Source organism: Phodopus roborovskii, unplaced genomic scaffold (genome assembly GCF_943737965.1).
Source record: "Phodopus roborovskii unplaced genomic scaffold, PHOROB, whole genome shotgun sequence".
Lineage (NCBI taxonomy): Eukaryota > Metazoa > Chordata > Mammalia > Rodentia > Cricetidae > Phodopus > Phodopus roborovskii.
Genome location: NW_026126482.1, coordinates 3,078,015 through 3,150,103, shown reverse-complemented (window position 1 = coordinate 3,150,103; position 72,089 = coordinate 3,078,015). Strand labels below are relative to the sequence as shown.

The window sequence follows — 72,089 nt, the reverse complement described above, 5'->3', positions numbered from 1 at the left end:
CCTACAAGCATTTGCTTGACTAATGAGTCGTGCAGGGCCCAGCCCACTGGGTGTGGTGCTGTCCCTGGGCTGGTGGTCCTGGGTGTTATAAGAAAGTAGACTGAGCAAGCCACGGGGAGCAAGCCAGTGAGCAGCATCCTTGATGGTCTCTGTTTCTGCTTCCACGTTCCTGCCTTGAGATCCTACCCTGACTCCCCACAGTGATTAACTGTATGAAACAAATCCTTTCCTCCCCAAGTTGCTATTGGTCACTGTCTCTAACACAGTAATAGAAGTCAAACTAAGACAAAAGGCATGCAAAGAAACCAGAAAATATCACCCCTACTCCCTCTAGTTTCCATATAACCCAGCCACACCACTCCTCGGCACATCTCAAAGAACTTCATACCCCGGGACAGACGCTTGCACACCGATGTCCATTGCTGCTCTACTGGAGAGAGCCAGGGGACAGGCAGTCTATGTCTATGAATGGATAAAAACATGCTGTATGCACACATACTGGAATTTTACTCAGCTATTCACAAAAACAAAGTTTGAAGGTAGATATCGAGCAAGGTAGCAAAGGTCCAGAAAGACAAATGCCGCATACTTTGTCTCTCATGTGTGGGTTCTCGTTTTGACTCTTATGTTTTCATGTTTGACTTGGAGACCTCCGGAAGCCAGGGGACTAGAAAGGAGAGACGGTGGGATGGTTTGTCTTAGGGAAGAGAGGGCAACAACATATAGATAAAATGAGAGTGGAGGAGGGAATATTGGGGACAGAGAGGCTCAAACACAGAGAGGGCGAGAAGTGAGGGAGATGAGTGGACAGAGTAGCAAGGATTACTTGAAGTGGAGGGCGCTTGAAAAAGACACGTGGACGCTTATTATCTGGTAGAGTTCCCAACTGAACAATATAAAAGAGAGTTTGAAAGCAGATGCCCAGAAAGCCTAGGTAACCCTAGAAAGACTACATCTTAGAAGTCATGAGTCACTAGAAATGTCCACCTCCCCACCCGCTCACCCCGTGCTCTTCTGAAAGAGCTACGGAGACCCCATAGCAGTGCAGGCTCGTCACACTTCTCTTAGCTGCCTGCCATTGCTGAAGACACCGTGAACATCTTGGATGCGAGATGTAGAGAGAGAAGTCAGCCTGGAACTGATCTGTAGGTGTCCTTCCTGCTGACTAGCTCCCATGGTGCCAAGTTGTGCTCTGAAGGCTGGGGGAGGTGGGAGGGCAGTAAAGCCATCAACAGTCGTGTTCGGATGTGAACTCCGTCAATTATACCAGCCTGTTAGGCAGAATCTGTGCAATAATGGTAGGGCTGTTGTGGGGCGAACCAGCCGCCGATTAGATCCTTGATTAGAGCTGAGGCACCCTCCACGAGAGGGAATACACACTTTGTCCTGCAAATTGGTCAAAAGCCCAGGACTAGGGAGGTGTTCAGGCCCAGCGGAGAGTCTTCTGTGGCTCCTCACCTATGCTGGCACAGGGCGATTACATCACCCCTTAAGTGGAACCTTGACTGGAACAAAAGTCAGAGACAGAGGACAGGAAGAAGGACTGTGAAATGTCACAGTGTTATCACAATTCAGCCATGACAATCATGTTCTCAGTGCCTGTGCACAGCGGCACTGGATGTACGGGAGCCTCACTGCCACCCCCAGGGGGTTATGGGTAGGGATGGCCTCCTGGGGACTTACTACTCACTACAGAATTACTGGGCACTAACAGGCTTGAGAGAGGCACAGATAGTATTGAGCTGTATCCCCACTGATGAGCCCAGCTGGGTCTAATGGGGTAGTTTCAAACCCATGGTTACACAGTCACCCTGTCTGCGCATCAGGTACACGGACTCACCGAACCATCTATTAGTCCTACAAATTACTTCTAAAAGAAAAAAAAAAACCTTTTGTTTTGGAAAACACAGTAACAGAAGTGGGAAATGCACTAAATGGACTTGACAGGAAAACATAAACTAGAACAAAAAGGTGAGATTGTGAAGATGCAGTTGGTTGAAATTATCCAGTCTAGTGAACAGAAAGAAAAAAAAAAAGAGTAAAAATGAACAGCCTTAGAGCACATCATCACATTGCTGAGAGCCTGAAGGAAAGAGGAGGGAAGATATGAACTATGGCTGCGGATACAAAAGCCAAACTCACACTGGACTTAACAACAGATACAGAGGCTGGATTGCAGGAGCGGTGGTTGGTGACAGCTAAAACTCGGGAGACTTCAGCATTCCCATTGCAGGCAGGCCCCAACCCTGGCCAGGTGGGCAAGGGTTTGTGTTTGCTTGTGTGTTTGTGAAGTGGTCTTGTACCTTGAAAAGCTCGGCTCCTGCGGCATTGCCTATCACATTCCTTAGGGGCTGCTTCTCACCCCTCTGAGTGACTCATTGAAAACAGATTCCAACAGTCACTTCAGAGAGTTGGGGAAACAGTGTGGGTGTCACATCCCAGGGAGGGGCCCACGGATCCCAGCTGTGGGCTGGGCTCTACCCAGGCTCTCCTGGTTCACACCCTGCAGTCACACCGAAGTCTAACCGTTTGTTCGCCAGCGAGCAGATAATTCAAAAGCCCGTGCCACAGCAACCACTCCAAAAAGGTCTTATGAAATCGTTTCTGCTTGCAAGTGCTTATCGTTGGAAAGGGTTAAGGGAGAGCAGAAGTCTCTAGATCATGATGATCGGTCTTAATGAAATTCCTCTCCTGCTGAGACGTTCCCTGCAGACTTTTTTTCATATTTCAGCCTGGGAAAGGTCTGATGCTTTCCTGTCCTGCTGGTGCCAAGAGTTAATGGAAAGCATTTCAGCACAGAATTCAGCCCAGGGCCAGCCTTCCAGACCATCGTTATTCTTTGCAATAATGGGGCAGTAATACAATTTTATTAATAGGCATGTTGTGTCCTCTTAAACTGGCTGTGGGTTTAGGAACTGTGTCCCCCAGTCTTTCTAACATGCCCCCCGCAAACCTGAAATATGAGACAGGGAACTTAGATGAAAAACAAGCTTTTGCCACTAAATTATACACTCTGTCTCTTCCTGTCTGCAGTGATGTGGTGTTGTAACTGGGTGCCTGCTGTAACTTTGGGTTTTAAGAAGCGCACGGTATGGGTAGTCACAGAACACATGTAAACACCGAGAAAAAACAAACAAACAAAACCCTCACAATCTTATAGAGTGGATTCTAATATTCTGCCCATTGGAGGGACTATTATGGACCCATCTGTCAAGATTAAATTAACCTTAACCTTGAAAATACAGGCCATTTCACCCTTTGCCTGGGATCTGCCTTCTCCTGAACTAGTTGGCTGTTTAATAGTTATGAGGAACTAAAACCCAGATTCGTATTTTTTTTTTTTTTGCTTTTAAAGGGATTGGAATGTTAACTTTTTTTTTTTTTTTGTTAGCACTTTTCCATCCTGTTTGGAAACCTGTGATCAAAACTGTCATTGAAACTTAATCTCCCTGAAGTTCTCACAGAGAATACAGGATCAGGTCCCTTCCCCTGAGTGCTGCTGGCTAAAGTGGGTAATTAACATGAGCCAGCCTTGGGAACCTTCTCTCCCCTGGGCAGGGTTCCTGCATAGATCCTGCATGAAGAGATGTGAAAGTCACTTGGAATAGCACTGTTACATTTTAGGGCAGTGTTGTAGCCTTGAATCTTTTCCTGAAATTTATGTAATTTATTCTCTTCCTCCTCCTCTAAAAATACTTTAGAGATTTATGCAAGTATAGTCTTTAGATTCTTTCATCAAAAAAAATCATCATACCCATTTTATGCACAGGGTAAACTGAAGCACCTTCTGCAAGGCGGTGAATGAAGCAGCAGCTGCCATCTGCCCTTGGCCTCCCCCAGAGTGTCAGCCCAGTGGGATCAGGGGCTCATCCAAACACCCTTCTTTTCCTCCTGCCTAGAAGACGCTAAGCTTATTGGATGAAGGGATGAATTTTCTAGCTCTTCTTGTCTCTTTCTTTTACTTGGGGATAGAAACTCAATTTGGAGTGATTTTCTCCTCCATTAAACTGTAATGGTGTGGTTTGTGGGGTTCTCTAATAAGATCATTTCATCTTAAGACCCATAATGAATACTTGGGGTTATTTCCTCAGATGTTAGCTGGAAAGATTGCTAACTTCAGAACTGTCTGTGGAGCGATGCTATTATGGTTTGATTGTGTCTTCCAGCGCTCCTGTTGGAAGGGTGATCCCCAAGGTGTCAGTCCCGAGGGTGATTAAATCACCCAAGAGGTGATTAAATCAGTCTGGGGATGTGCCTTGTTTGGTAGAGTGCTTGCCCAGCACGCATGATGCCCCTGGGTTCCATTCACAGATAAACCAGGCACAATGGTCTATGCCTATAACCCAAGCCCTCAGGAGGCAGAGGCAGCAGGAAAAGATCAAAGACATCCCCAGCTATTTATCCAGTTCAAGCCCAACCTGGTAGACAGGAAGCCCTATCTTAAAAAAAGGTAAGGTAATTAGGTCATAGGACTCTGCCCTCATGAATGGACTAACACTGTTAATGGTGTTGGCACAAAACACAGCTCTCAAATGAAAGGAGAGATAATTTATTCTTCGGTTTTGAACAACCATGTGTCATATATATATATATATATACACACATACATACATATATATATATATATATACATATATATATATAGTATCTGTTTTAGGAGTAAAGCGCTCATCTTAATGTAGCCTCATGGCATAGAAGTAAAATATTTAAGGGTAGCCTTATTCTCTCCACCCAAGTTCTTTTCAGTCTTCTGTATTTGCTTACTGGGCCACTGTGGCAAAGGACCACAGTGCGTCAGGGCTGTCCCACAGTTCAAGAGTGTCGAGCGTAGTAGCCTCTCTCTGAGCTGCCTGCGGAGGGTCCCTGCTCATCTTGGGAGCTCCCTGACTTGTGGGAGCATCTCCTCACTCAGCATCTGTCTTCATGTCTGCAGAAGCCATCCTTTTTAAAGAGCAACACTGGTCATCCTTTTACATTTGCAGTTCATCTCTTCTGCTTTGTGCTTGAGGATTTAAACTCTGAGCTCCCTGCTGTACCACCATGCCCGCCTCCTGACGCTGCCCTGTCTCGGCCATGATGGCCTCTTACCCTCTGGAACTACAAATTAACATAAACCACTTTTTTCTTCTCCATATTGATTTGGGTCATGACATTTTATCACAAGGACAGAAAAGTAGTGGTCTTAATGAAAACTGAAGCAATAAAGCTTGAGGAGGCTCTGGCCTCCCTTAAGACCAAGTTGACATCTTCCTTGGAGAAGCCTGTACATTTTTATTATATTTCTTATTATTTAAAACAATTTTTAAATTTAAATATATTTATTTAATCATGTACTCTCCTCCCCCAGGACCTTCTGATCCTATGGGCCTCCCTACCCGTCCGACTTTTTCTTTCTTGAGAAACAAAACCCCAACACAACAAAACCCCTCAAAACCAAGAGACAAAATGAGACCACACCTCCCCCTAAACCTGCCAAACTGTGACCAAGTAAATTAAATAAAAGATAAAACTAAAACTATCACACCCAAGTTGGGTGAGACAAACCAGGAGAAGGAAAAGAGCCCACTCAAGAATCAAAGGCCCACTTGTTCAGACACCCTGGAACCTCATAAAAACAGGAAAGCATGCAGAGCCATCTGTGTTTGAGGGACCTGGTGTAGGCCTGTGCAGGCCCGGTGCACGCCGCCTCAGTCTCTGAGTTCGCATGAGTTCCACTCATGTTGATGTGCAGGGACCTGTTTCCTTGGTGTGGACCTTCCTCTCTAGCTCTTATGTTCTTTCAGCCTCCTCCTCTGTGGGGTTCCCTGAGCTCCAAGGGAAGGGTTGGACAGGGACATCTCATTTAGGGTTGAGTGTTTCAAGATTATCTATCTATCTATCTATCTATCTATCTATCTATCATCTATCCATCATCTATCTACCCCCCCGCCGTGTGTGTGTGTGTGTGTGTGTGTGTGTGTGTGTGTATGGTGTGTGTGTATGCATGTGTGTGTGTACGTATGTGGTGTGTGTGTATGTGTGTGTGTGTGAGAGAGAGAGAGACTGTGTGTGTATGTGTGTGTGGTGTGTGTGTATGCATGTGTGTGTGTACGTATGTGGTGTGTGTGTGTGTGTGTGTGATGTCTGGCTGTATGTCTCCCTCTGCTTCAGGAAGAAGCTTGGAGAAGCCTTCTCACTGACAACATCACAAATAATTTGAAGTCAGATGTCACCCCTGGAATGCTTCGAGTTGACAGAATCTATTCAGGAAGATTTGTCTTGGCTCTAAGATGTCTCAATGAACTAGAAATGAAAACTGAGCGTTGAAAATGATATTCAGCAAGGAAAGGCAAATGAGAGATAACAGAATCCTCAAGCCAGCAGGGAAGACTCAGCTCCTCAGTGGAAGCTGTCCCCGCTGCCCCGCCCGCCGGAAACATCTAGACAGGAGATGAAGGAAGAGTTCTGGGGACCTGAAACTTTAGAGCTGACTCATCCTTGAGGCCAGGCAGTATGTTTGCGGGCCTAATTATTTTAATAGCGTCTTTTTTTTAAAAAAGTTTATTTAGCCCAGTTCAGAACATACCAGCCTGTCTGTCATCGGTGTCCTATGAGAAGGAGGGAGCAGAGACAGGCTGAGGGACAGAAAGAGGAGAGAAGAGAACAGAGCTTCACACTTGCCTTTAGGGTGTTTCAGCAATGGCCTAAAGGCCCCAGGAAGTCCCCACTCTCTGGAAGCTCTACCACCTTCCAGTAGAATCACCCAGGGAGGCCATGGTTTGGCTTGTGGGCCTTTGGGGTCACTCATGCAAGCCACAACAATCTAAGACTTGGAAGTGGCTCCACGATGTGGGCCTGAAGTCTTCTGCATGGCAGCACACAGGCCCAACTCATGCAATCCCGCGTTTACCCCGGGCTGCAGTCAGGGTGGGCATGGCCTTTGCCCTTCGTTCTCCAGCAGTGGCGACCATGCGCTAGCGCCCCGTGCACTGCGGTGTAGGGGGCCGCACACAACCTTCCGGCCGTGGTTCTGTGGAGTCTGTGTCTTTCTGAGGATGCACTCTTCTTCTCGAATCTAGTATTCCGCTTTTGTCCTCTCAGCCTCACGAGGATATTAGATACCCCCCACGCTGCACGCTCTGTCCACCATTGCGTTCCCCCCAGCCCCGCCCCTTGCTGTGCAGCCCCATTCCCTGCAGTTCCGTCACTTCTGACTTCCCAGCACGCATTATGTATGGTTCACACACCGAACAGCGGCCGTCTTGCCTTCCCACCCAGTCTTCACCTCACAAAGGCTCTTCCTGGTTTCTTCACTGAGGACGAGCTGACTTCTAGACGGTAAGATACATCTTGTCCCTTTCCGTCTTAGTTAGGGTTACCTTTGCTGCCATGAAACACCATGACCAAAGGAGGCCTGGGAAAGAAAGGGTTTCTTTGTTTCGCTCACAGGTCCATGTAACAGTTATCATCAAAAGCAAGGATGACAAGAATCACACCGGGCAGGACCCTGGAGGCAGGAGCTGATGCAGAGGCCATGGAGGGTGCTGCTCACTGGCTTGCTCCCCATGGCTTGCTCAGCCTGCTTTCTTGGAGAACCCAGGGCCACCAGGCTAGAGATGATACCACAATGGGCTGTGGACCCTCCCCCATCAGTCACTAATGAAGAAAACCTTGTGGGGACATTTTCTTCATGTTCTTAATTGAGGTCCTCTCCTCTCAGATGATTTTAGCTTATGTGAAAATGAACATAAAAGCAGCCAGGACACTTTCCATGTATCTTAAATCCCCCTAGTCATTCTCCAAGTGATATGACGGAATAACTCAGTTTCCCTCCCCTTCACAAAGGACCTGGGGTAGTGTATCTGGCGACGCATATTATTTGTGATAAGTGGAGATTGCAGAGAAATGGAAGAGAAGAAAAAATCGACAGCAAACAGTCACTGTTATAAAACATGAAGGTGGGAAGTGTGGGGAGGCAAAGAGACTGTTTTCTTTCTCTACCTGGGTCATAAAGGAAGCACCTTATCAGGAAGGAACAGTTAAAAACATGGGGGGAGAGAAGAAATTATGCTAGCAGGTGTTTGATAGCTAAATTTCAAACTTGTTGTTTGGAGAGATCAGTAGTATGAGGAAAAATGTCAAGAGAAAGATTGCAGATTCTGACAGCTGGGAGCCTGCATGGGACCTACCCAGGCCCTCAGAATGTGGGTGACAGTCATATGGCTTGATCTGTTGGGGTGGGCCCTGGCAGTGGCACCAGGACCCATCCCAGGGGCATGGACTGGCTTTTTGGAGCCCATTCCCTATGGTGGGATCCCTTGCTCAGCCTTGATACAGTGGGGAGGGGCTTGGTCCTGCCTTAACTTGGTAATGCCAGACTTTGTTGACTCCTCAGGGAAGGCTCTACTCCCCTGAGGAGTGGATAGGGGTTGGGAAGGAGGGGGGTGGGGGAGTAGAAGGGGATGGAGGGGGAACTGGGGTCGGTATTTAAAATGAAAAATAAACTTTTTAAATAAAAAAGGTTAAGAAAGTTGACACTGAACACAGAACTTAAAAACAGAAAGAAAAGAAGAGGTGAAAATACGTTTTTAAAAAGGAAAAATACTTCATGAACACAGTAGCATGCTTTGAAAAGCCAGCTTTACTCTATAAAAGTATATAAACTTACAACAAAAGCTTGGGACCTTTGGGTCTCCAATAGGAGAACAAACCGAGTAGCAAGTGAGAAGAAACTAAAGGAACGTCTTACAGGTGTAAAATGTGGGCTAGAGATCTCCGTGAAACAGGGAATGGGAACGTCATAGGTCAGTCTACACAGGAACCACGCCACCCACCCCAGGTTGACTGGAAAGCGGCCAGCTGTATGAGTGCTGAGAAGTGAACCTCGGCCCAGTTTAAAGACTGACACGTGCACAGCTGGGCTTTCTCAGGGTTCTTGTGGGGACCTCAGGAGGTCAGTCTATTTGAAAGTATTCTCTTCTTGCATTGTGTTGGCTTGTTCACACTAACGGGGTGAAAATACTGACTGCAAGTCTGACCATACCAGTATCTGCTGCTATACATTATACACGCATGCACATGCACATACACACACAGAAGCACGTATACACACATACACGCACGTGTATGCTAGTATGTTACACACACAGGCATGTATACATATACACATGCAAGCATGTATATACACACACACACATCACACATGTATATACATACCCATGCATGTAAGCATAAACACACACACACACGCACGCGCATACCCATGGGCGTGCACATATACAAGCACATATACACACATAGAAGCATGTGTACACACACACATGTACACAGGCATGTATACACATACACGTGCAAACACATGCAAGCATGCACATGTATATACATGCACACACACATGTATACACATACCCATGCATGTAAGCATAAGCACACACACACATGCATACACATGGGTGCGCACACACACGAGAATGTATGCACACACAAATTGACAATCTGACGTAAGGATGAGTGAATAGCTGGTTACTACCCTTGAGGACATACTTTGAGATCTTAGAATACGGAGAGGACTTCTGCTCCCCAGGAAAAGCTCTCGGGTGGTTGTGAGAACTGACTGGACTTAGCTGACCTTTAAAACGGAGCACAATTTTATTTCATGGAGTGACTAGAGGACAACTGTGATTTCCAGACTTGGAAACTGGTGAGTGTTGATCCACAGTACATCCTGTCAGGTGACTGCAATCCCAGCGCTCAGGAGGCCCAGCACAAGTTCATATCCGATGCATTCCAGACCAGCTGGTAAGACTGTGTCTCAAAAATAAATACCTTACATAAATAAGTAAAACAGGGGTGTCCAGAGAGCTGTCGAGAGAGGGGATTCTTACCAAGCCTGATGACTTGAGTTTGATCCCTGGGACCCACATGGTGGAAGGAGAGAACTGGCTGGCTCACACACTGTCCTCTGATATCCCCACTTGTGTTGTGATATGTGCACCCCACACACACACACATACACACAAATAAATTAAACACAGTAACAAATACTTAGTTGTAACAGTCCTTCTTGCCGGGATTGCCAGCTCACAATTAATGACCCAGAGACTTCTTATTAATTATGAAAGCTCGGCCTTAGCTTAGGCTCGTTCCCAACTAGCTCTTATAACTTAAACCAATGCATTAATATTAATCTATGTTCTGCCACGTGGTATTATCTCATCTCTACTGCCCATCCTGCTTCCTCTGAGTCTGACTGGCGACTCTGCCTTTCTTCTTCCCATAGTTCTCTCTGCCCAGAAGTCCTGCCTACACTCCCTGCCTAGCTATTGGCTGTTCAGCTTTTCATTACACCAATCACAGCAACACATCTTCACACAGTGTCCAAATAACCCACAACATTTAGTTAGGGTTTCTATTGCTGTGAAGAGACACCACGACCACAGCAACTCTCACAGAGGAAAACATTTAATTGGAGTTGGCTTACAGTTTCAGAGGTTTAGTCCATTATCATCATGGCGGGGCATGGTGTTGTGCAGTCAGACACCGTGCTGGAGAAGGATCTGAGAGTCCAACATCTTGATGTGTAGGTAGCAGCGGAAGAGACTGTGTACTAGATGTAGCTTGAGCATACATGAGACCTCAAAGCCCACTCCTACAGGGCCACAGTCTTCTGACAAGGCCACTCCAGCAAGGCCACACCTCATAACAGTGCCCCTCCCTATGGTCCAAGCATCCAAACAGGAGTTTAAGGGGGCCACGCCTATTCAAACCACCACAACCCCAACCAACCAACCAAACAAACAAACACAAAAGTCAAGGAAAATACGGTGTAGTGAGATAGTCCTTAATCGCGATAATACGGGATCCGTTGCCGTAAATAAAAATCTGATATTTTGCAAAATGAGAATTTTGGACATGTCCATCGTGAGCTGAGACCTCTCCAGCAGTTTTTGTGAATGAGACGGTGTTGATGTTCGTAGATGTGACCTAGTGACATAGTAGAGTGAAACATGTCATTGTCCCCATCCTCTTCCTGAGTGACCTGTGAGTGAGCAGCGGATCACAGCATTGCCCAGACCCATCAGGACACAAGGCAGGACTGTCGATTGTAATGGACACTTCCCTGAAGTGACACCACCTTAACATTGACAAATGCTTACCCAGGCACGACAGCGCACGTCCGTCCGTAATCACAACACTGACAAAGAAGACCAAGAGGCCAGCCTGGGCTACATGGAGAGACCCCGCCTGGAAAGGAATAAGCTACTACTACTCATTGAGCATTGATTGCTGCGTACCAAAGCAGGGTTCCTGCAGCTACCAGAGAAGAGTACTAAAGGCATTGTCCTTTTCCTAAGGAAACATAAGAGGCCAGATTTACTGGTGTGCTTGCTGGCGTGTGTAAGACAGACTAGAGCAGACCAAACGGGAGGAGAGAGACTCCACTCTGTGTCATTAAGTCAGACACTGAAGTGTTTTGAAACAGACAAACAAAAAAGTGAAACAGTAGGAGGTTTGAAAACAGATTATTTTTTTTTTAGACACAGATGTGTTGTTATGATAATGGATCTGTTAGTGTTTTTGGATTAATTACCACATGTTTTTAAATTTATGTTCCTATCCCTAACTTGGTGAATATGGATTTGCAAGCCCGCTGTATAATAACAGCAAAGTCGTTAAGCTTTATTATCCTAGAACAACAACAAAAAAAAAATGTTACTTTTTCATTTTGGACAGTTCCGCTGTATAGACCAAGGCAGTCTCAGACTCATAGCCATTTTGCCTCAGCCTCCAAAGTGCTGGCATCCACAGCCATGATTACCAAAAGTTGTTTGCTTGCTTGCTTGCTTGTTTTTAAAGACAGATCTCACTGGCTAGTTCAGTGGCCCAAGCTGGCCTGGAGCTCCCTATGTAGCCTAGGCTGGCCTGGAACCTCCTAATGATCGTGTTGCCTCTGTGGAGTACATGTTGGTCCTCCCAAAAAGGTTAGTCCTCTCTTTGGTGTCTAAAGATTCTTCTTGGGGCCACAGGAGACAATGTAGGGACTGGGATGGGGCTGGAGTTACATGGAATCAGCAGACTCAGAGACTGTTTGCAACTGGGTAATCCATCAGCCAGCATGTGAACAGAGAGCGAACCCTGAGCACGAAGGCTCAGGCAAGTGTCCCAGGGTCTGTAGTGGAGGATGAACTCCCCCACCCACACTTTTTAATCTGTATCCTTTCCTGGTTACACCCATGATTAAGTGATCTGTGCTTTCTGCAGTTGTGCAGGCTGAGGGTAGTTCCCAAATCACCAGAGCAATAGCGGGGACCTGCACCCCCCCAAACTCCTCCTTCCCATTCAGCTGCAATCACACATCAGGTTTCCCAAGACTCTGAAGTTTCAGAATAACTTGCATATTTTCTATATAGAAAAGCAAAGAGTCTGCCTACCAGCCCACCAAAACATCCAGTAGCTCACCACTAGATAACTCAGTTCAATGATGAATTAGTGTCATAGTATTAAGCCAGCAGAAACGACCCAGGAATAAGTCTAAGAAGGTATAAACCAGACCTGAATGAGAAGGGAAAAAAAGGCATATAGCTCAGTAAAGACTGTTTACAGATCAATACAGTGTTTCTCCAACTGAAAAGACGGAAACCCTTGCTCTTACAAAGCGCTTGTGCCGCCAACCGTCTCCGTATTAGTCTATAAATCACATCCAATCCTCATCAGAATTTCAATAAAGCTCTGTAAAGTCTTTACGGGCTGATTCTCCGAGTCTTCTGGAAGGAAAAAAATCACAGTATAATATGCCAGGTTTTAATGTACCAGAAACGGAGACCCGATCCTGAGAGATAACAAACCACGCTGCATTTTCTTTTTCTCTGTGAACAGAACAAAGAAGCATTTTGAGTCCTTTCTGGACGTTTATCTCTAAATCCTGTAAGTTCTGAAAAATTGAGACTATTGGTTTATTTTCTGCCATCTAGAAAGAGACACAGAAGAGGCCTCAGGAACGTGCTCTTTTCTTGCGAAGATTCCCAACTTTGCCTCTCTTCTCCTAAAGATGGGTGGCCTACAAACAAACCAAAGGGAAAAACACACAAAGCTGAAGCCCTCTTTTTACTTTTTCAAATTAAAATATAGTTACATCTTTCTCCCTTGCCCTTCCTCCCATATACCCACCTTCTGGTCTGTCTCAAATTTCTTCCACTCCCGGCTTTCCTCGGCTGCCTGTAGTTCTTTGTTTAGAGCTGAGGTCTTTCCCACTTTTATGCCATCCTTGTTCAGGTCACCTTTAGAAAGCCAGGTTGGTGAGACTTCATGGGTTTGGTGGCTTCCCTGACATTCCAGAGACACAATCCCATACCGAACTTAGTGTTCCTCTGCCTCTTACAGTCCTTTTTGTTTGTTTGCTTGTTTTATTACATTATTTAATGTGTATGTGTATGTCTGTGATGTGGGATAAGCCTTTTTTTTTTTTTATACTGTAAAGATTTGTCGTTTGAATTGGTTTCATAAGAACCTGACTGGCTGATAGCCAGTAAGTATAATGCAGGACAGCCAGACTAAGGATGATGATGTGATGGAGAAGGGTGGAGTCAGAGGAGTCACCAGCAGACACAGAGGAAACAGGACATGTAGAAAATGAAGCAACAAGCCATGACCACCTGGCAGGAGGTAGATAAGAAATATGGGTTAATTTAAGTGTAAGAGTGAGCTAGTAACAAGCCTGAGCTATTGGCTGAGCATTTATAAGTAATGTTAAGCCTCTGAGTGGTTACTTGGGAGCTGCTGCTGGCACTGGGAAGCTGTCTACATGCTTGTGATATCCATGGAGGCATTGCATCCCCTGGAACTGGAGTCATGGATGGCTGAGGCACCATGGGAGTACTGAGAATCGGCCTAGGTCCTCCGTGAGAGCTGCCAGGGCTCTTAACCACTAAGTCACCCTTCCAGCCAGGCCACTTAACAATCTTTCTGCTCACCCCTCCTATACTGTCCCAGAACCTTAGGTTCAGGCGTTACACTGTAGACCTTTCGGTTGCGATGGAGCACCACACTATCTCTTGTTCTCTGCATATTGATTGGTTGTGGTTTTCTGCATTGGTCTCTGTCTTTGCCAAGGAGACATTTTCTTTCTGTCTTTTTTTGGGGGGGGGATATAGTGGTGGTGGTGAGGTTTCTCTGTGTAGCCGTGGCTGTTCTGGAACTCACTCTGTAGACCAGACTGACTTCAAACTCAGAGATCCCTCTGCCTCCCAAGTACTGGGATTAACGTTGTACACCGCCACCACCCCACCCAGCAAGAAGACATTTTCTTGATGAGAGCTGAAACCTGTACTTATCTGTGGGTATAAGGATAAATATTTATAGTGTAGTTAGGGATTATGCTGCTTTAGTAAAGTGGCAGTTGTAGATTCTCCTTCAAGATCGTTGACTTCACTAGCCTTGTAGCTGGCTAGGTTTCCAGTACCAGGCATGATTTCTCTCTTGCCGAGTGGGCCTTAATTTGCGTTAGAGGGCTGTTGGTTACCACAAAGGTATGTGTGCCACTGTTACACCCTTAGGATTGTCATGCCATTCTGGTCATTGGCATTATAGTTGGATAGGACTGATGTCTGCTTCCCTCCCTTGGAAGCTTTCATGAAGTCTTTTGATATTATGAAAGCTACTCCTTAGAGAGGAAGCTTTCAGGTCAGAACCAAATTGGATTCAAAGAGAAATTGTCTTCAGCAATAAGGACTCCCCTTCTCGAATCTGGGGGCAACCAAAAGGCATTCTATTTCTGCACCCCCCAAAACTGGACACACTCGTGTGATTTGCTTTGACCAATGAGACCTTGGCAAGTTTGACCAAGAAGTTTGAGGAGGAGTTGCTCATTTGTGTCCCTCTGTCTTGGCACTTTGGTGAGTGTCAGTGCCATGAGAGCCAGTTGTCTCTCAGTTGTCACAGACATAGGGCCTGGATGTCTCAGGCATCAAACAGATGAGCCAACAGATGAGCCAGCGCACGTGGAACAACGTTCATCTGCCCGCTATTGATGGCCAAATGAGCCAGAAAAGCCTAGCAGAGAGCCCAGCCCCAAATTCTGATTCGCCACTTTGTGATCAGATAAGTGATTAAAACCTTAGGCTGTGAAGTTTTGGGTAGACTGTGGTTCAGTAGAGACCAGGTGATAAAGCCATTTTCAGAACTGATCCCCCCTTTGCTAAGTGCTGGATTCCTACAGAAAAAGCTATCGAGTCTTCTGAACTCGACCCACTATTTCAGAAACTCCTGTGTGTATTTATTGTGTCTGTGTGTGTGTAAGTACATGGTACCAATGTGAGTGGGATCCCGTGCTGCCATGATTCATGTGTGGAGATCAGAGGACAGCTCGTGGAATGGGTCTCTCCTCCTTCTATATGGCTCCACTGGTCCACACTTGTACAATGAGGGCTTCTTCTACCTACTGGGCTGTCTCGCTGACCCTGTAGTTAAGATTTTAATTAGTTCATTCATAAACAACTCTGTTCATGTTGACATATTGCTTAAATCATGGGGTGCATTTGTGTAGTCAATACGTGTGTCCAACATGCAAAAATGTCAGCATTACCTAGGAGGCACACGTCTGGGTGCGTCCCTGAGGCTGTTCCTAGAGAGGATATCCGAGGAGAGAAACATAGCCTGAAGGTAGGTGATCCATGTCATAAGTTAGAGTCCCAGACTGGACAAAAAGCACCAGCATTCATTTCCTTTTGCACACTAAGGACAGATGTAATGTGACTGAAGGCCTTGCCTGACAGGACAGACAGATCGCTAGTCTACACTGACCTACATCCCAATCCCGCCCCTGTCAAGTTTCAGTCATGACCACTATTCAAGTCTCACGGTTTAGATGTTTGCACATACCACCGACTACCCTGAAATATCTCAAATACTACCCACCCTGCAAACATCTTCTCTCAGGACTCAGGTGTTCCTGTCCAAATCTTGCTCAGAAGCACTGGCCTCTGCCTCCCTTTAGACCCACAATTAACCAATCACAATTTCTTGAGTCTGCCTTTATCCTCCCTTGATGCTTGGCTGCTGGGTCCTGCTCTGAGCTTTAGTCCTTTTAAAAAAAAATGTTCATATATTCTATTTAAAACCCTGCTCCCTGTTCCCAGACAGACTCAGTCAGAAACTGCCTGTATTGGACATCCTGTCAGACACGATCTTCAAGGTTTCTGTTCTATGTTAGCCCATCTTTCAAGGTTCGTTTTTGCTGCTTCCCACATCATACTCTGGTGATAAGTGGCCACACATACATTTACACACACACAGTCACATATCACTCCTGGGCTTTGTCACTGTCACATTCTTCCTGCTGTCTTCTTTCATTGTGTGGTAATTATCTGTTCCCATATTGACTAAGAATCGTCTTACTGTGTTCAGTTTCTCTCAGTGATACCTGTGAAACTTTTTATGCCCTTCTAAGACAAAATTATAGTCAACAGAAAAGCTATTCTCTCTCTCTCTCTCTCTCTCTCTCTCTCTCTCTCTCTCTCTCTCTTTGTCTCTGTCTCTCAGGATGGAACAGAGTTTCTCTATATAGTCTTGGCTGTCCTGTAACTCCCTATGCAAACCAAGCTGGCCTTGAACTCACAGAGATATACCTGTCTTTGCCTCCTGAGTGCTGGGACTAAAGGTGTGAAACCATCACACCCAGCCAGAAAAGCTTTTTTTAAAACTTCTTAGAAAAAAAAAAGCTTCAAATGGGTTGCACTATTTGATGAGCAGGAAGCAACTGGGGAAAACTGAAGATTGAGGGACATGGATGTCGTAAAAGGATTATGGCTGAGAACGGATCGCATCTTCAGACATGGACATGGTTCTTAGTAGTTACTGATCAGGGATAATATACACAGTAACTTTCTTGTGGAATGTTGACCTCCCCTGTATTCAGGAATTGATATGCAAGATCTTGACATTGTAGGTACCTTAATAAGACAGCTATTGATAAAAAAAAAAAAAAAAAAAAAAAAAAAAAAAAAGATAGAAAGTTATCCATAGGGAGGGTCTGGACTGGATGCAGAGACTACTGTTTTATCTTTGGTCACAGATTAAGATGTCTTTGATGTAATTGTGTATATTTACCTGCTGGCAGACTTCAACTTGCTTCAGTTTATTTAAAGGGGCTGTCCGAGTTATGCATGACATATACCAACACGATAGATAGTCTTTGAACCATTTTAAAAACAACTCAAAAGACAATTTCCAAAATATTGTTTTGTCAAAAAACAAAAACAAAAAAGGAAGTAGATGCCTAGTCCGTAGGGAATTTAGGCCCCTGAAATAAAGAGTAGAAGCCCTTCCATGTTCTCAGCAGCCCTCTGGCTTCATCGAGTGCATTTTACGCAGGGTTTGGAGGTAGATCTCCAAAACACGAGCCAAGTGGAGAGCTTCCTAGGAAAGCAAATCTTTCCCACATCCTTCCCTGCAGTTCCTCTTTAAGAGGCGTCAGCGTGGCTGAAAGAATGGAGTGGCCACATTGTCTGGCCCAGCCATTATGTGCTCAGCATTTCCATAACAAAGGTGCCACTCGACTTCTCCCGATTAATGCAGCTGGAGGGCTCTTGTCGCCTTTAATAAAACATTGTTGAAATCATTTATTTAGAGCCCCTGGTTACTAGGGGGAGAATGACCATCTTTGTGCCAAAATATAGTGTACACAGTCCACTATTTTGTAGTAGATCATTGTGTTATTTACGAAATCGATTAAACGGATGCCTGGGTGGGGGGGGGGGTGGTATTGATGCTCACAGCACATTGCTTATGTCATGGGGATAGTCAAGGGTGAACTTTGTCAACTCTCTTCCAGAAGCAATCTCTCAAACAGAATACAGTGGCATCCAACTTAACGGGCACTCCGTGCGCCCCACTGGAAGTGCAGTTCAGGCTCTGCTCTGTATAACCCCATGCTCTCCCACCATCCCTGGGGCAGATGGGAGAAAGTCAGGTCAACTGACAACATTTCCCGTGTTTCTTGGTGTGAGAGGTCAGAAAACAATGCTGGCATACTTTTCCTCTTTGTGCTCTGGAAAAGATACCTGGACTATATATCCTGGAGCTTTCACAGTGTGTTCTTAGTGATCGCACAGCAGAGTGCAAGCTGTGAAGCTGAGGATTTGCTGCACGTTGCTTCCAGAAGTGCTCATGGCATTGGAGAGTCTCCTGATTTTGGATCCTCTGTAGCATTGCTGGGAGGAGGTAAATGCATGATCTTCCGGCAAAAAAAAAAAAAAAAAAAAAAAAAAATATATATATATATATATATATATATATATATATATATATATGCGCCACAGCCTCACAACTCCATGCTCTGCAGTGTCCCTTGGTTTCTACCACTGCTCATGTTCTCCAGGGTAGAAATCAATGCTCTTTTGTCTTCATGTGGGTTCCAGTAGAGCCCAGCTTCTGGCCCCTTCACTTTGTGGCACTGGGGACCAGGAGCTGCTTCTGTCCTTACATGGGTGACTGTAGGAGCGCTACTCGAGTATAGACCTTGTCCTCTGAGTGGACAAGTTCACGTCCCTAGGGCAATTTCCCCACTTTACACATGGGGCTTTTCACGTGAACATGGCTATATATTGTTAGAAATCAACAGAGACCTTATGCTATGTCCATTGTGGCCATGTACAAAAGCCTTGCTGTGTGCCGGGCTGATCGCTGAAGCTGAACCTCTTCTATTTACTGTATGGTCGCTTCAGCTCAATGAACTGCCCCCCTTGTTCTTGACCATTGTCCCACACTCCCTTAAACGTTTGTCCCTGAAGTGCTTCCAAAGACAAATGAACCGTCACAGAGGATCTCGACCACTAACTGAGGAGATGGAAACAGCCTGGAGATAGATTAGACATGAAATCTAAAACCTGACTCTCATGAGATGGGGTAGGGGAGCTTCCTGGAAATTCTCCAGAAAAGGCAAAAAAAAAAAAAAAAAAAAAAAAAAAAAACCAAAAAGCCCCCTACCTTTTCCTTTCAGTAATGGCACTTCCAGGCATCTCCAGGAGGCATCTGAGCCTGCCAAATGTCCTGAATTCCAAAGGCCTCCCTAGAGACGTCCAGATATTGCAGATGTCAACATCTGTAAAACCCTTTTCTGTCTAGAAGTAGATGGCTGGTGGATAAAACCACCACACTCTTGAAGTCCATTGCATCTCTGCAATCTGCTCTGAAATGCACTAGATCTGTCCAGAGGCAGGGGGACGCCAGGCTATGTCTCCTTGTTGGAGTAAGTGGGCCATGGATCAATGTTCACTTTCTTTAAGGGAGAAACCATAAAGCCACATCTCTCTTGCCCAGAGTAAGCTGTGATGATTTATTCTAGGCAGATGCCTCTGACAGGGCCCTGTAAAATCAAGTCGTGAGTTATTGTAGCAGTTAATTGTCAGGCCTTTTCTGGTGCTGTCTAACTTATTCTTGGGAAAAAAACAAAAACCAAAAAAAAAAAAAAAAAAAAAAAAAAAAAAACAGAACAAAACAAAACAAAAACAAAACCTGGAATGGAAAAGATTTAAATATATTTAAGCAAAAATACAATCTGATTTTCCTTAGAAGCCTCTAGGAATACTCCTCATTCAGTTCAAAACTAAACAAACAAAACCATGCCCATCTTTGCTGAACCATTCAGGTGACTTCCATCCAAACACACACCACTCTTCTGGGATCTGTGGTTTTTCTGGTCCCACACATGTGGGATCTTGGTTTGGGGGAAAGGGAGAGGAGTTTGGACTCCCCCACTGAGCTAGGAAAGGAGAGATGCAAAAATAAAATCCTCAAAAGTCAAGATGGGAAGGAGTGTGAAACAGTACAGTTTGGTTAATTACTTTAGGCAGTGGAGAAATCTGGCTGTTTTCTCAGCACATGCTAATATCAAATAAAGAGACACCAGATCTGGCTAATCTGTCGACCCCTCAGACAAAGTTTATTTGTGTTGACTTTTAAACTCCTGACTTGCCTTCCAATCACCGAGTTTAAAATGAAAAGCTTTAAATAAACACCGGGAATAGAAGATAAATAAACGTTTTTCCCCTTGCAAGTGCCTAGCTCGCCGAGGTCCAGGCTCAAATCCCCAGAGGACAGACTGCTCTCTTTTGTGTTAATGTTTAAAAGATTTTCCAATGCCGGAGTTTATTCCTACTGCAAACATTTCTATTTACAAGGTCAAGTGTATCAGCACTCGACACAGCTTAAGAGTGTAATTATTTATGTAAGGGTGTTTGAGTGTGCATCAGGAGCTTGGCGGAAGCCCAACCTTCAGCCCACTGTTCAATGGTTCCTCAGGACAATATTACCAGTCCTGGTGATTATACCCCTCCATGGTGTGTTTACTTTTGCACGCCTCAATGTTTTGTAACAAAATTTTGTATTTTTTTTTCCCACCAAAAGTGTGAAAATGGCTTTGAAGTATTGAGTCTTGTAGGCTTTCTAGACCTATTGGTAACAGATGCTATTGGCATGTTTGATTGAATGAGGAGGCAGAGAGGACACTTCTGGGGGTCAGGAGCAAAAGGGAGGGGGGTGCGCAGGGTGGGCCTCCTAGTGAGGAAGAGGTTATCCTCACACAGGAGATGAGATGATATTTTGTGAGTTCTCTCCACAAATGCCAACAGCACCAGCAGAGGCCAGTTACAAATTGTTTTAGCTGCCTCATTTACAAACATCTAATTGTTCGTCAAATTAAAGGCAGCATTAGCTCACATTCCCTTTGGCTCTGCATTCTAATGTCACTTGATGTTTGATGGACTCCCAGGGCCCCCTCCACACCCCTCCCCCCCCCCAGCACTGGGTTAACCACAGTGTAACCGCGGAAAGCAACTGCACCAAAGCCACCATTTAAACTCTTTACTGATGTGTGCATTTTTAATAAAACAACCAAAAAATACACAAAGTCATAGTTATTTAAAACACAGGACTTTAAAAAAAATGATGTCTATAAAAATACAATGTTTAAGGCAGTTTGGAAATGCATTTATACATTTCTACAATGTCCATAAATTCTCTTGAAAATAAGAACGTTACTTCAAATCTGTAAAATACACTGTACATTTTTTTTTAGACTGTTCTACACAGGGCACACTTCAAAATGGGCTCGCAGGAGTGGGTTCCTGGTGACCAATGTGTTCTAGACATTTCTTGGATGGGGGTGATGCAACACTGATGCAGATTTAAACTTCTTAATTTCTTTTTAAAAATAAATTATTTCTGACGCATACAATTTATAAAAATTCTATATACAAAGTACAGCAACTGGTAAGAAACCCCAGTTTTAATACAGTTTATATACGACGTACCAGGGTGGAAGACCCCGATAGGGGCAGAGGCAATATTCTATCTCTGCATATTCAAACTTAGAATTTCTTGGTGTAAAAACAAAAAACAAAAAAACAAAACAAAAACCAAGCCAAAACAGTAAAAGGACAACAGAACAAACTCCACAAGGAAGTTTTCCTAGATGGCAGTACGGAGCTCTAAGATAAAAAGTTGCATTGTTCAAAACCATGGTAATAGGCCAGGTTTGTGGACCCTTAATTCTAAGACACGTGGTGCTCAGAGACCGGAATGGTAGTAGCGAAATTGAAGGTGGGGGTGAAGGTTAGAAGGCAGACATGATTCCGGAGACCCAGACAAGGCACTCGCCGGCTCCAAGGTCGGCGTTCCCGTGTGCCACACCAAGAGTGCAGGAAGGAATCGGGAAGGGAACTCTTCCGTTTACTTACGGTTGCTGTTTCTCAGTGGCCACAAGCAATTAGAGTCGCTACCAGCACTATGTGTCCCCTCACAGGAAAACTGTTTAAAAGCAAAACAAAACGGCCCCTTTGCAAACCTAATCCCCCACTCCAGCATTCCCTCCCCGAGTCCCCTGGAGCTGTGAAGACAGACCCCCAACGGTGAGCAGAGTCCAAGCCTCCGTTACTTTTTGCAGGGTGTCTTGATTTCCGCAGATTCGAGCCGGTAGGACAGATCGGTAATCTCTGCAGCCTGGAAACCACAGTAGAGGGTCGCGCATGGCGGATGCAGTATGTGCTGGGCCTGTCCAACCAGGGAGAGTGTGGGTCAGTGTTCCAGATCACCCCCGGTCCCCGAGCCACAGGTGCCCGGCTCGAGAACCAGCCGGATCGCGTGCACCGGCCTGCAGCGGGGGGGGCGCAGGGGCTACAAGTGTGACCCGAGCAGCAGCAGCAGCAAGCAGACAAGCGGGGTCCAGGCGCCTCGGGTCTCCCAGTGGCCTCCACTGCCACTGCCGCTGCTCCTGCGCCCGGGCCCATGGGGCAGGTCCCCGCGGCCGCCCGCCGCAGCAGCGCCGCCGCCCGGGCGCGCGAGGCCGTCGTCATCGTCCAAGGGCTGCTCGCCTCCCGCCGCCCCCGCGCGCTGCTCGTCGTCGTAGTCTTCATCGTAGTAGTCGTCCGGGCCCCCGTCCGAGCCACTGCTGCCCGGACCGTTGCCCGCGTCTGGGCCGAAGCACAGGCGGGCCATGTTCTCCTTGACCGACTCGCAGATGGGCCGCTCCAGCCCATCGCACACGCAGTCGTTGAGCAGCGCCGCCTTGGGCACGGCCAGCATGTCCTCGATGACCGCGCGGCACTCGTCGGTGCACCGCAGCCCGTTGAAAAGCTTGCCGCAGTACGCCAGGTAGCGGCCCAGCGCCAGGTTGCAGCGGCTGTCGCGGTCGCAGCGTCGCCGGGCCTCAGTGCAGCCCATGACAGAGCCCGCTCCCGCGCCTGGGCCCACGCCGCTGGTGCGAGGCAGGCAGGGCTCGATGGCGCGCTTGGTGGACTTGCAGTGTTCGTCCTGCGCGCAGTCGCAGTCCTCCAGCGCGGGCCCGCGGCGCGTGTGGTTGAGCTGGATGAGCGCCGAGATGCAGTGGCTCGGGCAGCGCCAGCGCGGCGAGAAGGACGCGGCCGAAGCGGGGAAGGCGCCGGCGGGCCCTGGAGCCTCAGCCCCGCCGCGCTGCGCCAGCACCGGCGCGCACGCCTCGGCGTACTGGCTGTAGGCGTAGCTGCAGTCGGGTTCGCCCTGGCACTGCAGCAGCGCCTGCCAGCAGATGAGGCGGCGGCCGTGCGCCAGCCCTGAGCCCCGCGGCGCCGAGCCCAGCAGCTGCAGCAGCGCCATCAGGCACAGCAAGGCGCCCGGAACAGTCCCCGTACGGGCCCCGCCGCCGCCCAGCAGCGCGACTAGCATCGCGGGCAGCAGCGGCCGCCGGACGCGGTGCAGAGCGGAGATGAGGCGCGGGCGGCGGCAGCGGGGCCGCTGGAAAAGTTTGTCCGAGTCCCGCGCACTTCTGGCATGGGCGTCTTCATCCATCCATGCCGGCGGCCCGGCTGCTGGTAGAGGCGGGTGTTCGCTCCGGCACCGCGGCCGGGGCTCCCTGAGAGGCTCGGGCGACGCAGGTCTTGCTCTGGTCGGCAGCTGGAGGCGCTCAACGCCGACCCGGAGGGCCGCAGCGAGGCTGCAAGAGCGAGCGGCGCCGGGGGTGCATGGTGCTCGGCGCCTGCAGGCGATCGTGCGGCCGGCGACTCCTGGATCCCCGGCTCAGCGACGCGTAGCACTTCGCAGCTCTTGCATCCCGCCTTCCCGAGGCCAGGCCGCCGGGTCCCCTTCCCCTCCTCCCCGGCCTGGGCCACGCTCCGGGAATCTCTGGGCGCCGGGCGCTGGGAGGACCCCGAAACTCGGAGCGCGCGGCTGGGCTCGGGGACCTGGAGCCTGGGGAGCGGATTCGCGGAGCCCGGCTGCCGACTCGCTCGCGGCGAGGCTTTAAATACAAAAATGGGCCTGGAGCCCCCGTGTGGTGCCGCGGCGCCCCCTCATTATGCATGCATAGAAAAGCAAACAAACAAAAACATTAGCAACGCTCTTTCGGCTCGCCGAGCCCCAGCCCCGCGCGCTCCAGGCTTGCCCGCTTTCTCCTTTCTCCACTCTCGGGTGCCCTTTGCTCGGCCCCCTTCCCGGGCTTTGCGCGCTGCTATTGGTCCAGCCTGTTGTTGTTGAAACTTTTTTTTTTTTTTACGAGTCGCTGGAGTGAGGTTGCAGAGTGGGGGGAGGGCGGTGGGCAGCTCACATTCAGGCATTCAGGGCTTGAAAGGAACGGCTTAGGGAGCCTGACACAGGCCCAGCTCCTCCCACTCTTCAGGAGGCTGGGATACCGAACCCCAGCTCGCGCACAGAGCCAGCAGGCAGGGCTTAGGGCCAGCTGCCTGCATCCGGCTCAGCCACCAGCCTTTTTGTTCGCTTCCCCCGCCCCCTTTCGTGGGGGGGCACTTTTTATTAATTCTCACTTATCCCCCATCTTTGTATTCGAGAGAGTTCGAAAGTCACTTTAATTTTCAGGCTCCCCGTCTTTGAGTTCTGATCACCTCTGGCGGTATAGCGAAGGGAGGGGGTCCTGAAATTTTGATGTGAGAGTTTAGAAACTTGGATCGCGCGCAGGCACACGCGGGCTCTCTCTCTCTCTCTCTCTCTCTCTCTCTCTCTCTCTCTCTCTCTGTGTGTGTGTGTGTGTGTGTGCGTGTGTGATACACACGCACACAACCATCATGACCACAGCCACTACCACCAATCACAAGAAAAAAGGTCACTTTTCGCCAGCTTTTTTAGTCCCCTGTTCCGGCAGGTAAGGCCCTTGCACTGAGCGTCCTTTTCAAACTGTAAGAAGCTCAAAGGACGGAATCAATTCATTGACTCGTTATTGTAACACAGACGGCAATGGCAAAATCGTAGCATTAAGCACACCGGGGATGCTGAGCGCTACCACCTGGCTGTAGTCACGCAGAGGACGGAGGTAAACGGACCGCTGCAGGCAGAGCTGGCTTTGCGATCTGAACAGGAATCTCAAAAGCTGCCTTAACTGTGGCGCACTGCAGCCTTTGGCCGCCAGAGGCACCGCGAGTCTGCGGCCTGTCAAACACTGGCGTTTTTCCCTCCCCCTTTTCTTGGTGAGCCTATCCATTCCATCTGTCACAAATTTTAAGGTTAAATCATTGCTGAAGCAAAGGGAGCCCCAGCTGCAGCGCGCTCAGCAAGTGGACTGCCCACCTCTCCAAAGAGACGGGGAATTTGAAAGAGCAAAAGTGAGGGCCAGAGCCAAGACCCAGATGGATTAACCTGGCTCTTGGTAAAGGTTCATTGCTCAGGCTGGGAGGCTGTGGCTCCACAACTGTCTCAAACCATGGCAGAGCCAGACTGAGTTATTCGGAGCGGAGCTATCTATCGTGCCCTGATTTTTGCAGCAGAAAAGAAACGCAAATCTATCCTTAAACATTATCCAGGCGTGATGCAGCAAGCCTATTTATCCCAGGCGGAGGCAGGATGATCCTTCGAGTTCAAGGCCTGCGGGTTCCCTCTAGTCAGTTCCAGGCTAGATGCTTGCTAACATCCGTTTTATCCTTGACAATCAGAGGTTCTGAGCTCCTCAGAAGGCCAGCCTAGAGACGCATCTTCAAGTTTGTGTTTGTTCTGGCTTCTTTAGAGAAATCGAAAAACAGCCTGCAGGAGAAACATCTGGAAACCTTGTGTTCTATTCTGGATTCCTGGCTCCTGGAGTATGTCAGCTGAACCCCAGGAGGGCCTGGAAGTCTGCATTTCCAACAAAATTCAAGGGGGGCACTGCTGGTGTTCAGACATGCTCTGACTGTCTCTATTCATCTTTACTGGTCAGGTGACATCTTAACCTGGATTCAGGTCTCAGTGGGAGATGTGGGAGGCCAAGATCTCTGTTCCATCTGAAAACGTCTCTACAGACCTCCCGGCCAAAGGACAAGGGGAGAGTGCCACTTTGCGCACTGGTGGTGTCTCAGCCGGACTGCCGCGGAGCGGGTGAGGCTGACCAGCTGCCTTCTAAAGTGCCCTTTTGGTTTTCATAGGTTGGTCCCCGGGGCTCACTGCTCTCTGCTGCCCATGTGACTGCCCGCCCTCTCCGTTTATCTTTCAGGGTATTCCTTACAACACTTTCTTTTGCATTTTGCTTATTTTATGTGTATGGATGTTTTGCCTGCATGTATGTCCGTGTGCTGGAGTTAGAGACTCTCATAGTCTGCCATGTGGGTGCTGGGAATTGAACCTGGGTCCTAGAAGAGCAGTCTGTGGTATTAGCTGTTGAGCCCAAACATATTTTGTGGTCTTTCTTTTTGCTTTTTATCCACTGTGGCAAGCTTGTGTGTGTGTGTGTGTGTGTGTGTGTGTGTGTGTGTGTGTGCGTGCGTGTGTGTTTGTGTATGTTGAATGAAAATGGTCCCTATAGGTTCATAGTATGAACTGAAGGTCCCTAGATGATGGGACTAATGTGGGAAGGATTAGGAGGCGTGGCCTTAGACAAGGTGTGTCACGGGAGTGGGCTTTGAGGTTCCAAAAGTCTTGTTTTCTGCCGCTCTCAGCCCCTGCTCCACCTCCATGCCAGCTGCCACAATCACCTCAGTGACGGCCTTGGACTCACTCTCTGAAACCCTAAACGAGCCCCCCCCCACTCCCCAGTTAATGCTTACTGCCCCAGGTTGGTATCTGAAATCGTTCTCATCGGCTCTCCTACTTTATTTCCTGAGGCAGGACCTCTCAATAAAACCCAGAGCTTGAAGACAGCTAGCTATCCCCGAGGGTCCCCTGTGTCTTAATTACTGTTCAGTTGCTGTGATGAAGCACCATAACCAAGGCAGCTTATAAAAGGAAGCGTTTGATTGGGGGCTTGCGTGCAGTTTTAAGGGTTAATCCATTGTCATCATGGTGGAAAGTGTGATGGCGTGCAGGCAGAGAGAAGACAGGCATGGTTCCGGAGAAGAAGCTGAGAGCTCACATCTGATCCACATATTGCAGAGAGGTGGGCGAATGAAACCTCAGAACAAGGCCATTCCTACTACAGGTTCACACCTCTTACTCCTTCCCAAACAGTTCCACTAGGACTAAGAATTCAAACACAGGAGTCTATGGAGTCCATTCACATTCAAACCTGTCTTCCGAGGCTGGAATTACAGGCAGGCACTCCCTGCATCTATGGGGTCCAGTTCTCGGGCTCGTGTGGAGAGTGCTTCAACCACAGAGCTATTTCCCAAGCCCCTCCCCTGTTGTGGGATGTTTGTGTACCTACCATGTGAAGATGTATTACTGTGATTGGTTTAATAATGAGTCGAATAGCCAATAGTTAGGCAGGAGAGGATGGGTGGGATTTATGGACAGGGAGAGGAAGAGGAGGAACCAAGGCACGTGGAATTCAGCAGTGTCTTGAGATGTTTGTTCTGGAAGTGGTGTGGAGATCGCCCACACGTTCTCAAGTGGGGAAGCACCCAAGAAGCATGCTTGTGCTTTGCCAAACCCCATATGCCGAGACTAACTCCACTGTACTTCAGTTCCCCCTAGGAGCAAGGAGTGTGGGGGTGGGTGGGGCTGTGTGGGGGTGGGTGGGGCTGGGGAGCGTTTCTCAAGCACATTTCTGCTCAACCAGTCATTCTTGTGATTATCAAACTTTCTAAAATTGAAGTTATCTTTGGAGAAAATGATAACTTTTGCTGTTAAGTATTGACAATCAACCAATCAAATCAATAAAGATTAAGCAAACCTCTTACTGCCCTCCACTGACCACAGGGTTCTGTTGAGCCAGGGAGAGGAGGAGCCTGTGGACAGGAAAGGAATAGCCCAGAGAATAAGGCCTTCCCATTGACAGAGTCAAAGCTTTTCTTTCTCAGTTTCAGGTACACCTGCTCATCTTCTGCCGGCGCTTTCGAATTACTGACTCTAAAAAAATTAAACAAGAGGGTCACCATAACTGACTGTGGGGATTGAAGGAAACTGACATCAGGAAAGGGTCTCTGGTGTACAATGGCCCCAACTTTATTAAAAAAGGAAACACCTAAGAAGCAGAGGAGGTTCGGGTCGCATTCAGCCATGGTGCACCAAATCAAATGACTTCCCTGCAGCCTTTGCACTGTGCCCCAGAGCCTCGGTGCCATGCAGTGCCTGTAAGTGCTGCCTAACGCACCTCAGCCCGGGTGGGTCAGAGACCGTGGCGTGTTACAACTGCAGTGTTCACACTTCACTGGCAAAAGCATCGTCTGCTCTTACAGACGCTCGGGGTTTAACTGTGGGAAGACACACATTTCCTTTTTTAATTCTTTATTTGATTTTGGGTGGATGTGTGTGCGAATGTGTGGAGGCCAGAGGTCTATGCCCAGTGTCTTCCTCAGTCCTTCTCCGCTGTGTGTTTTGAGACAGTGTCTGCCACTGAACCTGGACTCACCAGTTGCTGGCCTGTCTGGCTGGCTGGCAAGCCCGGGGGACCCAACCAGCTTCTCACACCTACATAACAAGCATTTTACCAACTACACTATCTCCCTGGACTGGGAAACAGATGGTGGTATTTCTACCATCACGTCTCAGCTTGCATCAAGTTGCTGTGTCTTTTTGTATTGTATTCCTTTAAATTGTGTGAACGTATGTTGCTGTGATTGGCTTTGTAAAGAAGGCAACTGGCCAATCGCTGAACAGGATAAAGTTAGGTGGGATGACCAAGCTGAGGATGATGGGGGAAGAAGAGGGGAGTCTGGAGTCACCAGCAGACACAGAGAGGACTAAGATGGGCATGGCATACTGAGGAAAGGCACCATGGGAAAGCATAGAGAAGAAGTGTGGGTTAAATTAAAATGTAAGCGTTAGCTAGTAACAAGCCTGAGCTATTGGCCAAGTATTTGTAATTAATATTTAAGTCTCCCTTGATTATTTGGGAACTAGCGGGTGGGAAGGCGAAGTCAGTCAACGAATGTTTGGTTTTTAAAATTGCCATTTAAGTTGCTGACTTGAGTTCCATTGATTTTTGACTTGGAATTAGGTCAGCATTTCCAACTAAGATGACCCTAAACACACTTGTACCATTCTGTACAACATAATGTACCTGACAAGGCTTCCTTCGTATTGACAATTACAAAATCAACTCACCAGTCAACTGTAGAATAGCACCAACGGTCGTCTGCATCCTGCAGGATCAAATATTCAGCCTGGGTTTAATTCTTATGAAAAATAAACACATTCAATAACTCGTTAGTATGCAAATTTACTTATATCTTGACAAATGGCAAAATTGTATGCATACAGTTGTTTTTAACATGAATTTCTTAGATTGGTTTCTCCTCTTGTTTTCTGTATCTGTACATGGTAATAGGGAATCAGTTTCTTGGTCAAATAGAGATTGCCAGAGAAGTTTGAGGAAGCCTGTTCTACACTGACCTGTGCTGCTGTTAACTGAATCCATGCAAAAGCATTCAGGCTTCAGAAAATTGCTCAAGGTTTTTGTTACAAAATGTAATAGTTTGGAATACTGATTTCAAATACTTAACACCCCGCCACGCATGTATTCCCATATATGCTCCCAAATGCAAACACACAGAGGTACATACCTTTGCGTGCATATGCACATATACATCCCTAGGTATGTGCAGGCACACCTGAGTCACACATACATATTTGCACTTCCTTCTGGGCACCCATCTTGGCAACTTCATCCTGTCCTCTACCTCTTTTGATGCATGGACCTCCTTATCACAAGCATGACTATGTACTCTAACTTTGAGTGATTATAAGAGAAGTGTCGTTAGACTCCTGTTTCGCGAGAGTAGTCTCACCGTCTGCCTTTCTGTGTGCACATGGGGTTGGTAACATCAGTCAACAGCTGCCTTTCAGGCTGCCTGTGTTAAGTTGGTTATGGGTGAGCGCTATTCATCCAACTGCACACACACACTAGCCACGAGACATCTCAGTGTTGGAAAATAAAGAACTCTAAGAACAAAATGAAGCCAGAGAACATAGTCAGGTAGTCTATATTAATAAAGAAGAAAAATATTTAATCTTGTCAAACAGTGGGAAACAGGATAAAAATCAGCAGCTTCTTTTCAACCAATAGAAATGTCAGCTAAGACACTAATCATATTCAGAATACCAATGGCAAGTATCCTCTCATAAACTGCCAGAGACTTTCAATTCAGATCGGAAATAACACAGGGGTATCAATCTCACCATTATTTAATATATTCTTGGAATTATTTTTTAATGCGTTTGCAGTAAGGCTCTGATGGTTAGATTTGAACTTTATGCTCCCTGAGAAGGGAATCTTAAACGAGGGATTTCTGCATTGGATTGGCTTGTGGACAGGTCTGTGAGGGATTGTTAATTAATTAACTGATGTGGGAAGACCCAGCCCACTACAGGCAGCACCGTTCCCTAGGCGGGAGTTCCTGAACCGTGTAAGAGTGGAGAGGTCAAGCCGAGCACAAGCAAGCTGCATGCATATGTCTGTTGCTGCCTGTGTATGTGATGTGACTTAGCTGTTCCAGATTCCTGCCCTGATTTCCCCACAACAAATGGACTGTGACGTGGGATCACTACTGATATAAACCTCTTCTTCCTGAGTTGCTTTTTCAGGTGTGTGTGCGTGGTGTGTGAGTGTGTGTCTGTGTGTGTTTGTGTGTGTGTGAGTGTGTGGGGTGTGCGAGTGTGTGTATATGTGTGTGTGAGTGAGTGTGTGTGTGCGTGGTGTGTGAGTGTGTGTCTATGTGTGTGTTTGTGTGTGTGTGAGTGTGTATGAGTGCATATGAGTGTGTCTATGTGTGTATGTGTGTGAGTGTACGTTGTGTTTGTGTATGTGTATGTATGATTGTCTATGTGTGTGTGAGTGTGTGTGTTTGTGTATGTGTGTATGTGTGTGTTTGAGTGTGTGTGTCTATGTGTGTATGTATGTATGTGTGTGAGTGTGTGTATGTGTGTGAGTGCAAGTATGTGTGGTGTGTGTGAGTCTGTGTGAGTGTGTGTTTGTGTATGAGTGTGTATGTGTGTGTTTGAGTGTGTGTGAGTGTGTTAGTGTATGTGTGTGTTTGAGTGTGTGTGAGTGTGTTTATGTGTGTGTGTGTTTTATCACAGAAATAAAACTAAGATAAAGACGGTAAGGCGGCTGTAGGCAAATGCGGGGAAAGAGGAGGGGCTGATCTGTCAGAGCGCAGGTGGCCAGCACTGTGAGTCCAGCATTCCCTGCTGACCCTCTTTCCCAGCACTGAAGTGTGTGATGTCTCGCTTGTGTAAATAAAGCCTGTCTGAAGATCAGAGGATGGAGTTTGCCACTATCTAACCATAGAGGCCTGGAGGTCTGTACAGACGGACAGGAAGTGAGAGGGCTGGGCAGAGAGAGGGAGTGAGAGGGAGGAAACGGGAGCTCACTCCTTCCCACTGGGGAGCTAATGAGGTAAAGGGGGCCACTTGCTCCTTCTCTGATCGCTCCGCATTTTCCTCTGTATCTGGCTCGGGGTGTTATTACTTAGACCTTTGCAGAAGGGCAGGAATGAGTGACTTCTAGCTGGAGGCTGTGACTGGAAGCCACACTGTCGCCTTTAGGAGTGCTAACACTCCGCCGTCCCTGCCCTTGCTGGCTGGACGCAGGCGTCTCCTCTGGCCCCAAGCTAGTCCACAGATCAGCTAGAAGGCCGTGTCATGGAGGCTGGCTTGGATCCACTCCCACAGTCCTTATTTGAGAAGCCTGTTCTAAGACCTTTGGGAGGAAGAGCCACACGGGTCCTTAGACTGCTGGACCCAGCCCGTGTTTTCCTGTTACCCCTTGCTGTGGGGTGACCATCTTGCCGCTCTTGTGGTCCAGCATCACGAGCCTCCATAGGCCCAAAGCAGTTAGATTGCAGGCTGAGACCCACAGATTATGAACTCACACAAAGCCCCCCTTCTTCATAGAATGACCGCTCTACAGTTATATGTACAGAAAGCTGACTGACTGACATGCATGCAAACTTAGTACCTGGGGAGCAGCAGCTGCTCTGGCCCTACAGCCGTCATTTTTTTTTTTTTTTTTTTTTTTTTTTTAATGACTGAAAAATAAATTTCTGTTGTGCTGATCTTTGATATTTTGACATTCTTTGTGTGGTGCATGCCTGTGACCCTGGCTCTCGGGAGGCTGAGGCAGGCGATAATGAATGTGAGGATGCGCTGGGGACTCCCTCTCAAAAGCAATAACCAATCAACAACAACAATGACAAAATGCTATTATTGCATGTTATGGTTTGTATCCTAAGTATGTCCCAACAAACTCCTGTTTTAATGCTTGTTCTCAAGCTAGTGGCTCTGTTTTGTGAGACTATAGATCTGTTAGGAGGTGGGCCCAAGGCTAATGGGGGCAGGTTATACAGAGCCCAGCCCCTGGCTCCCGCTCAGCTCTGTCTGTCCACACCCTGGAGTGCTGCCATGTGATCAGCAAGCACCACACAGCCCTGTCCCCCTGGGGGGGACCTCACTGTCCCCCGGGGGGACATTTAGAAACCCGGGTTCCATATCAGTCCATATCCTTCAGTCAGGTGTTTGAACTGCAGAGATAATGGATGCAGTAAGTTTACTATGAAAATGTGGGAAAGCATCTACACCCCAGATAAATATCCCAGATAAAGGCTGTCTCCTAAATTTCATATATTATATTTATATAAAGTATATATAAATATACATTTATATATAAATACAGTTTTTTGATAAGAAATATATTTAGGAAAACATTTTGCAAAGAATGCTTAAAGGAAATGTGTGAACAAAATTGTAAAATGAAAGAGTTCTTAAAAATATGTAGACATGTATAAAGATAAATGTAACAAAATATTAATTTCTCCAAAATAAATGTGGTACAATCTAAAGTCCTAACTGGGCTCCTGGAATCGAGGAAGCATTCACGTGGGAAAAGTCATGCCTGGTGGAAGCTACAGAGCTGACGTGTGAGGTATGGGAAACTTAGCGCAGTGTAAGCGTTGAACATGTTCTGGTCCCCGGGCAGCCATGGTCCCGTGTAAAGTTCATCAAGGGAACTTGTTTAGCGGGTGGAGGAGAAGTTTCCTACACAAACACAGCTGTCAGTTCATCAAGACATGAGTATAATCAGATTACAAACTTATATGTTACTAAGTAAAATGCTAGAAATCAAGCAAGAAGATCCTGGGTACGGCTTATAATCTATAAAATGGGAAGATTGTCATAATCAAGACGGAAAAGCCAGAAGACACAGCAGGTTTTAGCTGTACAAAAATTAAGGAATTGCACGTGGGAAAGAGAACGAAAGAGAGAGAGAGAGAGACAGTGCACAGACAAGGCCAGAGAGAACATCAAGTGTCTGCTGTGTTCTGAGCGTACCCTGACTAGTGTTAGGCTGAAGCCCAGGCCGGGCGTGATGGGCTGGCAGGTGAGGCTGAGTGTCAGCTCGTCATCGCTGTAACAGGAGAGAAGAAGCTCACTGGGCTCACAGTTTTCATGGTTTGCTGTTCTTGCTGCTGTTGGGCCTGTGGCTCTTGTGCAGAGAACATGTCCTAGAGCCATTCAGGTCATTTCCAAAAGGAGAGCGAGAGGACCGCGGAACATTCCAGCGCACGCCCCCAGTGGCTGGAAGAATTCCCAGGAGGCCCTATTTCTGGGATATTCTATTACCTCCCAATAGCAACAAACTAGAGAGAGACTCTTTAACACCTGTGGTGGGGGGGGGGGGACGGTCTAGATCCAGGCCACAGCGAGGGTGAAGCCCCGAAGGTAGAGAGTCCTTCAGGAGAGGTGGAAGGACTCTCTACCTATGACTGCTGGGCGCAAAGGCTGGAGATCCAGGGAGGAAACCCTTGGGTTTTCATTGTGAGATGTGTTTCACTTACATCTGGTGTCAACCAGAACTGGTGTCAACCATCCGTGCTAGAGACCATTGTTCCTGTTGCATCAGAAGCTCTCAGGGAGTCACGGGGAAATAACAGGGAGAATAGACAGGTACCAGACACAGCGACCCACAGAGGGTGTGAACTTATGCTGCGGAAAAGCATGTGGAAAGATGTCTGATCACAGGAGATGGAAAAGCAGAGGTGGGTGGGTGATTGTACTCAGTGCTTGAACTCGGGGAAGAGTGTAGGAAGTGTGTGTGGGGCTGCGGGGTGGGGGTGGCTTCAGGCTTCTGACTCAATGGCACAGGTATTTGGGGTCCCCTAACCACAACTGGTGACTGAGTGATGCCTCTAAAAAACGTTCAGCGTATGGGTACTCACTCCTGGGGATCTTTGACAATAACAGCCTAAAGAGCCATCACAAATGCTCAGGAGGAGGGCACGCATGCACGTGTGCGCACGCACGCTCAGACACACACACACACACACACACACACACACACACAAACACACACACGGCCCAGTGAGAGGAAAGGGACTCATGGGTCTCAGCACCCCGAAAGCTTCATATTGACTTGATTTTAATAACAACTTTAGGTGCTTCTGTTTCTGTGCATGTCCTTGAATTCTTATAAAATAGCAGTTTCTTTGGGTTTGTTTTAGGGACACGTGTGTGACAAACGGAAAGAAATAGTCTAGTCTGTCCCAAGAGATAACCCTGAGCATACAATGCTACCTTCTCTTTCTAACTACAAAAGGAGTTGGTGCTGGTGGTTTTCTCTGGTTTGAGGAGTGAATGAGCTGTGTGTCCTAGAACTTAAGGATTTGGCACCATGTGAAGATGAAGGGGGGTTCTAATTTCTTGGTCAACGCTTGTGATAACCCGGGTTGCAGAACGATGTTGCCATCTGACCTCTAGGAAAGTGCACAGGAGAGCAGCTCGACCCCCTGTCCTCCCCTCCTGCTTTGGAATTTGGGAGCTCAAGACCCTGGAGGGGTTTCTACATTTTACAACTCCAGGAGATCCCCACAAAACCAGCGGATACTGCTGTGCTTGGCAACCAGCCATGGCTTTCATGTTGCCCGGTGATGAAGCCTGGTTTTACCCCCACAGTGAGGTCCCCGGTAGACACAGAGGTGCTCCAGCCTCCCACTCTTAGTTGCTGGCACTTAGCCTTGTGGTGGTCTAACACGATCACTCACTATTTTATTTTATTTTTCAATGAAGGGACCTGATGGTGTTACCCAGTGTTACTCAACAACCAGACCAGTTCTACAGTGGGTGTTGCAGACTGTGCCAGGCCACCTTGGGCCTTGTTTTCAAGTTTACATTCTCACCACTGCAACGGACAGCATTTTTGTGATGACTTCATAAACCCTTATAAACATTATTTAAAAAAAAAAGACATCACCTCGGAGGGTACTTCCCTCTTGGGAACGTCTCTACATGAAGGTGGTATCTACTAAGACCACCAGCAACGAGAAGCTGTCTCCAAACGGGTAGAAAGTTTGTGTGTGTCTGGCAGACACTTCTCAAAAATTCTGGGGGAAACACATCAGAGCTGCTGACATTTTTGTTGCTGAAAGTCAATAACTGTCATAAGATAAATGTCTTGTGATAGAAATCTCACACTCCTAATGCATCGACAAAGATTGTAACTCAAACATCTAAAAGGGAAAAAGTTGTGTGTGGTGCACACTCTGCGCTTGGGTGTGTGTGAAGGGCACGTGAAGTCCAGAGTGCTATGCCGCTCTCTTTTCCATCTTTCTTCATTGTCTTGAGGCAGGGTCTGTCATTCACTAGAAGCACCCTGTTTTGGCTGGGCTTGCCCCTCGACCTCCATCTCTGCCTTTGCCTCCCAGTGCATGCACAGCCATCGGGTTTTTGAGCGGATGTTGGCAGTATGAACTCTGGTTTCCATGCTTGTGTCCTGGCATACTTACTCCACCACAGGACCTTTAGTGATGCACGAGATGCTTTTGTGCCATGAAGGGGTACATTTTTTAAGGCTGCGGATGGGACCATTTGCTCCTATACCACACCAACAAAACAATATAGTGTCTAACTTGTGGCTTGTGTCAGTTTGATAGACCAAAATTCTGTCTCATCTTATATGAAGATGCACTACTTAAGCCTTCAGGAAAGTAATACAAGTTCAAATTCGGGGAGCTTTACGGAGCCAGCATCAATCGCCATAGAAGGAATACCTCCCCGATGGCACCCTGTCCTTGGTCTTCACTGTCTCGACATCAAGTACCGTGCCAAGACAGTTTGCTCAGAAATTAGTAACTAAAAAAAGTAAGATGTCCAGCAAGAAAGAAAAAAGAAAAATGGAAACATTGATTTACTCTGAAACACAACCCACTGAAATTACCTTTAAAACTTAGGGAACCGCAGTCACACTGTGGGAGGGGGAGTGGAGGGGGGAGAAATTCTCTTTCTTTAGCACTCCTGATAACTACTAAATACTTGGCATGAGGACACCACCGTGAACAGCTGGGGAGATGGAGCTGTTCTTTTATTGGTGGGGTATATTGGGGAAACGGAACTCCTGTTCTTTCTTTCCATTCTGTCTGGTCTTTACACGTTTCTGAGTTTGAGTTTGATCTGAGACAAGTGGACTACTTCCCTGTTCCCGAATTCCTGCGTGTGCGTGCCTGTGTGTCTTATGTCTGTCAGATGTAGACTGGTCTTTGATTTCAGCCCCAGCTGCACTAATGAGTTTGCTGTTAGAAGATGGCCAAATCATCACCTATCTGGGGTCAAGGGTAGGATTGGGATGTGTCAAGGGAAAGGTAAAGAGGAGATGGCTTCTTCTTGTCCCAAGGCACCGTAGGTTTTGGCAGCTGGGTGGCTGCCAAATGAGTTAAATGAGTTAAGTCCACCCTGAGCAAACACTGACCACCTGTGTGTGCCAAGGCCCATCCCAGATCCTACAGAGCAAGTCACAGACGAAGAAGCCCTGTCCTCCAGGTCGTTTATCCAAGGTGAGCGAGCTCCTTCTCTGCCCCAATTCTCCTGAATCTGGGGAGGATGTGAGTCCTGGTTGGGAAATCACAGGTGCCCACAGCCTTGTCTCCCTGAGAAGCAAAAGTGAACTGAATTCCTTCTGAGGACTTGGTAGGCCTGAACAAGAAGTTTCTGAGAGTCCTTGCAAAGCATGCAGGGATGGTGCATGATGTCAAGGGTTAGGGCATCTCTTTAAGACATCGCAGCCAGCTCCTGCCAGGGACTCATCAGAGCTGCTCAAGAAGCGGAAAAAACTGAGCAAGGGAGAGACAAGTGCACACAGACATTTTTTAAAAGTAGCTAGCAACCAAGACAACACCAATTATTTAACCACACTAAAGAAACCAGCAGCCAAACCACAGATTATTTAACCGCATATCCAAGTGTGCAGAGCACAGCCTCAGCCAGCCAGCCACAGCCTTGTAATGTAAATATCCCCAGCAGCCGGTTCCCACGGAGTCCAGAGATGCAGAAAGAGGACAGCGCCCGCCTCCCTCACCTGGTCCTGTGTCTGCCCCACATGTGCGGAGCTGAGAGACTGGATCTGATCCAGCCAGGATTCCCCTTGTGTTTACTTTTTACATTTACATTATTGTTTCTCTAAAAACAGACATGTTCTTCTTCTACTGAGCTGAGACCCTCGTGAGCATGTGCACCGGGAAGCCGTTTCCCACGGAAAATTCCTTTTTTTGTCATGCTGTTTCTACCTTTCCTTTTAATTCCCAAACCCTTTCTCCAATCTTCTCTCTCTCTCTCTCTCTCTCTCTCTCTCTCTCTCTCACGCGCGCGCGCGCACGCGCTCACACACACACACACACACACACGCACATGCACACGCACGTGCACGCTCATTTGGCCCTCGCTTCAGTACTTTTTGCTAACTACCGTGCAAGAGGTGTGCTTTCATATATTATGCATATATATATGTATGCACATATGCATGTATTTTAAAAGCCATCTGGCCCTTGCTTCAGTACTTTTCACTAACTAGCATGCACAAGGGTTACTCTCAGAGAGAGAGTATTTATCAGGAAAGCAGTCACTTTCTTCTTTGCTACCAGCGATGACATGATCCACAAAGGCAAATTTCTCCAAGTGCCCCTCCCACAGAGAATCCCCCGTGTGAATACTGTGAATACTGTGAAGAGCCCAGGTTCTTTACTAGCCATGGGGGTGGCATCTGACCCACTAGCCTGCTTGTTGGTGTCTTGAAACCAATCGGATTCCCCTCTTTGAGGAGCTGAATCAAGCAACAAACAGGACAAGCAGGCAGCATAGACCAAGGGTGGCTTCCAGGGCCCAGCAGGAGGGGAGGAGACAGCTGAGGGGGGCCCTGTGGCCCAGAGTTAAAAGGAGGCAAGCGACAGACAGACAGGCACACACTGGAGGAGGGAGCTCTCTGCCTCCTGCTTGGCTTCCTTTCTCACATGACTCTCTCCACTTCAGCCGCTGAGCTATGAGAGCGCTGCTGTGACCTAAGGAAAGGGAAGATGCATGGCAGCGGACAACGGGGCTGATGGATCAGTTACAGCTCTCTCTTTATACCTCTCTCTGATGTAGATGTGTGTTGCCATCCGGCTTTGTCCTCTGAGCCAAACATGCTCGTCCCATCGTCAACATGGAGCAGAGATAACCCTGGCTCCACAGTCACAGCGATTGGCTAAGGTAGTGATGACTGGAGATGAACACTCTCCAGCAGAAAGAGGTGAAAGACATGTGCTGGCCAGGGGTCTCCAAAGGAGCCCAGGTGCTAGAGGGCATGCACATTAAAGGGGATTCACTAGACTGGCTTACAGGATGTAGACTGGATACTCCAACAGGGGCTGTCTCACACCTGGGAGGCTGAGAATTAGTGAAGGCTGGGTTCCAGTGACTCAAGATAAAGGATAAATAGGTGCTTATTAGGGAAGCACTTACACAGATAAGATTAAATAACCGCTGCCATCTTCCTGCTCCAGAAGATAGTCTCTGCCCTTCTGCTCTGCAACCCAAGAGAGTGTGAGTCAGCCCTTCCTCTATCTTACAACAGGTCACCTGAAACCACGCCCAAAGGGTGTGACCACCACCACAAGTTCAGTCATTGATGCCTCTGCAGTCCAAATCAGGCATTGATGCCCCAAGGAATTCCTGGAGGGTCGCTGGTTTTCAGTCTACAATGGGGTTCCGAAGATGCTGGATTTAGTACTGGCAGCAGTAGCAGTATAGATGAATTTGCCAGCAAGAGTGAGGAAGAAATGGGCAAAAGGCAAGGATCCCTTCTTCCATGTCCTTTTATGTGGGGCTGCTGCCAGAAGGTGGGGCACAAATTTAGGATGTGCCTTCCTGCTTGGAATAATCAGATTAAGAAAAACCCTCTTAATCTGAGTGTCCAGCAGCTTGGGTTTAGTTGATACCAGATGCAGTCAGGTTGACAACTAAGTTTGTCCATCACAGAGGGCCACAGAACCCTCACCTGGGAGTCTAGCCATTGTTCCCTCCTGCCCTCAGGTAACCCAAAGCTGAGTGGTGCTAGTGTATATAGGAAGTTGGTTAGTTGAAGGAAGGACTCCATTAAGTAATTTATAAGGTTTGCATTCATTCTGGGGTGGGACTTTTCAGGGTTGCAGTCTTTTTTTGGGGGGGAGGGGGACACCCATACTTGTCCCTCACCTATATTCTGGAAGGGAACCCAGTGATCTTACTGTTCAGCAAGCTCAGCTGAGGTGAGATTGTTCTGTTACTTTGGTCTGTGTCTGGTGACCCAAATGATACTTGTTCAGATCTTTTCAGGTAACAAAATGTAACAAAAAGTAACAAAATGGCATGGAATCAGTTTTACAAAGATGTTTCTAAATGAAGTACTCCTTTTTTATGTTAACTAAAAGGAAGGCTCTGAAATACCCCAACAAGCCTACAGATTTGAGATTTGTGGATGCCATTATGGAATTGCTACTTACAAAAAAAAAAAAAAAAAAAGTGTTCACAGGCCACTTCTGCTGCCCCGATAAAGCGAAGCTTCTTCCCCTGCCCTCCCCTGCCCCTGCCACCCCCCTGCCCCTGCCTTTGGGTGTCTATGTAGAGTTCTGACTCCTGGGACCCAAATTTGAGCGGTTTTTAGTGATGGGGAATTAGAAGAGTCATTGAGGCAAGTTTGAGATTTTTAAAAAGCAACCATGTAAATATACAGACATGGAAATCAGACAGAGACACCGTTGCAGACACAAGGAAGCCCCAGGAACAGAGGGGAGTGGTCTGTCGTGTTTGACAGTCTGAAAAGCCATGAAAGAGAAGAGATCGCTCTGTAGAGAAAGGGTCTGGTGGTCAGTGACATGACCAGAAAGGCAGTGAGATAAACCTGATTCTAGAGAACCAAAGAGAGAATTCAGAGTGGAGAAACCAATGCACAGAAACTTTCCTGGGGGAGGCTCACAGCCATGAGATAGTTTTTCATGAGAACCTCCAGGAGGAGACAGCCAGAATATGAATCCAGCTTATGGGCAACTTAAACTCACTGAGATGGATGCCAAGTTTATTAACCTTCAGGAGAGAGATTGGGGGCTGAATTATAAACTAAAGAATCAGATTTCTAGCAGACTATAGGTCTCATTAGTCCAATGCCCAGGAGGACAGGGGTGCCCATACGACTTGAAGTGGCTCTTAGTAGAAATTTACAAGGATCTTTTTTTTTTTTTTTCCATTGAAAGCTACACAATGCCCTACAGTGCTGCCCAGCAATCTCTCTGCTGAGATGGCTCCCAGCTGAGGAAGAACCTTTCCTACCCACACAGGGCATATTTCCCTACTCACGCAGGGCATCTTTTCCTAACCATACAGGGCATCTTTCCCTACCCATACAGAGCATCTTTTCCTATCCACACAGGGCATCTTTTCCTACCCACACAGGGCATCATTTCCTACCCACACAGGGCATCATTTCCTACCCACACAGGGCATCATTTCCTACCCACACAGGACATCTTCTCCTACCCACACAGGGCATCTTTTCCTACCCACACAGGGCATCTTTTCCTACCCACACAGGGCATCTTTCCCTACCCACACAGGGCATCTTTCCCTACCCACACAGGACATCTTTTCCTACCCACACAGGGCATCTTTTCCTACCCACACAGGGCATCTCAAACTCCTATGCTGCTCCCTGGGTTGCTTCATGATTGTGGACTCCTGTGTCTCTCCTGGACCCATAGGAGAATTCTCCGGAAGAGAGACCTGCATTCTGCATTTGTTTCACTCACCTACACGCCTTGCTAAAGACACCTGGCGCTGGCGGAAGTCTCGGAAGAAGCAGATGACAAGACACCAGTATTGTAAGAGCATCAGCTGCTAGAACAATGATGGATACAGAGCTGCCATCAGCCACAGAGAAGCGTTCATCACCCTATTCCTGAAGTAAATTGGAGCTGTCAGGAGCAGCATGTCCCACTGTCATGGAAAGCCTTAGGTTATTAAAACCTCCCATATGCCACATTCTGTATGTCTCTGACGTGTTTGAAGACCATCTGTCTAAAAATATATATCCGTTTGACCTTGAAAACATACCTAACATAACTATAAATTTGTTATAGACGGTATGTAGCCTGCATTTCTTAATTATCCTAAATAGTTTATAATAATACCTTTCAGGGACTAAAAAATTCACATTACTTTGTTAAATAAGCTGCACAGGAACAATACCTTAAGCACGTTGAGAAACACATACACAGTATAACAAATGATGTACGGTGATGCTCTTGTATACTGTAAGGATTTGTCACTCATATTGTCTTAATAAAACTTTGATTGGCCAGTAGCCAGGCAGGAAGTATAGGCAGGGTTACCCAGACTAGGAGAATTCTGGGAAGAGGAAGGCAGGCACAGAGGAAGCAAGAGGAGCCTTACTGAGAAAAGGCACCAAGCCCTGTGGCTAAACATAGATAAGAATTATGGGTTAATTTAAGCTGTAAGAGTTTGTTAATAACAAGCCTGAGCAATAGGTTAAACAGCCTATAATTAATACAAGCCTCTGTGTGTTTATTTGGGACTGAATGGCTGTAGGACTTCCATCTACAGGAAAAACAACCATGAATTTGAATCAATGTTTACAAATCCATGCCAATGTAAAAATGTTTGAGATTAGTAGCTTCTTTGTAGTTCAAAAGTAGACACAATGATTCATCCCTTTATGCCATCGTTTCTATACTGTATCCCCCCTTTTCCCTCAGAAAGAGATCCCTGAATCGAATATCCTTTAGTCAGCTTTCTTCTTGACCATAGCCAACAACTTGCAACCGACCCTCCTAAATGATGATAAATATCCATAATCCATTGAATGACCAAAGACCTTCCAACCCACCTGTAGGGAATGTGGGTGTCCTGTTCTCTAGACTGCTTCCTATTATCTGAGGGCAATGGCATCTTTAGGGGACCCTGAGAAAATTGGGATAATGGTCAAGTCCTGGGAGAGCTAGCTGAGTCACTTGTTGTCCAGTTTCTGTATGATGGGAAAGTGTAGGGCTTATTTGAAGTCCTGTAAGGCTGGAGCATCTCAGCTACCAGCTTTAAAGTTGTTTTGAATACAGAGTTTTGAGGAAACTGCAACAGAGGCATTCTCCGACAGGCTGGATCACCTGTCCTCATTGGTGTCTGGCCCCTTTTGTCCTGAAAACAAAGGGTTTTTTTTTTTTAAGGTAATACATCTGTACTTAACACAAGTATTGGATGTGCAGTGCACAGAAGTCGGCTAAAGATGATTTTCTATTTTATGTTTGAGCAGGTAACAGGCATCTGTCAACTTCATTCGTCTGTTTGGACTGCATAACCAAACTGTAACATCAGTCTCTATCCATATTAATGAAAGGGTGGCGTGTGATAAAAATTTATGAGGACTCCGTAGCCAACAAGATTTATCATGTCTCATCCAGTTTCAGAGCTATCCCCGTGTTAAGGGATCAGCCTGTATACCACCTGTTTTGTAAATGGGGCTTAGAAATAGAATGGCCGAGGGTGTATGGTAGCTGTTGTTGGTTTTATCATGACTGTAATGAAACCAGAACTTGTCAACAGAAGTTAGTATGAGGAATTGTCTGATTTGAAACTGAACTTACCAGCCTATTGCCTGTTTTATAGTCTCCAATCCTCCAGTATTATGTTCTCCAGGATATTTTAACTTTCCTTTTTTGTTTTTGCTTCTGTGCTGATTGATGGGGGGATATCCTCAGGGTAGGAGATGAGGAGAATTCTGGGAAAGGTAGGCAGAGGGAGCCTGCCAGCATAGATGCCATGTAGCCTGCCAAAGGAGAAACAGGTCCAAGCCATCTCCAGTAAGCCAAGACCACTTGGGGATACTTAGGTTAATAGTAATGGGTTAATAATTAAGAGCTAGCCAATAAGAAGCTGAAACCATTGGCCAACAGCTGTATAACTAATGTAGCGTCTGTGTACTTATTTGGGGCCCAGAAGGGCGGCAAGACCTGGTGGGAGAAGAATCTCCTGAAACAACTGATTGCCTTTTGTTTTTATGGAAACCATGGTTTCTATGAAAACAGGGAGCATGCACTGGTTTTTCTACCAGAGAGCCCAGAGCCAGGTCCTGCTCATATAAGTATCCTCTGGTAACCTAGCAACAGGATGATGCCCCAAGTAGACACTCCATAAACGTTTGCTTTACTGGCTTGATAAATGCACTTGTGTTCACTGTTTTATATAAACTCTGTTAGGGCTTATATTGGTTTATCTAGTATTTTCTCCATTTTTGACTTGCAGTCTGTAATATTTGCCGAAAAGTTGATTGGTAATCTCATAAAATTTAAGATTCGTGTTTATGGATCACATAGCCAGATTGTCAAGAACGTACAGAGCAACATAAACACACAACTCTTGCACAATCCTTTTCTCCACTTGGGCTTTTTTTTAACCGGGTTCAAATCTAAACTGAGCAAGGCCACACAGGGTGTTAAAGTACAGAAAAAAAATTTACCTTTGGAATGTACCGTAGCCCCTCAGCTGGGGGACATGGGCGGTGGAGGTGGTGATTCCAAGGAACCTGTTTCTTATTTCCAATCACCTGGCAAGGCCCTCTTAGGACAACACACTTATCGAATGTGCCTTTCAAACCACACACATTGTCCAGATAGGAAAAACAACTTCAAATATCTCACAGTGGTTTGGAAATTATTCTCTGGGTATGTCAACATACACCCTCAAAGAAAAGCAGTTGCTTAGATTGATTTTTTTTTTTGGACTCATCTTGTGCAGATTTCTCAAAAATGGAAATAGCAAGATTCTTAAATAATTATTTAGAAATGCATTACAGTTTTAAAGTTGGAAGCTTTGCCCTGACAAATTTCAGCAGATTTAATTTCATGGGGAAGTGCTGGTGGGCGTGAGGCAGGAGAGAGCTCTGGACAAGGGCAGAGTGACTCAGAAAAAGAAAGGGGGAAGAGGGGAATGCTTGGCTCTGAGAGCTACATAGTGCCATGTTTGCAAGTGTTGACGTCCCTGTGCGTCATAGTGTCCAGGATGGCACAGCTCAGCCACAGAGGCTCTAGTGTTACTCTCAGAAGGACGCAGCACACTCACATGGTGAGAGTGACAGATGCCCACAGTCAGTCTTCCCCATACTAGTGTAGCCTGGTGGGGCAGGCCAACACTGCTAGTGACCCTTCATTCCCATGCTTGCAAAGTTCCTACAGGGTCTGCTAACTTCTGGGTCAGGACTGTTGTGAGTGAGGGAAGCTTGTAACACTCAGCCCCAAGAGGGATGTCTCTATTAACCACTCCACCCGGGGCTCAGGGAAACCCACAGAAGAGGAGGCAGAAATAGTTTAAGAGTCAGAGTGGATGGAGGACACCAGGAAAACAAGGCCCACTAAATCAACATGATAAAAGCGTTCTTGAGCTCACAGAGACTGAGGCAGCATGCACATGGCCTGCAAGGGTCTGCACCCTGATCCTCTGAGGCAGCATGCATGGAACCTGCATGGGTCTGCACCCAGTCCTCTGAGGCAGCATGTACAGAACCTGCATGGGTCTGCACCCGGTCCTCTGAGGCAGAGCCTGCGCAGGTCTGCACCAAGTTCTCTGCACTTACATCGTGACTTCCAGTTTAGTGTTGCCATGGAACTACTGACTATGCGAATGAGTGGGTCTCTGATTCCTGTGCCTCCTCTTGGACCCTTTTCCTTCTGTTGGTTTGTTCTGTCCAGTTCTGATGTATTAGTTTTTGTTCTGTATTATTTTACTATTATCCCTTAGAGGTCTGCTTGTTTTAAAATGAGAAACAGAAAGTGAGTGGATCTGAATGGGAGAGGGGGGGGAGGGGAGAAGTTGGGGGAGGGGAGACTGTAGTCTATATACATTATGTGAAGGGGAAAATCTATTTTCAATAAGAGGGGGAAAAGGAGTTTGGGAGAGTTCAATTGTTAAAAGAAAGACTGGGAAACAGTTATTGTCACAAGCGCTCATTACAGGCTCTCTCTCTCTCTCTCTCTAATCAATGATTAATCTTCAATGCGTACCCATGCATAGGAAGCCTGATGGACTTCCATGTGTGTGTACCTGATCTCCCCCTGTTCTTCTAGTGCATTCTAGCTGCTAAACCAAGAGCTGGGATCTGGAGGGAGAGCTGTTTGTCCTGTCTCCCGCATCTCCACACAACGTGCTCTGCAGGGCTTACCATGCAGGTGTGTGTCTGCACACCCACACTGAGTCCTGATAATATGCCCCTTTCTCCTGTCCGGATTTATTTAGCACTCAGTGTTAGTGCTAACGAGGCTGGCACACTCCATCTCTGTGTTAGGGTCTCAGATCCATGTCGGTCTTCTCGAATACACTCTGTTCCACACACGGGGATGTCCACTGCTGCCTGAGCTTCCTTGCACAGTGTCTTTCAAGTAGGGTTGCCTAAGGGAGTCCCGGGAAGGAGATGGGGACAAGCTCCTGGGAAGGAGATAGGGGACAAGCTCCCTGTGGTGCCTGACTAATGCTCACCAGGGGCTTCTCTATCCCTGCAACTGCATCTGACATCGATGGAGGCGTTTAATCCCCTCTGCTTCCAGTTCCAAGAATGACTTCTGTCTCCAGGGTTAGACCCAAAGGATACATGAGCATGAGTTTCCTCACCACACAGGTATATTTTGCTTGCCTGTTCATCTTTAGATTTTGATAAGCTTGGGATCAAAGGTCTCGGGGCATACGTAAAACAGATGCACAGACAAATATTGTCTATTACCCACCTACAGTCTTGAAAAGTTGAAAAGATCTGGGGAAAAAAAGTTCTTTTCATATCAGTGAGATGTAGATGGTACCATCTGAACATTGGCCAGATGGAAATACGTACACATGATCTGTATGGACGGTGCTGGATTAGGGCTTGGTACATAGAAGTGATATTGGATTGCCCATTGGCCAATATTCTCCAAGAGTGCTGACATTTCTACTGGGATAAATAATTGTTGTTGTCATCGTCATCATCATCATCATCCTTTCAATGGATCATGTGCATAAGGGTGGGTGAGCTGCATTTCCTCCTACTTTCCCTATAGGAAGGGCTGCTACTGACCTAAAGAAGCCATTAAGAACCTTTTCCTGGTATTAGTAGTTGCCAGTCTGAGAGATGCCTGGGCAGATGACAGGGAAAAGATGCGGGAGAAGTGGTCAGTGGGAGAGCATTCTGTGTTTTCCCAGTATAATTGGTATTTTCTTTGCAGGACCAAGGGAAGCCATTGCTTAGGATCATAGTGACAGGCTGTGGTGCAAATGCCGTGTGAATACCCACCAGCTAAAGGACACGCACACAGGTCCTTGTATGTATTACTAATCACAGTATTTCAAGGGGTGCACTTAAGTAGAGAGCCTTACTTGATTGGAGCCGATGGCGGACTCCCAGGTGAGAGGCAGTTCCTGAACAAAACTCTTCACCACACTTCCCTGATGCTGTCACAGCTTCCTGTTCATGTTAGGCTCAGAGCTGGAGGCCGTGGCTGTTGGCTTTGCTTGCTGGATTCCTGTAGTAGTCCCCCAGAGAACACACGGTCTTCACTCAGCGTCAGAGAAGAAAGGGCTGGAAGAGGAAAGGGTGTGAGAGAGAGAGAGGACAGGAGTCAGATGTGTGGGGAGGCACAGCCACTTCGGATGCTCCTACCCGAGTTAACCCTTCTTCTCCAGACCCCTTTCCACTTCCTGCTTCCCTCACTTCCTGTTTCTCCACACCCTCTATTTCCACTTCCTGCCCTCCCTCACTTCCTGTTTCTGCACACCCTCTACTTCCACATCCTCTGTTCCTACTTCCTGTTTTTCCTCACTTCCGGCTTCTTTCCAGTTTCTGTTACCCCTGTTTCTCTTACTGCCCCAGCAGAGAGGCCCCCTTCCCTCCTGGCGTAGAGGAGGACAGCCGAATCTTCAATTTATTTTTGCCTCTCTTCTTAGATCAGAGGCAAGCTTAATTTACCTGTAATCCTTGCGTGCACTTGTATTTTTAAAATTTAAGTGTAGTGTCCATTTTTACCTTTATCTCTCTTGAAACCCCGCCAATACTATAGGCTAGCTGGCTGCCATTGACCCCACCATTACCCAGTCAGCTCCCTTGTAATATCAATCAAAGAACGCAAATATATAGTCCGTCTGGTTCCTTACCAAGTGGTACCTTTGGGTGTCACACTAATTTGTTTCAAAGAATGCGCACAATTGGATGTCGTAGCAGGCTTGGAATTATATTTCAGGTATTTCTCTCTCCGAAGCATTGAAACGCCAAACCTGGTGATAAGCTGAACGAACGGTCACGAAAGGCCATTGTCTCCCTCCCTCCTAACGTTAGAACAGAGAATATCAGTAAACAGCACTCTGCAAACATAAGCCATGCTTGCAGTTAAGGGTTAAAGCTGTAAATGTTGGGTTTTGGTGGAGTTTGCGTTGCACTCATTAGAGGCCCCTTTATCTCGATGCATCACACCTGCTGATCTTCTGTTTTCCCCGAGTTCTCTCTCTCTCTCTCTCTCTCTCTCTCTCTCTCTCTCTCTCCATGCTATAAAGTATAAAGATAAATTCAGAGAATGCACAAAGCTTCTTTTCTTCCTGGAATGTTCACAGAGTCCTAAAACAATTCAGGTGATAACTAAGCTTCACTGTTCTTACCCTAAAAACAAAAGTTCGCTTTTAAGATTTGCTGAGCAGTTTAATATTAAAACCACTTGGTCATCTCACATTCAGGTTGTTAATAATTTCAGCCCTAAAATCAATACCTGCTTTTGAATGAAGTCCATATGTTTTTAGTTCTAGTTACATAATATTTATAGTACAATTAAAAATTGATTCCAACCCACGGATTTTTTTCTAATTGATTTCTTCTTAGAAAAATAATTTCTCATACATGGTGCATGTGTGTAAACCTGGAGTACATATGCTTCAAACAGATACACACACAATCACACATACATACACACAGACTCACACATTCTCTCACAGATAAACACACACACATGTAGCATAAGTCACACACATAGATATACACATGTAGTGACACATGCACACACCACATTCACACAGACTCACACATGCATACCTCACACACACATAATACACTCTCACATACATTTTCTCACAGACATACACACTCACATGCACATACATGCCCCCCCACTCTCCCATACACACAGACTTACACATACTCTGTCTCACAGATAAACATACACTCACACTCATGTGACACACAGTCACACACACATACATGCATGAACACACACACTCACACACAAATGTACACCATATACACACACACTCTCTCACACAAACACACATACTCACACATACATGCCCATATTCACATATTCACCTCCCTAGAAAATACAGGACTCGCAGAACCGAAGACAGTACCTGCCCAAGTTACAGACTATTCTGAAGCTAAGATCACTTCAATACTCAGAGTCCTTGTGATCCTGCTGATAATTTTCAGAGTTTTGCTTGGTCTTCCCACAAGAGCATCAGTGTTCTCCTTGACTTGGGTAGATTTTCATGCTTTAAACATATATCCCTACCTCATGCCACTGGATTACTAAGTATAAAATATTATTGACTATGTATATGACCACACACCACGAGATCACACAACTGATGCCGGTAATCTCAATGGTCACTATCCTCCTTACCCCAGAAGAGAATGATGATCCTTGGGTGTGAATTTGAATGCTCAGTGAGTCTGCTGCATATCTGTGTAGCTCACAGTATTCTAACCAATGTGGCCATTCCCAGGAGGTTACAGAGAGAGAGAAAAGGGAGGAGGAGGTTGGAGATTAAGGAAGGCACTGATAGTCCTTTGCATACAGCAACTCTGAGAGAGGCACTGAGGGATGATTCCTGCTCCTCCAACCTTAGGTGAGACTCTGGGACTTCAGGGCCATGCTTGTGGGCCGCGCTGGTATGGTTGTTAGAGCTGTTCCTCCCTGCCAGTGTTCTAGTCTAAAGGTCAAGGGGCAGTGAGGACAAGTCTGCCATGTCTGACCTCTTCCTCATACCCAGAAAGCTTCCTAAATGTGAGGAGCTTGTGGTGGGCAAAGAAGAGCAGACTGAAAAACAAGCAAACAAACAAACAAACCGGAGTGGAAGATTAGGCTTCCCAAAAGGTTCACAGAGCTTTGGGCCATGGAAAAGGTTGGAGAGTGGGCAGAGCAGAGAGCCAAGGTTGACAGATTTAGAGCATAAATAAGTTTTCTAAGGATATAACTGCCTTAAGATACTTCTTACATAGAAGGGAATCTGATCATGCTTGCATCAAGGATGTGTGTAGCCAGGCCACAAACCAGCCCGCGGAGGCAGCAGACTAAGCATTGCTCCCAGCCAGGCAAATTGAGGCAGGTGGAGACTGTGGACAACATCGGCCAACGTCCACATCAAAGGAAGGAGAGACCGGTGCGAGCTGGTGCAGGAGGTACGGGCCGGGCCGGGCCGGGCCGTCTGTACTCCAGAGAGGAGAGAGCAACCCAGAGAAAGGACTGAAAGTGAGACAGGAAGAGATTGGTGCTATCCCTCTACCCCGTCCTTCAGCAAGCTATTCCCTCTCCTTCCCTTGAATGTATTTCACACCCCTCTGCTTCTGCTGAGAAAGTAAAATGCTTCGTGGGGTTTCACAAGCTCTGTCGATACCTCAGTAGCCCTTTATGCCTTCAGTTTGCGTCATCTAAAAGCCTTTCCCTGCTGACAGTTCCATATTGCCCACTCATAAAAAGACTCGCTGGGAGAATAAATCATATCTTCTCTTGTCAATGGTAATTTGTATTCACCGTGTTACCTCCAGGTTGGTTTTCCTGGGTAAAAAAAATAACTTGTCAGTTTTTTTTCCCTCCTGACCCTCTGTGTTTAACTTGGAAAGACTTGTAGATTTTGAAGTTCAGCTCTTTCTGTTAGATGTTCAAGGATGATGAAATGTCTACTCTTCTTAAAGCAGCCAGCTTTTCCCGTCTTGAGATGACACAATTCATGGTTTGTTTGACCCAAGTTCATTTTGACAGTCCTGTTTTGTGAGAGGTAAAAACAAAAAGCATCTTTAGGACATGCCTTTCTGTTTCTCCATCCTCTCGATCCCTTATGCGCAGTCCCTGGATCAATGCTTGCTGTCCACAGAAAAAACACATTTTTAAAAGAACATGCAAGTTATTGTTAATGATGTCAACTGACCAAACACTTATGCTCCAGCCATCACAACTGGTCCCATGACCCTTGGTGAACCCAAATGCGGCAGGGCATCGGGGTCTGCTCTGGCTGGCCATACCTTCACACCCTTTATTTGCTCCTTCTACCATTTCCTTCTAGTCAGGCTAGAGTCTTGTGCTCAGAGCACCTTTCCCTTCTGTCTTTAAAATCTCAATAAATGGCCAAGGGTACTTTTTACAACAAGACAAGTATTATTTCATAAAGTTTCACTAGCCACAATCCTCAAGTCACCGCTAAGAAATCCAGATGCCTGGCTGCTTGTGTTGTTGCAGCTGTTTTGTGGGAAGTCATGAAAGTGAACCTCACTGGAAAAGAGAGAACACATCTTATCCCCCTACAGATTGTAGCTCTCCTCTGTGTAACAGTGTTACAATGTGTATTCTCCCTGTGATCCTTCATTCAGACACTTCAGGTATCTTGTAATTTGTCAAATGCTTTTGGTTTTCCGTGGAGGGCAGATTCTCTTTTGGATTGGCAATGCCATACTCTGGAGTTACTTTTCCCTTACCGATAGTCATGAAACTGGACCAAAAGAAATTCTCTGCAATGTATTTTATTGGTTAGATTCATGAGACACGTTCACACACTGTTTTGTGTGGTCAAGCCCCACTTGAAGGCAGTCAGATTGCTGGATTCACATTTTAATGTCCAGAACCCCCTAGAATGCCAAAGTGCAAGCATGCTACAGTCCTTAGATGAAAGAGCTGCACACATACTCATGAACACTGTGCGCATTTTTGGATTATTTCTGTTTCTTAATCATGTAAGTGGTTGTGTAATGAATTACCCTGGAAATAACCACAAGAGCTTGTTTGTACTTTTCAGTGCAGATGGAATTTTATGTCTAAATACTTTCCAAATAACAGTGGTTGAGTCCACAGGTGTGGGACCTATGGGCACAGGTGGTAAGCCGTTTACACTAATAACAGAATAACAACCTTCTCATCCTAGCAATGCCTTCTTCTTTTAATATTTCTCCACTTTAAAAAGGCACAAGCTTCAGGACTTTACATCCGCGTATGGATATCTTATACTCAAACACAACTTTGACAATAGACAGCCCCACCTTATAAACTCTGCAGGTAAAAGTACTTTCTTTGTGTCTGCTGTGGTTGAGGTGCACCCTGAGGTCCCTGTGCTAAAAGTCTGGACCAGAAGCAGTGACACTGTTCGAAGACGGAGGGGAGCTCGGCGAGATGGATGAGGTGAGGAGACTGGTCCTGCAGGGTACCTTTGAGGGGATGCTGAGGCCCAGCCCCCACTCTCTTCTTCCCCATTCTATATATAGGGTGAATGGTTTTGCCCCTGTGCCATCTCTCCACAGGCACAGATGGAGCAGAACCCGCCATATCACAGGCTGACCCCTGCAGCACTGTGGAGCTGAGCAACCCTTTCTTTCTACAAACATGCGTTTGTCAAGTTCCTGGCTTGATAACCTGTCTTCATTGTCGGGTAGAGTCACAACGTTTCTTGTGGCCATTCCTTCCCACAGAACTGGTAAGAAAATGATGGAGGTGGAAGCTGAGGACTCTGATGTTTTACGGTAGTCCACATTGCCAAGATCCTGATTGGAATGTCAAGGTGAGGATGGCTTCAATGGTAGGGCGATGGAAACTGAATACCAGAGAGGGAGAAACTGTTTCAAGATGTTGGTAACATCATCTAAAGTCTTAAGTCTTTCTAGTTGAGGTTGCTAGGACCTGGGTATCCAAAACTCCTTCAGTGCTGAGTCAAGCTGGAGGTCTGGGGACTTGTCTCAGGTGATGGGACACTTGCTCAGCATGTGGATTGGTTGGATCTCCGGCACTATGTAAATGGGGCATAGTAGTGCCAGCCACTGACCCCAGCAATAGAGAGGCAGGGACAGGAAGGTGAGAAAAATTCAGGGTCACGCAGGACTACTTAGCAAGTTTCCTCATTCTGCCACCTGTCCCTCACTTCTGCTGGGTAGACATGCATTTATGGATCTCAGAATGGCTTCAAATGGGAGTCACTCATCACAGCCCCCTTCCCCACAATGTTATTTAACAAAGCCATAATAATAATAATAAACCAGAAACTCATGAGGCCGTGCCCTGAGGTGGTGCAGCTCGCAGGCAGGCTGGTAGCACTCAGGTAAGGGACAGTTAGTTAGTTATATGGTGCTTGCAGTAGCTGCTGATGTTGGGAAGAGCATTGGGGTGGGGCGGGGCACTGTCTCTGTAACTCAGGGGAGGAAGAGTGGAGGCTGCTGCGGAGAGAGGCTCTGTAGCAAGGCAGGGCCAGAGCAGGGGCCCTTGTCTGCTCTACCAAGGAGCTGCAGTTACTTTCCTACACAGCCAGGGCCCGGGAGTGTTTGGAACAGGGACAGGCCAGACTGTGCATGCTGTAAGATGCTCTCACAACTTCATGACTTTCTTTGACTGTGGCCTGGGGTCAGCTAACTTACCTGAAAAGGAAGACACCCTGTTGGCAAAAGCATGTGACTCCTCAAGAGCCAGAATAAAAGGATATCAGAGATTTATTAGGAAATGCTCACAAATAACCACAAGGTAGAGACACCATGGCCTTCTTCTGTTCTGCCCTGGGGTCAATGGAAGAGCAACCCGATCACTACACAAGAGAGAACAAACCCTCCCTTTCCGTATAAGAGGCTATGTCTGCAGACAAGAAGCCATGCCCTAAGGCCGGTACCCCAAATCTATTGGTGGAATGAATTCCCACAGCAACTCTGCCTGTCTTAAGGAATTAACGGGAAAACCATTTTCTAAAGCAAAGCCTTAGGCCCCATTGGAGCCATGTCCAACAGGTTCAGAGCACCCGGCTCCAACCATTGTCATTTTATAACAATTTACAGCTCTACACATAATGCAGCTCTTCCCATAAATGACACGCTCTGGCCCTCAGTGGCTGCCTTGTGAAATCCTTTGTTCTTTGCTTTTAAATATGTTGCAACTGATCGGATCTTTTATTGTAGTCACAGGATTAATTCCTTTACGTGAACAGCCAGCTTTCCACATCTGCAGGTTCAGATCCAACCAACTGTGGATTGAAAATAGTTCTGAAAAAGTTAATACCGGTGAATGGGCCGGGGAGAAAATGTGGAACAGTTAGGCTGATGTCTGCGGTGGAAAACCAACAGAGACCTAGTCTCAAAATAAAGATGAGAGCTGACACACACGATGGTCCTCTGACTGCCACACACATGTGCAAGCACTTCGATACATGCACAGTGCTACACACACACACACACACACACACACACACACACACACACACATACACACGTGTCCATGATCTGCTGGAATATAATTCACATCTTTGCATTATTTGGCTTCTCTTGCCTAGACTGAGTCTGGGACCTCCAGGCCATCACCGCTCAGGAGTTTTTCCCCTGTGGTATCCACATGGTTGACAACTTGTGCCTTTCCAGGAGTGGAAGATTTTTAACATGACATTGAGACACTATTCATACGTGTAGAAGATATAACAGATCCCTTTGCAATGCTTATTTTAATTTTACTTTGTGTGTGTGAGTCTGTACCTCATGCCTCAGGAGGCCAGCGGAGGGTGTTGCCCCCCCCCAGGCTGGAGTTACAGGTGGTTGTGGGTGCTGGGAACTGATGAAGGTCCTCTGGAAGAGCAGCTGGTGCTCCTAACTGCTGAGCCATCTTCTAGTTCAATTAATAAATCTCGATTCGTTGAAGTTGTTCTGAGCAGCTCTTTCTTGACTTCTTGGAATAAGCAACGTTACAAAGCACGTGTTCCCCCAGCCTAGATGCAGGGTTAGGAATGCTGTTGGAACCTGTGGCCATGTGAATGAGAATGACCTCTGTAGGCTCATACATTCGAGTGTTTAGCCATCAAGGAATGGCACTGTCAGAGAAGGGTTAGAAGGACTAAAAGGGTGGCCTTGTTGGAGGAAATGTGTCACTGGGGCTGAGCTTTGGAGGTTTGAAAAAGCTCATGCCAGGCCTAGTCCCTCTCTTTGCCTGAGAACCAGGATGTAGCTCTCAGCTACTGCTCTGGTACCATGAGTTCTGCCATGCTCTCCATCATGATGATAATGGACTAAACCTCTGAGACTATAAACAAGACACAAATTAAATGTTTTCTTTTATAAGAGTTGTCTTAGTCACGCTGTCCATACTAGGTGGTTTTGTGTGTCCAGTTGACATGAACTAGAGTCATCAGAGAGGAAGGAGTGTCAGTTGGGGAAATGACTCCATGAGATCCAATTTTCTCAATTAGTGATCAACGCGGGACCCAGCCCAGCCCTGGGCTGCTGGTCCTGGGTTCTATAAGCAAGCAGGCTGAGTAAGCCAGAGGAAGCAACACCCCTCCATGACCTCTTGTTGAGGGATATCCATACACTGTGTGAAGATACATTGCTGTGATTGGTGTAATGAAGCACTATAGTCAACAGCTAGGCAGGAGAGAATAGGCAGGGTTTCTGGGAAGAGAGAGGACTCTGGGAAAAGAGGGGCAGAGAGACACCAACAGACTTGCAGCAAGTTGTACATGCCATTCCGAGGATAGGTAAAAGTCACATGGCAGAGCACAGATTAATACAAGCAGTTTAATTTGGGTTATGCAAAGTAGTTGGAAACAAGTCTAAGTTAAAGGCCAAGTTTTCATAATTAATAAGTCTCCATGTCATTATTTTCAGGTTAGTGTTCCTGTCAAGAAACTACAACTACAGGCTCTGCATCAGCTCCTGCCTCCGGGTTCCAGTCCTGCTTGAATCCCTGTTCTGACTTCCTCCCGTGACGGGCTGCGATCTGGAAGTGTAAACCTTTTCCCACCAACTTGCTTTTTGGTCATAGTGTTTTGTCTCAGCAATAGAAACCCCAACTAATGAATTGTAATAAAACAGGAACTAATATAAAAGTCAAGACATGATTACAGAAAGGAAAATAAGAGAGAGAGATCCTTTACAAATATAAGGAGAATAACATTTCTGTGTCCAAAGGCCAGCGCTGTGGTCCACTTTGAGACGCAGGCTGTGACATTTGAGTAATTAGCGGAAAGTTGCTGTCAGAGCTCTAATTAGGGCACTTTTCAGACAGGCAGAGGGAAGGCCCACATCTCAGGCTCCTCTCTGGCCCCACCCTGTACATCCACATGACCTTGTCCTACAGTTTGTGGGGACAACAGCTCACACAACGGTCATAGCAGAGCTGGCGCCAGCCAGCTTAAGTTTGTTAGGGAAGAGGTCCTACTTTCCATGTGTGTTTAAATAGCACAGACACATAATATTAAAAAAACAGAAGCTCCGGCTATGTAATGTGATGCTAAGCCTTCGAAAAATAGGCCGAGATCCAGATATCTTTCTCTGCTAAAAGAGTTTAAAGTAGGTTTACAGGGGAACCTTGGCTGGAGAAGCTACCCACGGGGGATTGGTGAGCTAAAAGGTTTGATCTGGGGATGGTCTGTGTGGAGACAACCACAAGGGGCTGCTAGGGAAGACTGAGATCTGTGAGCAAATTCTTTGGTCAAAACCAACTGTTGTGTGTATGGGGTGGGGTGGGGGCTCTGGTGTGTGTGCCAGGTGAGGTGTGGTGGGAACTCTTGTGTGTGTGGGGGGGGTTTGGTGGGAGCTCTTGTATGTGTGGAGGGTGGGGTAGGGGGCTCTGGTGTGTGCACCAGGTAAGGTGTGGTGTGGTGGGGGACCTTGTTTTTGAAGGTTTGGACTTGGATTATGGAATCCAGTAAGTATTATGAGCTACACTCGGGCTTACTTAGCTGTTTTCTGGACGCCAGAACTCTCTGAGAGGGGAAGAATTAATCTCAGGAATACTAGCAACAGTGTGTTCATCTATTTGCCTCAGTGGTGGTCCTGTGGGAGGAAGTCTGAGATCCCTTCCTACCTAACCCCATCCTTTGGGGGCCTGAAAAGCCAGCTGGTCAGAGCAGATGGATTTTGTAACATTCCACGTCCTTCCGAGTTGCTGCAACCCACTTACACCTGCCTCAGTTTCCTGGTCCTGACGTCTGGGTCTTCGTGGTAGCCTCTCTAGATGATGTCTTCCGTCTTAGAGTCTGGCAACGCCCCACTCTGGGTGGACCGGAGCTAAACATTTTCACCCTGTTCACAGATCTCACAGCAGACCTCTGAAAAAGAACTCGACCGATCAAGTTTGCTGCCAAGTCCTTCTGAAGTGGGCTTTAGATACGTAAAAGTCTCCTCTTAAAATACCAGGAAGAGATGGAAATGACTATTCGATCCCCACTTTCAGCGACTTCAGCCGATTTAGTCAGAGCATGGTGCTGACAGGGATACAGGTGAGCCTCATTCAGTGAGAAGATCCCGGGGACCCTGCACGAAGAGCTGGCGGTGGCACTTCTCTGGGAGAGCATGAACACTGGGTGGACCTCAGGATTTTCCAGGGCCCCACAAATGCTGTTCATACAAATCACCATCAGCTTAGTGTGCAACAACATGCAGGAGTATTAGCTCCCAGCCTGGTACAGTACCACCTGTCTAGAATCGGGAGGTTGGAGGACTGCGGTCCCCATCACCATATTTGGTGGTTTGAGTGGTATTGGCGCCATAGCCCATATGTTTAAATACTTGGTTTCCCAGTTGGTGGAACTGTTTGGGAAGGATTAGAAGTGTGGTCTTGTTGGAGGAGGTGTCCCACTGGGAGTGGGTGAGCTGTGCGGCTTCTGAAGACTTTTTGAGTTAGCTCCTCCTTCTCGTGGGAGATGTGCGTTTGCAGCTGCCACTGTTGCAGCCGCCTGCTACTGTGCTTTACTCTGCCACCGTGAACATTAACCCTCTGGAACCACAGACAGGATCAACCCCTGTCTTTTATAAATTGTCTTGGTCAGGGTATTATAGCACAGAGACAGAAAAAATAACAAAGACCTTGGCAAAGCTCATTTTCATGTGGTCATGTTTGGACAGCCACAGCTCCGGTTCCCTTCTTGGCAATTGGCTAGCACTACCCTCGGCCCCCCAAAGTCTCCGTCACTCCTAGTACATGTCCTTACAGCTCAGAAATAGGACTTGTGTGGCACTCTCTACAAGGCACATCTCTAATTTTCTTGCTGCCCTTTCACCTGTCACTCTGTAGTGTCCCACGACTACAGAGAACTCAACCTCCCAATCCAGGGAAGCCTCGTTACTTCAGGGTCATCTGATTATCAGCCTTCATCATATAATACAAACACAGGCATGGCCCTCAGGGGTGAAGTTAATGGGACCAAAGTCCCCCTGGTCTGCGTATGTCCTTGTGATGCCCGAAGATGGGGTAGCGGGCTTCTCAAACTACGTTTTCATTAAACACCCTCCAGGTATTCAGTACCCACAAAGCTTTATCAGTCAGAGTAGATTCCAAGTACAGTTCTTAGCTCTTCACATTCCCGGCAACAAATTACCTGAAACTCGTGGCTTAGGACAACTCAAGTCTCTTGGTAGTCTGGAAGCTGGCGTGCCTGCTTGTCTGGTAAAGGTACAAGCATAGTGCATTCTTCTTGACCAGTAAAGGGGTGTGGGGGAGCCTATGTGAGGCAGGGTCTGCTTCAGCCACTCTCCACGAAAAGACCAGGGAGGGCATCTCCTGACTCACAAAGCCCCAGATGGTGTGGACAGAAACATTCCCCAGCCCTGGTCTGTTGCAGACTCAGAAGTGACGTTGTTTGTTTATGTCTTGTTCGTTAACTGACTGATTTGGGAGGCAGAGGCTCACTGTGTAGACCACGTTGGCCTGGAACTTGCTTTTGAGCTTAGCTTGGCCTTGAACTGACTGACCATTCTCCAACCTCAGTCTCCCAAGTGCTGGGGTCTGAGGCTTATACCTACATACCTAATTGCACTTTTTTTTTTTTTTGGTACGTATTTGTGGGGGTACAGTTTGGTAACTTGATGTATGTATGCAATGTGTAACGATCAAACCCGTGTAATTAGCATTAGCATGTTGTGCACACCAATCCTCCATGTTGGGGGAATTTCACACTTTTGAAGTTATTTAGAAACACACTATGGATTGTGAATGGTTGGTTCTTCTGCATAGATGTTTGGCTTGTAGCTGAACGGAAGGCTGATATTCAAAGCTCTCAGGCAAGCATCATAATGGATGGACTCTTGGAAAAAATAAATATCCAGACTTGTGTTCCTCAGGGTGTGCAATGGCGAGTGTTGCTTTAGACAGGTCAAGTCCCCTCTGTCTGCTGCTGTCTCACATCTCCTTTGTGCAATTCTAGTATCGGGCCCAACCCAAGTTTGTAGTTCCCAGTATGTAATTTGTGCATAAAGGACTTTGCCGTACTGCTGTCTTTAGGAGGAAGAACTGAATGTCAGGAAGACACTTCCAGCATCTTATCAGACTTGATAGTGAACAGTGCTTTTATTAATTCTGGGGCCAGGATTCTCAGGGATGAAATAGTGTGGCTGGTTCCCCAGTCCTTGGAGATTCTTCTGGGCCATACCAAGATGAGCTGGCTTTGGAGCCTGGCAGGCAATTTCCAGGCCTGTTTAATGGCTGCCATTCAATCAGCCAGATCTCTCCTTGCAGAGGAACTTATCTAAATCTCACTTCAACAGATAAGCAGATGAGCTTCAAAAGGTTTATAAATCAGGCTGGAGCCCTGCCAGCGCGCAGTAGACACCGAGCGCCAACAAAACAAAAGATGCTCAGCTCTCCACAGTGTTTTCTGGGTGCAGAGCCAGGTTGGAGAACCGTCTCTACTCTTACCAGATTAACATCGCTCTGGCCTGACATCTGCTTCCCCCAGGCCCCTGCTGCAAAGTGCTCTTAGGGATCCCAGTGTGTTAATTGTTAGGCTTGAGTTTATTTCAGGTACATCCTTTCCCTCATATCCGAATACCAATGTTTTTGGAAAAGCAATCTCTTTCCCACGCACGCTAGGAAGGTCTCCACAACCGTGAGATAAGAACTATGGATGCAGAGGCAAGACAGGACTGCCCACAAAACAACAGTGTCCTGAGCAGTGAGGCAGGAATGCACCTTCTCCATCCCAGCCTGGGTGTCTCAGAGCACAGTGTAGTGACTCATCAGTCATAGACAGGCAGGGGGAGGGGCCTCAGGGCTCTTGACACAGCCCTCTGTAGGCGTGATGGATGTGGAGAAACCCTACCCTTCCCAGGGGGTCAGGTGGCACCAGCCAGACAAAGAGCACAAACAATCCCGTCTTGAAAAAGAACCCCCTTCCTCTCCCCTCCCCTCCCTCCCTCTCACCCTCTCTCCCTCCCTTCCTCTGTCCCTCTCTCTGCCAAAAAGTTACAGTATCCAGCCGTTCCTTATTAAGTTAGAAGTCTGTGCAGAGAGAGGGAGAGAGAGAGCAAGAGAGAGAGAGACCAGAGGGGGAGGAGGAGGAGAGAGAGGGGGGGAGGGCAGGGAGAGAGAGAAAGATGGAGGGGGAGGGGGAGGAAAAGATGGGAGGGGGAATGATGGGGGAGAGAGAGGAAGCAGAAGTAGCAGCAGCAGCTTGTACATAGAAGTACTCGTCGGGTAGACACAGTTATTTCCATGGTGCAGACATGCTTGGGGAAGTATGTAAATGGCATCTCTGTTTGAGGCAGTGTCCAAAACCAGGGAGATGCTACCCCAGCCTGTGATCAGCCAAGGTCTCCCAAGGCTTCTCCTGCAGAGACTGTAGATGAAAGCCAGAGAGCAAGGGGAGGTGGACAAAGGAAATTCTGTGTGTGAGCACTGGGTGTGGTGTGCTGGCTGCTGGGTATCGTTCTGTGTTTTTGTTGCTTTCTGGTCCTTTGATATCTTTGGGAAATGATTCTAATTGAATGTGGATCAATTCTGACCTTTGATAAAATATGCAATGCCATCCCCACCTCTCCCTCGTTCCAATCCTGGCCCTAGGGAGATTTAGAAATGTCTATACATTTGCTTAGTCACCAGACACAGTGGGCAACCATGTTCCTCAGCCACAGTGGAGAAGCCTGACCTGCTGTATCCTGTGATATGTCTGATGCTGCTAATGTTTAGAGGCATCTTCAGTTTCCACTCATCTCCACTCACAGGCGGGACCGCAGAGACCTTGGAGCCATCTGCTTCTCAGTTTTGATCTGATGGGCAGGGATGTCCCAGCCCAGACAGATTCAGAGAGGATCAAGATGGCCGGCCACCCATGCCTACCACACATTGCCAGTGCGCTGACTTTGCCTTGCCTGCAAACTCTCATGGTCAGCTTGGCTGGCACGTCTTGCACAAACAAGGAATTCAGAGAAGAGCCAGCCCTTGACAGCTGACAGGAAGTGCAAAGCTCCAATGACAGACCAAAGCTTCCAACCTCGGAAGCTTTACTGGAGAAATTCCGGGGCACCTGTGGGTTCATGTCTTCCTGCCCAGAAACCCCTCACTTGGCTTTGGACCTTGTAGCTTGTGTTGTTTGGTGTTAAGTGTTGAGTCCTAATACCACATTTTTTGTTCTTGCAATGGAAAGGGCAGAATAATAGCACGCTAAGGCTCTGGCTGTGCAATAGCTGTGCTGACTCTCTGTACCCTGTGGGTCTTACCTGACATCTTCCTGGGACTCTCTCAGTGGTCAATTGTGCTACATCTTACACAGGGTAAGTAATACATTGCCCTAGCTTATCATGAGAATCTGAAAAATAAACCCCTCTTCACCCATTCCTTTTTTTCTGGAATGCCCTCATCTCTAATCTTAAGGAATCTGTCCATTTTTTTTTTTTCATCCTTAAGTCTTTTATTATTGCTTACCTTTTGGGAGGTAGTTCTAAACATGCCATCTCTGTCCTGCTCATGACCATGTACAGAATGCCAATGATACTGTCTAATTCTCTTGATCTATAAGCTCCTAATAACACTGTGGTCTGTTTATATTTAGCCAAGGAGCTACTTGGTGCCTTGTTTGTTCTCATTTGAAAGTTTTGGAGGTTGAACCAGAGCCTTGCGGATATTCTAGCGCTAGGCTCCTGCCCCAGCCATCAGGATCACCTTCTTTGCACAAATAACCCAGATGTTGTGTCTAGGTAGCCTGCAGAGGTCTCTCAATCTTGACCATCCTAGCCCAGCGGATAATAATAATGATAACAATAATGCTTATTTTCTTCATTACTGACTGCCCTAATGTGAGCACAAATATGAACTCTAGAATTAGAGATGGACGTTGTAAGAGGAGAAAGGTTTGGACCCTTGCTTTGGTGTCCACGGCATCTGGAGAGTTTGTAGCCATCTTGAATCTATGGGTGATGTGTACAAGAGTAGAAACCAGTGATGGCGACTGTAAGGAGTACGGTTTTTCCTCCCGCCGCTGGTCTGGTCCCGCCACCGCACCAGCCCCAATTAACGCACAGAGACTCTGTATTTGATATTATGCTGTTGGCCAGTTACTTGTTTCTTATCGGCTAGTTCTGTCTTAAGTATTAACCCATTTCTATGTATTTCCACGTGGTCTTACCGAGAGCAGAGGAATGGCGGTTCTGCCTTCTCCAGACTGTCCATCCTGACCCCTCCTTACTACTTCCTCTTTCCTCTTTGTCTCCTAGTCCCGCCTATCTTGCTTTCCTATTGGCCAACAGTGCTTTATTCATTAACCAGTATGAGAAACATATATACATAATGGCATCTCCCATCAGGCGACGACGCCCTTCTGTACTCTGTGGATACGTTTCTCTTATTGGTTGATGAATATAGCTGTTTTGGCCAATGGACAGGCAGGATGTAGCCAGGCAGAAAGTATAGGAGTGTCTATCACACCAGGAGAAGGCTGGGGAGAGGAAGAGAGTAGGTCAATAGAGAGACGCCATGTAGCTAGTGGAAAGGTAGGATGCCTGGGCATTGTCCGGTAAGCCAAGACCACATGGAGATACACTGATTAATAGGAATAGGCTAATAACTAAGAGAGAGTTAGCCAACGAGAAGCCTGAGCCATCGGCCAAACAGTTTATAATTAATATTAGCCTCTGTGTTTATTTGGGACTAAACTTGCTGCGGTGCCCGGTGAAAATTCCTTCTACAAACTGGTGTGCTGCCGATGGCAGGAGGGACGCTGGGAAAGAGCCTGGGTCTTGCATGGCATTGCAGGATTGCTGAGTGAGACCTTGGCTGTTCCTTTTCCTTTTCCCCTCTATGAAACAGTTAATGTTTAAGCAATTAACTAATGTAATTAGTTACATCTTCACTGTAATTAAAGGCATCACTGGTTCTGGAAGCACATGAAGATTTAGAAATGACACCTGTAGAGAACCCAGCAAGCACTTGACACCCAGGATGCATCAGGAGTGCTGGATCACTCTTGGCCAGGAGGAAATTAAGGGCTGATACCAGGACCCTTAAGTCCCACACAGAGATTTTTAAGGATCTCCTCACTGCAAGAGGTTAGCATCTTAACCTTGCAATGCTGCTAAACTAAAAAGGGAGCAGCAGTAAACAGACCATTCCATGTGCTTCCAAGCCCTTCCCCATCTCCTTCTCTGGCTGTGAGCTCATCAACTTTTCTTTCCTTTTCCTTTTGTTTTTGGTTTTTCGAGACAGGGTTTCTCTGTGGCGTTGGAGGCTGTTCTGGAACTAGCTCTTGCTTGGCTCTTGTAGACCAGGCTGGTCTTGAACTCATAGAGATACGCCTGCTTCTGCCTCCCAAGTGCTGGGATTAAAGGCGTGAGCCGCCACGTACTGGCTTTCATCAACTTTTCTTTTGCTGGAGTTTAGATCTGCCCACAGACAAGGGCACTGCAACAGAGCCTGCCGCTTATTCAGTGGCATTTGTGGATGAGGTGTTTAGAGGATGAAAGTCTGAAGACTCAGCCCTGAGCCAGCACATTTCCTCCAGATACCGCTAACACTTACAGCCTTATGCTGGGTGCTGAAAGCAGTCCTTGGGGTTGTGGGGCTCAGAGAACCCAGCAGAGAAGGCGCGTGAACAAGTGTGTGCAAACGGCTCTTGCTGTCTCCCAATGGTATGATCTTGGGAGTGACCAAGCCTGGGCAACACAGAGATTACTAACAACAATGGCTTCAGTAGCTACATTCCATGTTCCAGGCTCTGTGTTACATGTTTCAGATGTGTTGTTTCCTCTACTCTTCATTTATTTACTTACTTATCTATCTCAGGTCATGCAGTGTTGTCCACCCTGGACCTAACCTCTTCGATGTAAGAGCCCTTTCTCGCTCAGCTTCCCTGAGCTGTGACCTCAGGTGCACACGCACTGTGGTGGCTTTTGTTACAGTTCTGTGGGTTCAGTCCCATTGGCACAGCTGCTTTGGAGATAAACCCACGCAGACCCAAATGTGGGGCAGCTGGAATTCAGGTCTGAATCCTTCTAATTACAAAACTCAATCATCATCATCATCCCAACTAAATCCCTGAAGGGGTTTGAGCTTGAAAGGAAGAAACGGAGAAAAAGGGAATGAAGGAAATGGAGTGGGGAAGAGGAAGAGGTAAAAGAGAAGGAAGAGGAAGGCCTCAGCAGAAGCCCGACTTCCTAGGGAAGGGCTTCCCAGAAGGGCCTTAGAGGCACGAGGCTTTCAGCTCACTTTCTGACATGGAAAGGGAGGGGGCTGAAGCAGAATGCAGCCCAGTATCCAGGAAAGTTTCAACTTCCCATGAGACTTGAGGGACCTGGAGAAATTATTAGAACCGCCTATCCCGAAGAAATGCTTGACAGTCCCAAATAAGAGGTTGTCTCTGAGCATGGAGGGTAGTGGTTGTGTACACCAGACCAGGGCGTGTGACAATCAGAGAGAAGAGGCCAAATCAGACATTTATTTATTTATTAGCCAAGGTTGAAAGAAGTGTCTCTGTCCAGCGGGTGGCAGTCAGTTCATGCAGGCATTCATAACTGCTCTTAAGTGTTGAGACTGAGTGACTGTGAGTGATCAACACTAACGGTGGCATCCACAGCATCCTCCCTGCCACCAAAGCTAAGGGAACATTATGGGAGAGGAAGGGTAAAGAATACAGGAGCTGTGTGATGGGGAGAGGGCTGTGGAATGCTGTCTTCTGGACATGATATGGCCATGGCACTCGGGAACTAAGAGCCACAACGTTTATCTTCCCACAACCGGCACGAGATCAAGCCAGCCTAAACCCTGGCATAGATGGATGGCATAGATGGTTAGATGACTGACAGGCCTGTCCCAGCTGAGGGGCCACTTGGCCGTTGACCAAGAAGCAGTGATATAATCTTTAAGGGTGTGGTCACGGGTGGATTTCCCATGGTCCGGTGGACGGCCCAGCATCCATGTCTACACCCACGCCATTTTGGACAGAGCTACTTGGACGTGGCTGCCAAAGTATAAAAGAAGACTTAGGAGGTGGATGTGTTGGGAAGCTACAGAGGGAGGGGAGGGGGAAAGGAGGCTAAATATAATCATATTTCATTGTATACACGTATTATAACCTCGAAGAATGGAAAATTAATTTTAAAAAGAAAATTAATTGAAGGAAAACTGTTTAGGGAGACAGAGGTGGGTTGATTAAATGGGACAGAGGTAAGAAATAGAAGGGCAGTGGGTTTGGGGGAATACGCTTAATATACATGTATTAAAACCTTAAAAATAAATGGATTTTCAAAAATGGGAAATGAGGAACCTGACTTTGGAAGGCAACGAAGCTGTGGGTCAGATTCCAAATACTCCATTGTTCCTCCGCAATGAGAGACAGCTTGGGGAAAGGTTTTATAGACACTGAGACCCATTGTCAGGGACTATGGCCCCAGAGGATTCCATAAGGGTGAAAATGCCCACTGGAGATCAAAGCAGGCTGTCCTCAGAGCGGCGTCACAGGGCCATCCTCTGAAAAGTGACCCACTGTTGGGCCCAGCTCCCTCTAGGATGCTGAATTGGAGCCAGCTGGTGTCTGGAACGTAACTCCTGGGTCACTTTCTGGTCTCCGTTTGAAGGCCAACTGCATGTGATTAAGGGTGACAGATACAAAGCTTGTGTTAAGTCCAGGACGGAACTTGTTGAATGAATAGCAATTGAGTTGAAAATTGGATGAATGGATTGAGTTTCCTCTCTCTCTCTCTCTCTCTCTCTCTCTCTCTCTCTCTCTCTCTGTCTCTCTCTCTCTCTGATAGATAGACAAGATTGAATTCTCAGGGCTTTGTCAACTCAATGCTTATATTTCTAAGTATATTCTTGAGGGCAATCACTTTAGGGCTAATTGGTATTTAAGTAAGATAAAGTTTTTATTAGACATATGCATGCTGCAATTAGAACACAAACTCACTGCCAAAAATACTATGTTTCAATGTGTCCCCTGCAGTGGCCAAAACCGACTGACTATTTTTTCTTTCAGTTCTGAAACTCAGATACTGCTGCTTCTACTTGTAACTTATGTTGGGAGGGGTGTGGCCTGGCCTGCAAGGCAGCACTAAGGTGCGAAGTCCCAGAACCCACACTGCAAACCACACTGCAAACCCTCACCAGAGATGCAGCGGCTGCAAGTGTGTTTCACATGGACACTTTGCTGAGTATAAACATGCCAGAATAAACTCTTACACCCAAGAGCCCAGGGCAGCCTGTGGACAATCTTTGGAAAAATTCAAATTTGTAAACTGATAATATATATAATTCCATTGGCTCCATATGGTTCCTGTTATCTTGAGGGGAACTATACACATTTGCCTTGCCCCAGGCAGAAAGATAAATAACAGATGTGGGTAATTTTTATCATACTTGTGCTGAACAATAATAGAAAAATAAGAAATGAAGAGGGCAAGGAACAGAGCAACACTCACGAAAATAAAGCTCAAATTATTCTAGGTTACATCTCAAATTTTCAACAGAGGTCAGTTTCTAAGAGGGACTCTCTCTAGGATGAAATTTAGCAGTATTAAACATGCAAGAGTAATGCAATCAACTTAATCCTTTGATAAAAGCAATGGCTAACGCCAACATGGAACGTTTTCTAAGCATTTTATGTGTTAAATTAATTACTGGCTGCAGGCCTGAGATCAAATCTACAGTCATGTCCTACACACACTGTCGGACGAGGAGGCAGACCCAGAGAATGTGAGCAGTTTGTTCAAGGGGACAAAATGGTGAGGTAGAGTTTCGGGCTGACTTGAAACAGTCCAATTTCAGATGCCACAGTGAGGTAGCCCAGAGCAGCTGATGACGACCAGGTGGTACCTCCTGCATAGAGGAGTGACAGACTGACAGAGACAACCAAGCATGATGTGGGGCCCAAAGAATCTACTGGGAGAATGGCTGTAATTCCAGGGCCACAGAGAAACAAGAACCCAAGAATTGTACCAGCGGTGGATGCCGCTGTGTCTCAAGGCTGGGTAGTATTCAGCTTGATGCTACCTTCCCTGTTTTAAGGCAGAGGCATTGGCCAGGTGCCCTTGGGGAATTTAATACATACACCAAGCATTGACTTATTTTAGATACCCAAATGACATGTTTTAGAGTTTTGATTTTGAAACACATCATTCACAATGAATGTGTGTAACTGCGTATTCACATATGGATGGCATGTGTACTCTTCAGCTGCTTAATTATCGAACACTCATCAATCTATGACTAATACACTGTATTAAGGGTCAGGAAACTCATAGGCCCATTCCAGCCTCCTTTTACTTTTGTAAATAATGCTTGACTGGTATGCAGCCACGGCTGTGTCTTTGCATGTTCCCTGTGTTTCCTTGGTGTAGCAGAGCTAAAAATGTTCACACTAGAAGCCCCCAAGCGAAGTTCATGACTATGGAAGACACTGCCAAGCCCCATGTCAGATGCTCCTCTCCTGCCCACTCATCTCTCCTCCAGGGAAGGCAGCTCCCATGAATTCTGCACCCATCTTGCCTTAAGAAAATCGCTTAGTTTCACATATTGACGCAAATGTGTCAATAAATCAGGAGAACGGAGCATTCTTTGGTGATGTGTTCCAGGATGTGCACCATGTTTATCCACTGCTGGTGGCTGGGGGAGGGGGCAATAATTTTTTGTTGACTTGCCGTGACTTTCAGGGTTGTTGGTGCACATGTGCAATATTTATAGATTTGTTGTTACTTTGAATGAAGTAGCAACTACAAAGTTCTTAGTGTGATTTCTGTTGAACAGCCATAAGAAATTCTCTGGGGCCAGAGAGACAGCTCAGTAAGCAGAACTAACCTTGCAAACTTGACCACCTGAGTTAATTCCCAGAACCCACACAAAGGTGGGGGAGAGCCAGCTCCTGCCATCTATACTCCCCGCCCCTGACCTATGCACACACTCAGTAATGGTACATTTAAAAAGAATTAAAATTTTCTCTGGAACATATATTTAGACTTGATGGGAGATGCCATTATGTATATATGTTTCTCATACTGGTTAATAAAGCACTGTTGGCCAATAGGAAAGGAAGATAGGAGGGACTAGGAGACAAGGAGGAAATAGGAAGTAGGAAGGAGGAATCAAGATGGAGAGTCTGGAGAGAGCTGGACGCCAGCCGCCTCCCCGGTAAGAGAAGGCCATGTGAAAATACATAGATCAACAGAAATGGGTTAATAATTAAAGGCAGAGCTAGCCGATAAGAAACAAGTAACCGGGCCAACAATATTGTATCAAATACAGAGTCTCTGTGTATTATTTGGGGCTGGCGGCGTGGCGGCGGGACAAGACCGTACACCTTACATAGACTCTCTATGCAGAGGGTATTTGCTTGCTCTCATGTCTTCACAATACTCTGTTTGGAATCCTTTTTAAAGTTTGGAGTTTAAAGTTATTTTATGTATATGGTGGTTTGCCCGCATGTATGTCTGTGAACCATATGCGTGCAGTGCCTGTGGAGGCCAGAAGAGGGCGTCAGATCTGCTGGCAGTAGAGTTGCAGACAATTGTGAGCCACTGTGTGGGTTCTGGGATTTGAACCCAAGCCCTTTGCTAGAGCTTGCCGTCAGTGCTCATGACTGCTGAGATCCACCTCTCCAGCATCAACTTCAGGCTACCGTCAATGTGGCTGAGCCAAGGTGAATTCCCCCTATACCACATGGGAGTCCTCACCAACTCCTGCTCTTTCTGGATTTTTAAATGCTTGCTTATAGGGGTGTTAGAAATGGGGGTCTCACTGGCTCAGGGCCCACTTCCCTGAGTACCACAACTAGAAAGTTCTGGACGAACATCTTCCTATGCACCTTTCCACATTTTTTTTTTTTTTTTTTTTTTTTTTTTTTTTGGTTTTGCCTGTTACTGAATCACATAAACAAACCATGTGTTCTGCACATTAGACGCTTGAGGTTCTCTGTCTTTGAGCTAGAATAATGTCCGTATTATGAGTATTAGTTATTCTTTAAATACTTGGCTGGACTTGTGGTAAAGTCTTTCACTTTTAGATTCCTTTGATTGGATACATTGTTTAAATTCCTATTCTGCTCTTCTAAACAGTTATTCTGTTTCTGTAAGCATGTTTTATTCTTTCTAGACATTTCATTAACATCTTATGATCTGGTTGGAAATTATTTTTATTATTCACAGCTCACCAGACGTGACATTAAGTTTTTACCCCTTTCCTTACATACAATGTTCTGCTGTTCTCGGGTGGGCTTCATTTTAGTCAGAGACAACCCTGGTGTGCTCTCCACCCTTTGACTTCATGGCAGAATCCGTGTTGGTGATTATTCTCTGCAAGCCTCATTGAGTGGCCTGTGCCAGTCAGGCTCGGTTGACAGTGCTGGCCAAGTCCCCCTGCTGCAATATTTCTCTCTTAAGCAATGCGTCTTTACATTCATATTACACATCTGATTTATATCACGCACAAGCCCGTGTTTTATGTAGTCAATGATTTGATCCTTGAATTTTAGTCTATCAGATGTTTTAGAGTCTTGTTTTGTTTCTGGGCTGTTGGAGGCGGAAGCCAGGGTCTCACACAGTCAAGACAAATGCTCTCCCACTGAACTCCACCCTCAGCTCAAGGCCTTTGCCTTTTCATTCTAGGTATTTCTAGTATTTACACTTCATTTGGTTGTTAGTGTGGACTAAGTTTAAAGCAACTCACCTTGGTACTTGGTTCCTGTTTGGCTTTATTGATTATCTGTTCAAAACAAAACAAAAAAAGCCCTCTTACATTTCATTGTATACCAAGTGGACTTTTGTTTCGATGAGCGGATGGTCGGTTGCCGGTTATAGTCTATGTTTAATTCACCGCAGTCTATTTATTCGTAGGTCTGCTACTCTTGTACAGCATAAGGACTTTACCATGATACATGTCACTCTTCCATAATTTTCTATTGTCGCCACATCTTTCCACGTACACAATGCTTCCTGTTGATGCTCACCCTACCCATCCTCTCTTCTCTCTCTCCAGCTCCTGTCGTCTTCCCTCCTCCTTTCCTCCACTTCCCAGTTTCCTTTCTCACATTCCTGTCCCTTTGTGTACTCTGTGTGTGATCACCAGTTTACAGCTATCTGCTGGAGCCCAGTGGTTTACCAGTGGGTGCACCACTCAGGACGATAACTGTCCCTCCCGCAGAATCCACCAGTACCCATAGTTCAGCAGGAAGAGTTAGTGACGCCTAAGCCCCACCCAGATTCATGGCTGACTGCTGACAGGCCCACCACTCTGCGCAGGCTCAGTGCGGGCAACCCCAGGTGTGATGAGATTGTGCTTGCCATGGCTGTGCTATGCACAGAGCCAGCTCTTCAGCCTTTTCCCTATAGTCTGGTTCTTAGATTCTTCCTGCTCCCTCTTCTGTGTTGTTCCTGAGCAGCAGGGAACATGGCCAATGTCTTCTTTAAGGCTGAGCCCCGAGACGCCAGCTATTCTCACTGACTTAAGCAGCCATATTTCTGCAATTAGGGAAGCTTCCTTCTCCATTGAGGCTGAGAGTAGCGTTTGTCACTGGGAATAAACGTAAATATTTAGAAGGTAGTTTGGCGCCAATTCATTTTGTTATTGCATGATATAAACCTCACATAACTTAAAAATAATTTTTTGTTTAAACAATGAGATTTAAGAATAAATTGTAGGAAAAGCGTATCTATCACGTAGTTATATGGTTACTAACTTTCTCGTACCTTGTGAAGACTCATAATTTCATCTGGTGTCATTTTCCTTGTGTCTGAGGGTGCCAGTAATATTTCCCCTCCACTTTCGTAATTCGAAAAAGAACTCTTTAATCTCTTTATTTTTTATAATATTTTGGTAGATACAGAATTATATGATGCCTTTTTTTTCTTTTATAGCTTAAAAGTACCACGTCATTGCCTGTTTAATTATATTATTTCCATTGGAAATATAAAAAATATTTTTAATTATGTTTGCCTGAGTGTCTGTATGTGGACAGATACAGTATGCTTGAAAATGTGCTTGGGTGCTTAAGAAAGACAGGAAAGGGTATAGATAGTCATTGAATAAATAAAGAGTTTAAAATCTTTAAAGAGGATGCAATATAAAAAAGAGAATAAGGTACAGAAGGATGTATGGTGTTTTCTGGCTTTGAAATTTTTTAAGTGCTGATGAGCAAAAGGCAAATGCTGCTGAGAGAAATTGGATTATAGGAAATAAGTGCTAAATTAAACCAGCCTATATATTTTAATGATGTCTTAACTTTACAGTGGAAGTCAGGATAAGCTCTGTATTTTCCCGTTACACAGAGACTGGACAATAGCTAGCTCTCCCAGGATTTGACCATTACCTTAATTTTTTCAGGGTCCACTAGAGATGTTTTCACCCCAGACAACAGGAAGTAATTTTAAGAACATGATGCCCACATTCCCAAGAGGTGGGGTGGAGGGGTGGGGTTTTGTTTGTTTGTTTGTTTGTTTGTTTTTGTCATTTGATGGGTTATGGATGTTGGCCTTTGTTTAGGGAGGTTTGTTGCAAGTTGTTACTGGTCATAGTCAGGGAAAAAACTAAGCGAAGGAGGTTATATTCAGGGATATCTTTCTGAAAAGAAATAAAAAGGTGATATAAAATGATAGGATAGATTATTAAATCTACTTTTAAACCAAAAAGCAATTACTAAATGCAAATATTTTACATTGGTATGGATTTTTATATTTTGATAAAATTTTAAGGTTATTTTTATTTTAACATGCTGTATATATAGTACTACTTTTGTTTAAGGTGTTGTAGCTATATAACTCATTTTAAAATGTAATGTAAAGTTCTAGTCCTTGAGAGCTATTATTACAAATTATTTAGGATAATTAAGAAATGCAGGTTAATAGTCATCTATAGTAATAAGACTTATAGTCAAGTCTGGTATGTTTGCAAGGTCAAATGTACATATTTGAGATAGATAGATGGTCTTCAAAAGCTTCAGAGACCTACAGAATGTGGTATTTAAGATGTTTTAGTAATGTAAGTCTTTCCATGACAATGAGACATGTCTGCTCCTATGAGCACCAATGTACTTCAGAAAAGAAGGATGGGCATTGAAGAACCTTCATGTGATTTCATCGTGGCAAAATTAGCCACTTGGCAAGAAACTGCCCTTCCCTCATCTGCCGACAGTGTGCCTTCCACAGGACAAGCAGGACACAAAAGAAGGTGGCTACCAAACTTTGCCAAGGCAAGGTAGGTCAGTCATTGTAAAATCCCTGCTTCACAGAGAAGTATGTCAACTATTCTGGGCCTGTAGGCCGAAGATGGATTCCCCAGCATTTCAGAGGAACTTCAGGAGACTGTCCAGGCAGCCAGTTGTCTCTGTCATCTCCTAGTTTTGGATGTTGCTTGCTCTGCCCTTCCTGCTTAGTCAAGTAATATTTTATCCTTCTAGGGCCTCTGATGGGATTAAACACTAGATAGTTATACTGTTTTCTTTGCTACCAAATTCAGAAAAGGAACTTAAAAAAGAGATGTAAAGTTTATAAGGTTGAGAGACATAAAAGCTTAAGTTGTTTATCTAGAAAATGT

The 72,089-nt window shown here is 46.4% G+C and overlaps 1 protein-coding gene across 1 annotated transcript; it reads right to left on the bottom strand.

Annotated features, from left to right (window-relative positions):
• Nucleotides 1–21,902: 21,902 nt before the first annotated feature.
• Nucleotides 21,903–23,331, bottom strand: Gas1 (growth arrest specific 1). Its single transcript, XM_051194147.1, has one exon. It carries the CDS (start codon nt 23,293–23,295, stop codon nt 22,147–22,149), a length of 1,149 nt encoding a protein of 382 aa, XP_051050104.1. The 5' UTR covers nt 23,296–23,331; the 3' UTR covers nt 21,903–22,146.
• Between the last annotated feature and the right edge of the window lie 48,758 nt (nt 23,332–72,089).

Bases quoted from the DNA above. Each gene is read 5' to 3' on its own strand.
- Gas1 (XM_051194147.1), bottom strand. From the start codon at position 23,295: ATGGATGAAGACGCCCATGCCAGAAGTGCGCGGGACTCGGACAAACTT.